Genomic DNA, 56,107 nt, shown 5'->3' on the forward strand with positions numbered 1-56,107 from the left:
TCCATTTCGATTCAGTTTGAAGGTTTTCTTTGTGGATGAAACTTATCCATTTCTTTCTTCTCTTCTTCTCGACTGGCAGTTGATAATAACTCAAATGAGGTGTTCTCTTTGTCGTGGAGACACAGTAAGGCACACAGCAATTCACTTTAGGCATGGTTAAAACCGGTTAGACAGAGCAATGCAGTGTTTAACAAAGGCGAAAGTAAACAATACGGCGGAGCTGACCCCGAGCATCGCCCATAATGCATTGCGGTAAACAAGCGATGACCTAGTTATGGGTTAAGGTTATTGTGATCAATTGTTGGTGATCCCATCATAACCCATTCCTTCATCTATGTATCATACATCGAAGCTTTGAACAAAATATGCCTTACCTTTTCTTTCCTTTGCAGCCGTACGCGAGACAGCTGAGGTCGGTTCGGGTCCATTACAATGGAATAACTATACAAAAACAAAACGGATCGGTCGAATTTAAAATATAGATACTAGCTATAGCAAAATATCTTCAATTTCATGTTACAATTTATGATTTATGCCCTGGGATGTCGTAGGGTTGTTTTTGGAATATCACTTGCCTAGAAAATGCTGACTTGCTACTTGGAGCAGAGGATTCTGGGAAGGGTGAGCCGGCCCCTTTAATATTACATTAGTATGTCAAGCCGAACCCAAAAGGAAATGCACAACTAGCCTAGCTTATCTTAGATGTAAAAGTGGACAATTTTGCTAACCTAAAAAAAAAAAAACCTTGGTTAAAACAATTTAATGAACATTTCTTATCTTTGCAGGTCAGGAAGTATTTACGTACTAAAAACTTGGCAGCTTTCCAGTTTTTCCATAATTACAAGATCCTGATCTTGTAATTATGCGATCAGTATTCATACTAATATTAATGAAGCAGCAATAATAGTTCCCAGTGTCTCAGACCAGGAAGGAAATAAAAGCAGATTAAATGTGATAGTACCAGTCACTGTTCACTATCTGATCCTGCAGCCTAGATTAGTGATGACTGATAACTAAGTTACCTTAATCAGACACTTACAAGAAAAGATATCATAATTATGAGAAAAGATCATGTAATTACGAGTAAAGATCTCATAATTACAAGATTTTGATCTTATCTTAAACACGATCCTGAGCTCGTAATTATGAGGTCGTTTCTTGTAATTATGAAATAGCATATCATAATTAAAAGATAACATGAAAGCAATGTGTTTTCATATCATGTGAAAAGTTGCAGTGGAACGAGTATATAAGAAGAAGAAGCCTTTATTTGTCACATGTACACCCAAGTACAGTGAAATTCCTCCTCTGCATTAAACACATACCCAGAGCAGTGGGCAGCTATGCTACAGCGCCCGGGGAGCAGTTGGGGGTCAGGTGCCTTGCTCAAGGGCACTTCAGCCATGATACAGAGGGAAGGAAAGTGCTGTTCGTTCACTCAACTCATCTCACGTTTTTCCTGCCAGTCCCAGAAATCGAACTGGCGACCCTTTGGGCCCAAGGCTGCTTCTCTAACCTTCATGCTCCCATGATATAAAGTAACTCAGTGACACTGGGAATGGAAACGAACAAACATACAAGGCTGTGTAGGAACCTAATAGTCTGCAGGTAAAACTGTTCTTTAGTCTGCTCATCTACAGTATGACTGGATCCTCCTACAGCATTTCCCAGATGGCACTCTGGAGAACAGTTTGTTTCCTGCTTGACTGATGTCTGAGGTCAACTTCTTGGAGATGTCCTGTATGGTTGGGAGTTTGTTAGCTGTGATGAGATGCTCTCCTCACCTCTCTCTGGACTGGACAGTCTTTAGGTTGTGGGCAGAGGAATCACCAGATCATCCAGTGATGCAACTAGTCAGGGGTAGGTTTCCCGAAAGCCCCTTAAAGTGCATATTCTGGACCAATTTCGGGTTTTTTTATATGAAAGTATGTCCCTTTACACACTCATCCAGAAGGGTAATTTTGCACAAGGCCATCTGCCTCATCTCATCTCATTATCTCTAGCCGCTTTATCCTTCTACAGGGTCGCAGGCAAGCTGGAGCCCATCCCAGCTGACTACGGGCGAAAGGCGGGGCACACCCCGGACAAGTCGCCAGCTCATCACAGGGCTGACACATAGACACAGACAACCATTCACACTCACATTCACACCTACGGTCAATTTAGAGTCACCAGTTAACCTAACCTGCATGTCTTTGGACTGTGGGGGAAACCGGAGCACCCGGAGGAAACCCATGCGGACACGGGGAGAACATGCAAACTCCACACAGAAAGGCCCTTGCCGGCCCCGGGGCTCGAACCCAGGACCTTCTTGCTGTGAGGCGACAGCGCTAACCACTACACCACCGTGCCGCCCGGGCCATCTGCCTACAGCAGAAAAAAATAAAATAACAAAACGCGTCTGGAAAAATCCCAAGGGAGTCTGGAGCCAGATTTGTGACGTTATCTGCAGAAGCGCGAGTAGGCTGCATGAGCTTTGCATGGTTTCAGTGCACAGCCTGTGTAGACCAAGCGCTCCCATTTCTCTCTCATTGTCCGGTCTTTTGGGAAACGATGAGTACTAATCCCATCAAGATTAGTGTTGCTACACCCTCCTATGATACATCTGTTAACCATTTTAATAATTATGCAATAACGTTGAAGAAATTTGCAGAAAACCACCAGGTCGTTTTCTCATAAACAAACCAGCGCTGACATAGGATTCAGAAGGAGGCGTCCTGCAGATGACGTCACAAAAATCAATGTTTGCCTTGAAATCCAAATGCCAAGTTTTTTCAGAGGCGGACCAATTCGCCTCAAATGGCTTGATTTCAACTGAATTTTTCTGGTATTGCGCAAGGTAAAAAAAATTGCAGAGAATGCAGAATGTTACAGATATTTGACCAAAGTGTAATATCAAATAGGAGAATTACATTGATCTTGCTCCTGAATTTACCCGTGATATGCACTTTAAGGCCAAGAGAGTCTTAAATTACCTCTTAAGATCCATCGTCAAGCTAAGGTGGTTTTCCCAAACATCGTAGGCCAAGTCGTCCTTTAGTTTGCTCGGAATTTACGATGGAGCCAGACCACTCTTTCAAAACAAAGACACGCTCGCCACAGAATGCACATGCGCCTCCGAGGGACTCTCACAGTCAACGGAGGAAACTGATGTTGAATCTGCTGCCGGTGTTCAATTTTTTTTTTTTGTACATTGCAAGTACATTGAGTTAATTATTAAATAAATATACGCAAAACATGAATATATTTCAATATGTTATAGAGTTACGTATGGATATTGTAATGTCACATCGATATCACTACATTTGAAATCAAATTTAACTCCATTAGGCAAGTGATTATCTAATTTAGTGTCATAAATGAGACACATATCTGCACCTTTAACATTGTGTGTGTGTGTGTGTGTGAGAGAGAGAGGTTTTGATCTGTGTGTAGTGTGTACCTAAGGAGGGTGACTTGACCTCCTTTTATATGTATCCTAGCAGGTTACCTGGCATTGCTTGGGTTTTGCAAAATTCTGGGTTGCCCCCAGACTTCCATGTCAAATTTGGTGAAGATCGGTCGAGAAATGGTGATGTTAACCCAAGACAAACAAAAATCCAAACATCCACCAGCCAGGGGCCCACCGGGGACCCCCTGGGGCCCAAATATGGGATTTCTGAGTTCTGCCAAATTGTGGCTATCTTCTGTACTGATGTGCCAAGTTTAGTGAAGAGTTTGTGTTGATAAATGAAGCGTGAAAGGCATTGAGGGAGGGGGTGGGTGGATGTTGTGCCCTCTCAGGGACCTTCCTGGGGCCCGTACATGAATTTTGTTTATAACTGCAAAATTCCGGGTCATCCACAGACCTACTTACGAAATTTGGTGAAAATCCGTAGAGAAATGGCGACGTTAGCTCAAGACAAATCAACAACAAAACTTTGCAGCTTTTATATATATATATATATATATATATATATATATATATTATCTCATCTCATTATCTCTAGCTGCTTTATCCTGTTCTACAGGGTCGCAGGCAAGCTGGAGCCTATCCCAGCTGACTACGGGCGAAAGGCAGGGTACACCCTGGACAAGTCGCCAGGTCATCACAGGGCCGACACATAGACACAGACAGCCATTCACACTCACATTCACACCTACGGTCAATTTAGAGTCACCAGTTAACCTAACCTGCATGTCTTTGGACTGTGGGGGAAACCGGAGCACCCGGAGGAAACCCACGCGAACACGGGGAGAACAGGCAAACTCCGCACAGAAAGGCCCTCGCTGGCCACGGGGCTCGAACCCGGACCTTCTTGCTGTGAGGCGACAACGCTAACCACTACACCACCGTGCCGCCCCATATATATATATATATATATATATATATATATATATATATATATATACACACACACACTAGTGCATCTCAAAAAATTTGAATACCATGAAAAAGTTCCTTTTTTCATAATTTAATTCAAAAAGGTAAACTTTCATATAGTCTATATTCATTACATGTAAAGTGAAATATTTAAAGCCTTTTTTGTTTTAATTTTGATGATTATGGCTTATAGCTCATGAAAATCAGAAATCCAGTATCTCAAATTATTAGAATATTCCCTAAGATCAATCAAAAAAAGGATTTACAATACAGAAATGTCCAACTTCTGAAAAGTATATTCATTTATACACTCAATACTTGGTTGGGGCTCCTTTACCATGAATTACTGTATCAATGCCGTGTGGCATGGAGCTGATCAGTCTGTGGCACTGCTGAGGTGTTATTGAAGCCCAGGTTGCTTTGATAGTGGCCTTCAGCGTATCTGTATTTTTGGGTCGGGTGTTTCTCATCTTCCTCTTGACAATACCCCATAGAGTCTCTATGGGGTTCAGGTCAGGCAAGTTGGCTGGCCAATCAAACACAGTAATATCATGGTCAGCAAACCATTTGGTAGTAGTTTTGGCACTGTGCGTAGGTGCTAAGTCCTGCTGGAAAAGGAAATCAGCATCTCGAAAAAGCTCGTCAGCAGATGGAAGCATGAAGTGCTCTAAAATCTCCTGGTAGATGGCTGAGTTGACTTTGGACTTGATAAAATACAGTGGACCAACACCAGCAGATGACATGGCACCCCAAATCATCACAGACTGTGGAAACTTCACACTGGGCTTCAAACACCTTGGATTTTGTGCCTCTCCACTCTTCCTCCAGACTCTAGAACCGTGATTTCCAAATTAAATGCAAAATGTACTTTCATCTGAAAAGAGGACTTTGGACCACTGAGCAATAGTCCATTTCTTTCTCTCCTTAGCCCAGATAAGACACTTCTGACATTGTCTCTGGCTCAGGAGTAGCTTGATATTAGGAATGCGAAAATTGTATCCCCTTTCTTGAAGATGTCTGTTCGTGATGGGTCTTGATACACTGACACCAGCCTCAGTCCACTCCTTGTGAAGCTCTCCCAAGTTCTTGAATCAACTTTTCTTGACAATCCTCTCAAGACTGTGGCCATCCCTGTTGCTTGCGCACCTTTTCCAGCCACCCTTTTCAGCAATGACCTTTTGTGGCTTACCCTCCTTGTGGAGGGCATCAGTGATCATCTTCTGGACAACAGTCAAGTCAGCAGTCTTCCCCATGATTGTGGTTGTATGTACTGAACTAGACCGAGAGATACACTGTGTTCATACTGTTTTACTCAAACTCGAAATGAAATATTCTAATATTTTGAGATGGTTTTTTTTTAATGGTTTTGTACTATATGCCATACTGATTAAAATGAAAATAGAAAAATGCTTGAAACATTTATGTGTAATGAGTCTATAATATATACCATTTTCACTTTCTTAAATAACTGATGGAAAATATTGAACTTTTTCACAATATTCTAATTTTTTGAGATACACTAGTGTGTGTGTGTGTGTGTGTGTGTGTGTGTGTGTGTGTGTGTGTGTGTAAATATATAGATAGATAGATAGATAGATAGATAGATAGATAGATAGATAGATAGATAGATAGATAGATAGATAGATAGATAGATAGATAGATAGATAGATAGATAGATGTATAAAAAATTCATCTTCCTTAGGTACACACTACACACAGATCAAAACCTCTCTCTCTCTCTCTGCACTTATAAGGGAGAACATTACCCACTTGGCATTGTGGATAAGAGTTGTAATAATCCTGACTGCATGATCGGGGGGTAACAGTGAGATGAGCGGGCACGGGGAACACATTTGCCTAATTATTTAGCTTATTATTTGCTCATTCTTTCGTGTGAACATTTGATCATTTAACTAAAAACTCACTTGGAAGAAAAAAATGTGCCAAAAATGTAAAATAGTTTTATTAAATAATTACTACATTATATATGTAATGTTTCCAGATTATACTATATATTATCTTATTTTAAACACATTATATTTCATTAGATTTTGGTTAAAAATGAATGCCAAGTGACCTTAATGACTGGATTTAACAACTCCTAATGTCTTCAGCAACGACAGTACGATTGCCTTTAGCAACTACTAATGCGTATATTGAGGACACACATCGCAAAGACGCTCTTTGTCCTGTTGCTCTTTAGACTCCTTCTTACGAGTGAGTTCAGGAAAACCACGTACAGAGACAACGTCCGTTGCTTAAGAGAGTCTCGCAAGTTTCTCTTTAGCTCTAAAGGGCAATATTATCAGGAAACCTACCCCAGTTTTGTTGACGTCATCAATGTGCAAGACCAGTGGTGTATGAGTGATGAAAGGATTGACTGTGTAAAAGCTTGTATTTGAGACACATTTCAAGCTTTATCACATTCAAAATTTTCCAGTCAACAGTTACAGAAATCCTCCTCCTTTCCAGGAGAAGGGGGAATTCGGAAATGTCTGTTTGGCTACAGTGGTGCTTGAAAGTTTGTGAACCCTTTAGAATTTTCTATATTTCTGCATAAATATGACCAAAAACATCATCAGATTTTCACACAAGTCCTAAAAGTAGAAAAAAAGAACACAGTTAAACAAATGAGACAAAAATATTATACTTGCTCATTTATTTATTGAGGAAAATGATCCAATATTACATATCTGTGAGTGGCAAAAGTATGTGAACCTCTAGGATTAGCAGTTAATTTGAAGGTGAAAAATCGAGTCAGGTATTTTCAATCAATGGGATGACAATCAGGTGTGAGTGGGCACCCTGTTTTATTTAAAGAACAGGGATCTATCAAAGTCTGATCTTCACAGCACATGTTTGTGGAAGTGTATCATGGCACAAACAAAGGAGATTTCTGAGGACCGCAGAAAAAGCGTTGTTGATGTTCATCGGGCTGGAAAAGGTTAGGAAACCATCTCTAAAGAGTTTGGACTCTACCAATCCACAGTCAGACAGATTGTGTACAAATGTAGGAAAGTCAAGACCATTGTTATCCTCCGCAGGAGTGGTCGACCAACAAAGATCACTCCAAGAGCAAGGCATGTAATAGTTGGTGAGGTCACAAAGGACCCCAGGGTAACTTCTAAGCAACTGAAGGCCTCTCTCACATTGGCTAATGTTAATGTTCATGAGTCCACCATCAGGAGAACACTGAACAACAATGGTGTGCCTAGCAGGGTTGCAAGAAGAAAGCCACTGCTCTCCAAAAAGAACATTGCTGCTCGTCTGCAGTTTGCTAAAGATCACATAGACAAGCCAGAAGGCTATTGGAAAAATGTTTTGTGAACTGATGAGACCAAAATAGAACTTTTTGGTTTAAATGAGAAGCGTTATGTTTGGAGAAAGGAAAACACTGCATTCCAGCATAAGAACCTTATCCCATCTGTGAAACATGGTGGTGGTAGTATCATGGTTTGGGCCTGTTTTGCTGCATCTGGGCCAGGATGACTTGCCATCATTGATGGAACAATTAATTCTGAATTACACCAGTGAATTCTAAAGGAAAATGTCAGGACATCTGTCCATGAACTGAATCTCAAGAGAAGGTGGGTCACGCAGCAAGACAACGACCCTAAGCACACAAGTCGTTCTACCAAAGAATGGTTAAAGAAGAATAAAGTTGTTTTGGAATGGCCAAGTCAAAGTCCTGACCTTAATCCAATCGATCACAAAGTTCACAAACTTTCAAGCACCACTGTAGTTCTAAAACAGCCCTCACCGGTGAGGATGCTGCAGGATTTGAGGTAGGGGATTGATATGAATCTTGTTCGATTGACTCTGTGATCATTTGGGAAGATTCTTCAATAATTTCGCGTTTTTTTCCGTGCTCTGTAAGTGTAGCATTTCAAGCTACCGCTTGAGTACCATCTTTGATTTTGTTGTGGCCCACATTTTGTGTTGGAGCCCAGTCTGGATCTGTAAAATTGTAGCGATCAGCTGGTTTCCCTAATGGAAAGAAAAAGCAAAATAAAAGCAAAAATTATATACAGCTCTTTTTAAAATGAAACAATCGTAGAAGCCTTTGATTGTCAGATCACACACTCCATGATCACGGCTTTGTTACATTTGACAGCAACAAGTTTCTGCGCGACCAGGCTATTAAACGATCCAATATTTCTTATACAGTATATCACAATCTTTCATTAATAACTAGTTCGTAGCACTTAACATTGATAAAGTGTTCACTGCAGACTCGTGTGGTTTTTGCTTTCTAATTGCTCAGATCAGCCCGGTTTATGTTGGACAGCCAGTGACGTCTACACTCCGTAGACAACTCTTGTTTTTTTTCTCCTTGATTATTTATAATTGCTGGAATTTGAAAGAACTTATAGTCCTCTTGTCTCAAATAGAGTTGTGCCCGCATCCAATCACAGCACAAAGAGTCGGCATAGCGAAGAAACTAAAGGATTTCATGAGCGTAACAACCTCTCGAGCATATCTTCTATAGTAAATGTGCGCCACGTGAGTTTGTGTATATCCTCCAACATGGCCCACTTCCTGTTCAAAGCCTCAGGCATAATTAGCTGTGACGTCACGTGCAAACGAAGAATAGATTATGGATGTGTGGATGTTGCTTGCTTTCTTTCTCTCTCTCTCTCTCACACACACACACACACACACAAATGATAACTGATTAAAACAGGTTGACTAACTGACAATAGAAGAGTTGGAGATTTAAAGAATAAAAAATGATTAGCGTGTACTGATATAAGAAAATAATTAACAGCAGAGTAAATTGATGTGCTTCGATACTGATAGTTACTGTTACCTCCTTAAAGTCAATTTATTTGATTATAAATCATGCTTTTTAACCATTTTTAGTTACATTTCACATTGTGCAATATCTGTGAGACAATTAGTTCCTGCTATCGCTTACATTATAACAGCAATATACAGTTCTTCCTTCATCAGCGTCTCTTTTTTCTCTCTCTTGCAGTTAATAAGACAAAAACACAGCTTGCCATGTGACCAAGAAACTACAAAGTGCAAAGTCTTCCTTCCTAAAGATGATCCAATGGCGGAAAACCCAAAGTTACAACTTTACCTCTGACTGTTACAAAGCACTGATATATGAGACTACTTCTATAAATGTTAAATAAACATAATCTTGGAGTAAACTTCACCATGTCAATGACAATACATTTTTCTTTGTTAATTAACAACACTTTTTAAACTCCGTTTATTATTAACATTAGATTATGAAGAGTTATGAAGAGTGAATGACCTGTTAGAACAAATATGATAATATATTAAAATAAGAGCATGAATATACATGTGTGATTTGAATTATAGCCAGCACTGATGTTATTCATAATGAATTAATCAACATTGTTGGTTCAAGAATTTGTCAACACTGCAGTATCATTAGCAATAACATAAATTTTATATAACTGCTAATTAGGGTTGCAGTCAAGACCACCTAGACCAAGTCATGACCAAGACCAAAGTGTATTGAGACCAAGACTTTGAGGGGTTGAGATTAAGTCAAAACCAAGCCCAACGCAGAATGAGACCGAGTCAAGACCACGACCAGACCAGTGTGTGTGAAGGGGGGTGGGGAGGGTGACAGCCGTTAACAGGAAGAAAATTTAAAATTAGCAATGAGTCATGTTTTGGTCGCATCTGAAGCATGAAGTTTTACATCCAATCACGGTAACGATGTTAACAAATAAATTAAATAATACACAGGCAATTTAGTGAAATCCATACAGTTGTAGTCTTGACCGGTCTTGAAATAAAACCCAGAGATGTTGTTGTTGTACAGTGTCTTGCAAAAGTATTCATCCTCCTTGGTGTTTGTCCTGTTTTGTTGTCTCTGCAGGGACAGGCAAGCTGGTCAGGACTGAAGGAAAGATGGATATCACTAAATACAGGGCAATTCTGGAGGAAAACCTGTTTGAGTCAGCCAGAGGTTTGAGACTGGGACGAAGGTTCACGTTCCAGCAGGACAATGACCCTAAACATACTGCTAAAGCTACACTGGAGTGGTTTAAAGGGAAACATTTAAATGTCTTGGAATGACCTAATCAGAGCCCAGACCTCAATCCAATTGAGAATCTGTGGCATAACTTGAAGATTGCTGTACAGCAATGCAACCTATCTAAGTTGAAGGAGTTGGAGCAGTTTTGCCTTGAGGAATGGGCAAAAATCCCAGTGGCTAGATGTGCTAAGCTAATAGAGACATACCCCAAGAGACTTGCAGCTGTAATTGCAGCAAAAGGTATCTCTACAAAGTATTGACTTTGGGGGGGTGAATACCTATGCACACTCTAGATTTCTGGGTTTTTTTTCATCTTAATTATTTTTGTGTCACAATAAAACAACACTGTGCACCTTTAAAGTGGTAGGCATGTTGTGTAAATCAAATGGTGCTAACCCTCCAAAAATCCATTTTAATTCCAGTTTGTAATGCAACAAAACAGGACAAACACCAAGGGGGATGAATACTTTTGCAAGACACTGTAAGACGGGGTAAAAATGTGGTCAAATCAAGTCAAGTCAACTTTATTGTCAAATATGCTATACATGCTCGACATACAGCACAGATGAAATTTCAGTCCTCTCTGACCCATGGTGCAAAAAGGCAATGCAATAAATAAAAATAGAATAACTGAAATAAAAAATATAAACACTTTAGATAAGAAATAGACATAGACTAAACATTCACAGATATATATATATATATATATATATATATATGGGGTGGCACGGTGGTGTAGTGGTTAGCGCTGTCGCCTCACAGCAAGAAGGTCCTGGGTTCGAGCCCCGGGGCCGGCGAGGGCCTTTCTGTGCGGAGTTTGCATGTTCTCCCCGTGTCCGCGTGGGTTTCCTCCGGGTGCTCCGGTTTCCCCCACAGTCCAAAGACATGCAGGTTAGGTTAACTGGTGACTCTAAATTGACCGTAGGTGTGAATGTGAGTGTGAATGGTTGTCTGTGTCTATGTGTCAGCCCTGTGATGACCTGGCGACTTGTCCAGGGTGTACCCCGCCTTTCGCCCGTAGTCAGCTGGGATAGGCTCCAGCTTGCCTGCGACCCTGTAGAAGGATAAAGCGGCTAGAGATAATGAGATGAGATGAGATATATATATATATATATATATACACACACAAGACCTTCAAAAAGTGCTCTTGAGACCGGTCCCAAGTACTACAACACGACAGGTGTCTAGGAAAAATATACTCATTGGCTACTCATCAATCACATAGGGTAGTGCTCTACAAAAAGAAAAAAAAAGCTGAATGATAGACTCTTAAGGGCGGCACGGTGGTGTAGTGGTTAGCGCTGTCGCCTCACAGCAAGAAGGTCCTGGGTTCGAGCCCCGGGGCTGGCGAGGGCCTTTCTGCATGTTCTCCCCGTGTCCGCGTGGGTTTCCTCCGGGTGCTCCGGTTTCCCCCACAGTCCAAAGACATGCAGGTTAGGTTAACTGGTGACTCTAAATTGACCGTAGGTGTGAATGTGAGTGTGAATGGTTGTCTGTGTCTATGTGTCAGCCCTGTGATGACCTGGCGACTTGTCCAGGGTGTACCCCGCCTTTCGCCCGTAGTCAGCTGGGATAGGCTCCAGCTTGCCTGCGACCCTGTAGAACAGGATAAAGCGGCTAGAGATAATGAGATGAGATGAGATGAGATATCAGGCCATTCTGTGGCTGGGAAGTTATTTAATTTGGGGGATTCCTGAGCAAATAATGTGCACGAAATTGCTCCCTTTGTGCAGTCAAGCAGACAGAGGAAGTCCATGTGCGCATGCGCAGGTTTACCTTCTTCTTTTCCTTCTTCTTTTGGGTTTTACGGCAGCTGGCATCCACAGTGTTGCATTACTGCCATCTACAGGTTTACCTTGACCGTGCACTAAGTTACATCACTCTGTCGCTAAACGAACAGCTGATCACACCTAGGTGCTCGCTGACCGCCAATATTTATTAGTTTGGTCCTGCGCTTCCTTTCCTTCGCAACATAACGTCTTTTCTTCTTGCTTTCTGTTACCATAGTCGCTCTTTCACATTTCTTGTTCTCTCCTGTTTCAAATTTGTCTCCCACAATGCCTTGCACGAATGAGGAAAGCCCACCACGTGATGCATGACGTAGTATCTTGAATTGGGTCATGGTGACACAGGAAGAAATAGCGGAGAATTTAGGGCCTTGTGGCCCTAAATTCATTAATTGTTCTATTTAAAAAAAATGAATAAAATTGGAATTCTGCGATTCTAATTCAGTAGCTTTCGGTCCATTAAACAAAAATAACTGTTTGTCAGGGAAAATTCTTTTCATGACCTAAACTTTAAAAATCTGAAAGGCAGTCTAGCTTTAAGCAGAAAGCTAATGCTCCTAAAAGTTGGCTGGTTTTTTTAACCTTTATACATGTATACATGTACAGTTACACTTCCAGCCTGTCCCATAAAATTTGATTCTTATTCGATATGATATATAGTCATGCATGACAGTATACTTAACATTATTCATCTTTATTTATTACAGAGTCCCTTTATGTCTTTGTGGCTGTAAATCCTTCTGATGCGGTGTTCATATAAAAACGATGACAGTGGCAGTTTCCTCATTATCCAAGTTTCTCCAGGAGGTACTGCTCCAGGTAAGAACTGCATCCAGGTACACATGCAAATATTTTAAACCGATTGCTATAAACCAGGATAATTCAAATGTATTGAATTCAATACAATGAATACAATGCATTGTATACTTTAATGTGTTTAATGTGATATTAGAATAAATGAGCAATGATGCATTTTGTTTCTTTTCTACTGTGATTTAATTAATCGAGCGAGTGAAAGGAATCTAGGTGAGATTTGGTCTGTACAGGATGTGCATTTTGGAGTGTTATGTTAATTAAAAGCTGCTATTTTAATTCCCTGTGTATCGACGCAGAAAAGAATAGATTCCTAAAATTACTACATCGATACTGCTATCGTTGTTTGCTAATGACGTCAATACTGTTATCAAAATGAGAGCTGCTTTATCATCTGCACCGGATATTCAGTCAAACAGTGTTATCAAAATGACTTCTCTGTTCAGTTCAGTTTACTCCTCTCTATGTTAGAACAGTTTCAGTCATGCAAAGGCAGATTTAAAGAGCTCTTTGTTCTGTGTCTCAAATACCGTAGACTGAGTCAACATCAGGCAAAAAACAACTCAGTGGAAAGGGTGATAAATGACGACAGGCTGTCTCTGCGGTTTATCCCAACAGGCTGTGTTCAGGTTTCAACCTTGAAAATATTTCATCATCCAAATACAATCAGGGTTGTGGAGGATCAAAATGTGTCCCCTTACCCCCCAAGATTAAGGTGTCTAATGGCAGTGAGATCAATGGCTTGTGAATAGGAGCAATACAAAATGGATTTGTACGTTTTGCTTCTCCATCGAGAAAAACACGAGGTGAAAATGTGAATTTAATCTAAACATTAAAGGAACCTTAAATTTAGTAGTAAATTTAAGTACCATTTCTGAACTTTTTAAAATTCATGAAATATACTAGCGCGGCAGTGACAGTTATCGACAACTTAACGATCTTTAGACCATTGCAAAAGTAGAAAAGACTTTCAATACGTAAATTGTGCATGAATAATTACTCAAACTTCCACTGGAAAAAAAAACCCCGAGTTGATTCCTGATAACTTAGCGTATCAGATCGCGTGACACCGTTCCACAATTATCGACATCCAGATCTCATCTCATCTCATTATCTCTAGCTGCTTACTACGGGCGAAAGGCGGGGTACACCCTGGACAAGTCACCAGGTCATCACAGGGCTGACACATAGACACAGACAACCATTCACACTCACATTCACACCTACGGTCAATTTAGAGTCACCAGTTAACCTAACCTGCATGTCTTTGGACTGTGGGGGAAACCGGAGCACCCGGAGGAAACCCACGCGGACAACATGCAAACTCCGCACAGAAAGGCCTTTGCCGGCCACGGGGCTTGAACCCGGACCTTCTTGCTGTGAGGCGACAGCGCTAACCACTACACCACCGTGCTGCCCTGACATCCAGATGACTATTTAAAAAATAAAAATCAGTATGTGGTATTAAGTTAACAAAACAGTTCATCTCATCTCATCTCATTATCTCTAGCCGCTTTATGCTGTTTTACAGGGTCGCAGGCAAGCTGGAGCCTATCCCAGCTGACTACGGGCGAAAGGCGGGGTACACCCTGGACAAGTTGCCAGGTCATCACAGGGCTGACACATAGACACAGACAACCATTCACACTCACATTCGCACCTACGGTCAATTTAGAGTCACCAGTTAACCTAACCTGCATGTCTTTGGACTGTGGGGGAAACCGGAGCACCCGGAGGAAACCCATGCGGACACGGGGAGAACATGCAAACTCCGCACAGAAAGGCCCTCGCCAGCCACGGGGCTCGAACCCGGACCTTCTTGCTGTGAGGCGACAGCGCTAACCACTACACCACCGTGCCACCCTGACATCCAGATGACTATTTAAAAAATAAAAATAAAAATTGGTATGTGGTATTAAGTTAACAAAACAGTTTTTATTTAAAATTTGTTTTGCATAGACTTATATTTAGTACAAAATATCTTTTATATAAATATATCGATGTCGGTGCTTACGTAAATGAGGAAATAGTTCTAATGTTTGTAAACAAATGAACTGATAATGTTGAACCTGCATCAGAAAATCGTTTTGTTACACTTTCGACTTACTTGTAGATCGCATTTTGTTAATTATTCGTTGTTGTTTGTATTAATTTCTAGTTTTGTCATTTACCAATAAATGTCAACAGGCAATTGAGATTGTCACTGTATGAAAATCCATGTCAAAGGTCGCATGTTATTCCTCGAACCAAAATATAAAATGTCTACTGCTATTGTAATATGTGGTAGATATTTACAACAAACTGCAAAAAAAAAAATTCTGAATGGAATAGAAAAATCTGAATATTTCAAGCATGTAATGTTTTATATGCTAGGAATTTAATTCTGGTCTAATTCTATTTATTGCAATCGGATTCCAAATACTCTATAAACATTCTATTCTGTTATGAATCAGAAAAAAATTATTATAAATCACAGCACTTTTATTTTTTAAAGTACTTCATCTAATTCAACAATGTTACACAAAGATCGATCCATAACAGTTATAAATGTCCCTTAATTCCACAGGATGTCGATAATGGTGGACACCGGTGAAAGTGATCACTGTTATCGACACCTCACATGATCTCAAACGCACGTTTAGATACAAAATGGTGACTGATAAATGAAAGACTAAGAAACAAAATAGGTTTCGACAAGGAGATCATGAAATATCAGTGAATTTGAGAAGGAAAAACATGTCCATGATCTTTCCACCACCATGCTTACCTGCGATGATAACATCCAGGTTTTCCTCAAATTGCTGAACGTGGTAAAAAAATGTCATCTCAGGTAACGAGCTGTAGGGGCGGCACGGTGGTGTAGTGGTTAGCGCTGTCGCCTCACAGCAAGAAGGTCCTGGGTTCGAGCCCCGGGGCCGGCGAGGGCCTTTCTGTGTGGAGTTTGCATGTTCTCCCCGTGTCCGCGTGGGTTTCCTCCGGGTGCTCCGGTTTCCCCCACAGTCCAAAGACATGCAGGTTAGGTTAACTGGTGACTCTAAATTGACCGTAGGTGTGAATGTGAGTGTGAATGGTTGTCTGTGTCTATGTGTCAGCCCTGTGATGACCTGGCGACTTGTCCAGGGTGTACCCTGCCTTTCGCCCATAGTCAGCTGGGATAGGCTCCAGCTTGCCTGCGACCCTGTAGAAGGATAAAGCGGCTAGAGATAATGAGATGAGAATGAGATGAGGTAACGAGCTGTGTCATCAAACGACAAGGTCAAAGAGTGAGGCGGGTCTTCCGGTTGATTAATTAACCGATAATAACTGTTATAACTGAAACTCACTTTTGTAAAATTGTTTTTTATTAGTAAATCTGAAAAGGTGTCAATAATTATGGACTGTCGATAATTGTAGCCGGTGCGCTAGTAAATTTAAGACCCTTTATAGGTATTCTTAAAAGTAGTAATGACTTTAAATACATTTAAATGTTACGTTTAGTCACTTTAAATGACATCTTAAACGTTCTTTTTAACCCTTTGATGCAAAACATGGGTCAAAAGTGACCCGGCTGAGTTTTTATCTTCTATATCTTTGCAATAAATTAATTCCATCATTCAGTATTCAAGGTATTCCTCAATTAACTTGTTTTTGATCGTCATACATCCTTATTTTATTTTTTCCTTTCTTACTTTTTGAATAAAAATCCTTTTTGTATCACTACCCTTCTAATGCACAACATGGGTCAAAAACTACCTGCATTCATTTTCCAGGTTATTTCATGTATGGCTGAGTGTTTCTATGATATACTTTTGAAATCAATTCATTTTGTCATTTACTTTTCCAAATATGCAGTAAATATCTTGTTTTTGTTTAGCACAAATCATCATTTTTATTTTTCCTTTCTTAAGTTATGAACAAGCACAGCTTTTGTAATTCTACATCAAGTTTACACACATGGGTCAGAAACGACCCGCATGCATTTACTCCAGCGTTTGGTGGGAACTGTGAATTGTGCTTGTGTCAGACATTTCACAGCTCAGCACAGCGCCCTTTGCCCATCTCATACATGCAAGTAATGTTTTTCAATTGTTCTAACATTACCTTAGAAAAAAATTGATTATGTTTAGGTTACCTTGAGAGTGAGTAGATTACTCGTCAGAAAGTTACAAGTAATTACTATTAGCTACCGAGCTGTTGACATATTCTACTTTAGTTAGCTAATTTTATTGTAGTTGGCTTAGCTAACTACATAGTTAATAAATAAATAACTGGCCCCATTCACTGCTAAAGTAATTACTTGAAACAGATTATTATTATTATTATTATTATTATTATTATTATTATTATTATTATAGTATTAAGACATTTAATTTTAAGTCACACTTGGATGACCCATGTGTAGTAATATAAAAAGTATTTTTGTTCATAAAGTAGGAAAGAAAAAATTCAATTAATGATTTGTGGTAATTAAAAACAAGATATTTAAAGAATACTTGGAATATTCAATCATAAAATAAATTGATTTCAAAAGATAGAGCAAAGAAAAACTCAGTCAGCATGAAATAACCTGGAAAATGAATGCGGGTCATTTTTGACCCATGTTGTGCGTTAGAAGGGGTGTGCATATGTTTCGCATCAAAGGGTTAACAGCATTTCATTATCTTTAAGAATTCATGGAAAGTTATACTATGAGAATTCTTAAAGTTATCAGTACAGTCCTGTGCTTATAACATGTAAAGAAATGCTGTAGAGCAAAAATGGCTTAAATGAAATGTTTCAACATTAAAAAAAATACTATAAACAGTAAGCAGTAACCTAAAATAAATGAAACAAAGCCACTGTTTGGTGTGAGACGACCCTTTGCTTAAAAAAAATAGTAGTCTCAGGCACAATGAGTGCAGTTTTATAAGGAAATGAGCTGTAGGTTTTACTGAGCATCTTGCAGAACCAGCCACAGTTCTTCTGGACACTTTGACTGTCACACTTGCTTCTTGATTCTGCACCAAAACCCAGCAGCCTTCATTATGTTTTCTTTTTTAATCTGAAAAGTGGTCTCTTATGTAATATGCTGCTCAGATACAAACTTTTTTTTCTGTAACGTTTAATTTTGTGCTGGAAAAAATACGAACGTTTGGAACGCTGAAATGTTTTTGTACTGACTCGATAATGTAGAAGTCATAAAATAGAAATTTATAACAAAGTTTGTATGGAAAAAAATAGGGTGCTGTAGACTTTTGCACAGTCCTGTATATACATTGAAATTTAGCATTTCGTAAACTTTTAGGATACTTTCAGAATATCTTAAAGCTGTTAATTCATCTCGTGAAAATGATTCTGTTTGAGCAGCACAAGAATAATCACTTCTTTGTTCAAGTCAAAAGTATCAGGATACTTGCAGGTTGACTTTAGCATTAATCATTAATGCATCGTCTGCTCTCTGTAGTAATAATGAGAATGATGACTAATGCTACACTGACCATACGATCGATGTATGTCAGATGACGATGTTTCACTGCTTCTTTTGTAGTCAACAGGACAACACAAACATCAAGCAGTTGTCCAGCAACACTGGCTGTGTCCTGGTTAGAAAATTAGCTTAAATCATGTTTTCAAGGAATTTGCCATAATAATAGCTTAGCTAACCATCCATCCATCCATCCATCCATCTTCTACCGCTTATCCGGATCTGGGTCATGGGGGTAGCAGCCTAAGCAGAGCAGCCCAGACTTCCCTCTCCCCGGCCACCTCCACCAGCTCTTCTGGGGGAATACCGAGGCATTCCCAGGCCAGCTGAGAGATGTAATCTCTCCAGCATGTCCTGGGTCTGTCCCGGGGTCTCCTCCCGGTGGGGCATGCCCAGAAAACCTCCAGGGGGCATCCTAACAAGGTGCCCGAACCACCTCAAATGACTCCATTTAATGTAGAGGAGCAGCGATTCTACCCCGAGTCTCTCCCGAATGACCAAGCTTCTCATGCTGTCTCTAAGGGAAAACCCAGCCACCCTGCGGAGAAAACTCATTTCTACGCTTGTATTCCACGATCTCATTCTTTCGGTCACTACCCACAGCTCGTGACCATAGGTGAGAGTGGGAACATACAACCCCGATTCCAAAAAAGTTGGGACAAAGTACAAATTGTAAATAAAAATGAAATGCAATGATGTGGAAGTTTCAAAATTCCATATTTTATTCAGAATAGAACACAGATGACATATCAAATGCTTAAACTGAGAAAATGTATCATTTAAAGAGAAAAATTAGGTGATTTTAAATTTCATGATAACAACACATCTCAAAAAAGTTGGGACAAGGCCATGTTTACCACTGTGAGACATCCCCTTTTCTCTTTACAACAGTCTGTAAACGTCTGGGGACTGAGGAGACAAGTTGCTCAAGTTTAGGGATAGGAATGTTAACCCATTCTTGTCTAATGTAGGATTCTAGTTGCTCAACTGTCTTAGGTCTTTTTTGTCATAGCTTCCATTTTATGATGCGCCAAATGTTTTCTATGGGTGAAAGATCTGGACTGCAGGCTGGCCAGTTCAGTACCCGGACCCTTCTTCTACGCAGTCATGATGCTGTAATTGATGCAGTATGTGGTTTGGCTTTGTCATGTTGGAAAATGCAAGGTCTTCCCTGAAAGAGACGTCGTCTGGATGGGAGCATACGTTGCTCTAGAACCTGGATACACCTTTCAGCATTGATGGTGTCTTTCCAGATGTGTAAGCTGCCCATGCCACACGCACTAATGCAACCCCATACCATCAGAGATGCAGGCTTCTGAACTGAGCGCTGACAACAATTTGGGTCGTCCTTCTCCTCTTTAGTCCGAATGACACGGCGTCCCTGATTTCCATAAAGAACTTCAAATTTTGATTCGTCTGACCACAGAACAGTTTTCCACTTTGCCACAGTCCATTTTAAATGAGCCTTGGCCCAGAGAAGATATCTGCGCTTCTGGATCATGTTTAGATAAGGCTTCTTCTTTGAACTATAGAGTTTTAGCTGGCAACGGCGGATGGCGCGGTGAATTGTGTTCACAGATAATGTTCTCTGGAAATATTCCTGAGCCCATTTTGTGATTTCCAATACAGAAGCATGCCTGTATGTGATGCAGTGCCGTCTAAGGGCCCGAAGATCACGGGCACCCAGTATGGTTTTCCGGCCTTGACCCTTACGCGCAGAGATTCTTCTAGATTCTCTGAATCTTTTGATGATATTATGCACTGTAGATGATGATATGTTCAAACTCTTTGCAATTTTACACTGTCGAACTCCTTTCTGATATTGCTCCACTATTTGTCGGCGCAGAATTAGGGGGATTGGTGATCCTCTTCCCATCTTTACTTCTGAGAGCCGCTGCTACTCCAAGATGCTCTTTTTATACCCAGTCATGTTAATGACCTATTGCCAATTGACCTAATGAGTTGCAATTTGGTCCTCCAGCTGTTCCTTTTTTGTACCTTTAACTTTTCCAGCCTCTTATTGCCCCTGTCCCAACTTTTTTGAGATGTGTTACTGTCATGAAATTTCAAATGAGCCAATATTTGGCATGAAATTTCAAAATGTCTCACTTTCGACATTTGATATGTTGTCTATGTTCTATTGTGAATACAATATCAGTTTTTGAGATTTGTAAATTATCGCATTCCGTTTTTATTTACAATTTGTACTTTGTCCCAACTTTTTTGGAATCGGGGTTGTAGATGGACCAGTAAATTGAGAGCTTTGCCTTTTGGCTCAGCTCTCTCTTTACCACAACAGACCAGTTTAGCGTCCACATCACTGCTGACGCTGCCCCTGTCTGTTCAACTCCCACTCCCCCTCACCCTCACTCGTGAACAAAACCCCAAGATACTTAAACTCCTCCACTTTAGGTAGCAACTCCCCAGCTGACAAAAGCTTAGCTAACCAACACATAAAAAAATAATGTATGAACAGAATGGATAAATAATAATACATTTTATTTATATTGCCGTTTACATCCAAAGATCTCAAAGGGCTACAGGTTAAAAAGAGAAATTAGAGTCTAAAAAGAGAAACTACTAAAAAGAGAAGCTACTAAAAAGTGGGACTAAAAGTTTTATTAAAAAGAAATGTCTTTAAATGTCTTTTAAAACAGTCAGTGGACTGTGGTGCCCTCAGGGTGTCAGGGAGGGCATTCCACAGCCTAGGTGCAGCAGTGCAGAAGGCCCTGTCTCCCATTGTCCTCAGCCTGGTTCTAGGGATCTGGAGAGAGTTTGAGTGAGTGGAGCGGAGGGAGCGTGGTGCGCTATGTGGGAGAAGAAGTTCTTTGAGGTGGGGGGGGCATGTCCATGGATACATTGGTGTGTGAGGAGGGAAACTTTGTATTGGATGCGGGCAGAGACAGGAAGCCAATGGAGTGAATGGAGGATAGGGGTGATGTGCTCGTATTTGCGCACTCTCATCAGGATCCTAGCTGCAGAGTTTTGGATGTATTGCAGCCTCTGCAGGCTCTTGCTAGGGATCCCAATGAGAAGTGCATTGCAGTAGTCCAGTCTGGAAGAGATAAAGGCATGGACTAGCTTTTCGGCATCTGAGAAGGAGAGAATGGGGCGGAGTTTGGAGATATTTCTGAGGTGGTAGAAGGAGGTCTTACAGAGGTGGTTTATGTGGGATTCAAAGGTAAGTTGGGGGTCCATTTTCACACCAAGATTGGTGACTACAGATGAAAGGGGAATGTTGGAGCCAGAGAAGTCAATGCTGAGTATAGGTGATGATTGAATCTGGTGAGGAGTGCCAACCAGGATGGCTTCAGTTTTGGCGCTATTGAGTTGGAGGAAATTTTGCCCCATCCATGCCTTAATCTCCTCCAGACAGATGGTGAGTTGGGATGGGGCTAGTTGTGATGAGGAGGGTGGAGTTGCATGTTTGACATTGACATAGAGCTGTATGTCATCAGCGTAGCAGTGGAATGAAAAACCATGATGACTGATGACCTGACCAAGGGGAATGAGGTAAAGGATGAAGAGAATAGGGCCCAGGACTGACCCTTGGGGAACACCACAGGTGACTGTGTGAGGGTTTGAGGTGGAGTGGCCCATGGAGATGTACTCTGTCCGGTTAGTGAGGTATGACTGAAACCAACTGAGCACAGTGCCAGAGATTCCGATGGTAATCCTCCTATAAGAAGATATGAAGAGAATTAGAGATTCTGGAATGGTTCCAAATGTTCCCCTTGCTTGAAAATACCCTCATGACTCATTTTGTTATGAATTAATGAATTAATTAATTTAATTCCACAGCTAATGTATGATAGCTTTAGCAGGTCTAATGCACACTGGAAAAACTATAATGTTGAATAAACGCTGGCACCACTAATATCACTCCAGGAGAACTCACACTGTTGGTGTCTATTTAGTGCTGAGGATTTTGCTGTATGTACTTTATTTATGGTAACTGACCAAATGCCACTATCCTGACTGAGATTGTGAAAGATAACGGGTGGAAGGTTTATTACTGAAAGAAAACACCTGATGGCCAAAGGGCACCAGGTTTCCTCTCACATCCCACCTTGACAAGAAGTCTTTAATAACTATTCAATCCCTCGTCTCTCAGTGACCCATCTGTGGCTCATGATTTTTCCTTTATATATAGTTGTTTGACAGAGATTTTTATCCAAAGTGCCTTTGAAGTGATGCAGAATGCAAGCATATAGCTGTACAACTGGAAACAAGGGATGGAGGAAGAACAGAAAGCGCCACTAGACGAGATGGTTAGGAAAAGTGCTCGTATACAGGAGTGTTACAAATGTGCATCATGAAGCATACTAAATAGTTTGTGACTGTATTTTGCAATTTAGCAAAACAAACAAACAAACAAACAAACATCCATCCATTACCGCTTATCCTGTGCAGGGTCGCAGGCAAGCTGGAGCCTATCCCAGCTGACTATGGGCGAGAGGTGGGGTACTCCCTGGACAAGTCGCCAGATCATCACAGGGCTGACATATAGAAACACACAACCATTCACACTCACATCTATGATCAATTTAGAGCCACCAATGAGCCTAACCTGCATGTCTTTGGACTGTGGGGGGAAACCGGAGCACCCGGAGGAAACCCACACGGACACGGGGAGAACATGCAAACTCCACACAGAAAGGACCCCATCGGTCGCTGGGCTCAAACCCAGAACCTTCTTGCTGTGAGGCGACAGCAAGACCACTACACCACTGTGCCACCCCAAATGATGATTATTATTATTATTATTGTCAGCACGGTGGTGTAGTGGTTAGCACTGTCACCTCACAGCAAGAAGGTTCTGGGTTCGAGCCAAGTGGCCGACAGGGGCCTTTAATCAGCTGGGATAGGCTCCTGCGACCCTGCACAGGATAAGCAGTTAGGGATAATGGATTAATTATTATTTGTATTACTATTATTATCTAGCTCAAAGTATTTTAACCTTTTTGTTACTTCTGAATAGTCTATTAATATGACTTTTGAACTGATAACACTGTTTTCCCCATGCTTCTTCTTCTTCTTCTTCTTCTTCTTCTCCTCATCATCATCAACATCTTAACATGCACTATTTGACTATTTGATAATGATACTCCAAATGTCTTTTTTTCATATTTTTGTCTTTTTTTGTCATATAATACAAACTTTCATACTCACCTGTAAATAATGTAAAAGAGCGCAGTGCTTATAATAGGCTTTTGGCTATAGTTGGCTTTTCTAAATCTCACCATCACCTTAATGCCTACAGAAAGCCTGGATTACTGATATGTATAACTGTGTTAAAAATACCATGAACGCATAAACTGTAGGACAGAGGTGGACAAAGTGCCCAACTTCATTATTTAAGTCAAAGTACAGATCCCACTGGTCAAATGTTACTCCGATACAAGTGAAAGTTGTACAGTCAATTTTTTACTTAAGTTAAAGTACTGAAGTACTTGCTTTTAAAAATACGTAAGTATTAAAAGTACATTTTCTGTCAACACGTTGTATTATTGCCACAACGCTGACAAAACCTAATGCCGTTACCAAAGACAGAAATGTGAATTCACAAAATGAACACATGCTGTGCCATCATGGTGGTTTAACATTAAGTTAGCTAGTCAGTGAAACTCCACCTGACATGCTAGCAAACTCTTTTCAAACTCGAAATCATATTGGGTAGCTAACGCTACTAGAAAAGAAAGATTTCTACATTCTGTTTATTTGGCAAGATTATGCTAAAAAGATATTTCTGAAAGGACTTCAGATAAATTAACATTATTCATGTTAATGTAACTCTGTTTTTACATGCTAACTAACAGTGTCCAAGTTAACTAGCTACGCGTTAACGTGAGCCGTGGACAAGGCTATGACAACTTGGCGGGCAAATCTGTAGAAAGTCATTTGACTAACCAGACTGCATAGCTATTGCAATGTTATTGCGAGCTCTAAAAGCACAGGCAACTTCGTTGCAAGCTTTCTCTTGGAATAAAACATTTATACAGTGGTGCTTGAAAGTTTGTGAACCCTTTAGAATGTTCTATATTTCTGCATAAATATGACCTAAAACATCATCAGATTTTCCACACAAGTCCTAAAAGTAGATAAAGAGAACACAGTTAAACAAATGAGACAAAAATATTATACTTGGTCATTTATTTACTGAGGAAAATGATCCAGTATTACATATCTGTGAGTGGCAAAAGTATGTGAACCTCTAGGATTAGCAGTTAATTTGAAGGTGAAATTAGAGTCAGGTGTTTTCAATCAATGGGATGACAATCAGGTGTGAGTGGGCACCCTGTTTTATTTAAAGAACAGGGATCTATCAAAGTCTGATTTTCACAACACGTGTTTGTGGAAGTGTATCATGGCACGAACAAAGGAGATTTCTGAGGACCTCAGAAAAAGCATTGTTGATGCTCATCAGGCTGTAAAAGGTTACAGAACCATCTCTAAAGAGTTTGGACTCCACCAATCCACAGTCAGACAGATTGTGTATAAATGGAGGAAATTCAAGACCATTGTTACCCTCCCCAGGAGTGGTTGATCAACAAAGAACACTTCAAGAACAAGGCGTGTAATAGTCGGCGAGGTCACAAAGGACCCCAGAGTAACTTCTAAGCAACTGAAGGCCTCTCTCACATTGGCTAATGTTAAATGTTCATGAGTCCACCATCAAGAGAACAATGAACAACAATGGTGTGCACGGCAGGGTTGCAAGGAGAAAGCCACTGCTCTCCAAAAAGAACATTGCTGCTCATCTGCAGTTTGCTAAAGATCACATGGACAAGCCAGAAGGCTATTGGAAAAATGTTTTGTGGATGGATGAGACCAAAATAGAACTTTTTGGTTTAAATGAGAAGCGTTATGTTTGGAGAAAGGAAAACACTGCATTCCAGCATAAGAACCATATCCCATCTGTGAAACATGGTGGTGGTAGTATCATGGTTTGGGCCTGTTTTGCTGCATCTGGGCCAGGACGGCTTGCCATCACTGATGTAACAATGAATTCTGAATTATACCAGCAAATTCTAAATGAAAATGTCAGGACATCTGTCCATGAACTGAATCTCAAGAGAAGGTGGGTCATGCAGCAAGACAACGACCCTAAGCACACAAGTCATTCTACCAAAAAATGGTTAAAGAAGAACCATTATGAAAGTTAATGTTTTGGAATGGCCAAGTCAAAGTCCTGACCTTAATCCAATCGAAATGTTGTGGAAGGACCTGAAGCGAGCAGTTCATGTGAGGAAACCCACCAACATCCCAGAGTTGAAGCTGTTCTGTATGGAGGAACGGGCTAAAATTCCTCCAAGCCGGTGTGCAGGACTGATCGACAGTTACCAGAAACGTTTAGTTGCAGTCATTACTGCACAAGGGGGTCACACCAGATACTGAAAGCAAAGGTTCACATACTTTTGCCACTCACAGATATGTAACATTGGATCATTTTCCTCAATAAATACATTTGTTTATCTGGGTTCTCTTTATCTACTTTTAGGACTTGTGTGGAAATCTGATGTTGTTTTAGGTCATATTTATGCAGAAATATAGAAAATTCTAAAGGGTTCACAAACTTTCAAGCACCACTGTATACCTCAATATGCTTCCGCAGGTTGGATGGTGAGTTTTTGTAGGACGTGATTTGGTTTGTTTGTGGCAAAGGAAACATTTAAAATGAAACAAATCTTTCATCCTTTCAGAAAACTGAAACATGGGTTTATGGGCCATGGGAGTGTGTGCATTCCCCAGAAGAACCACCTCTTTCCTTTCTGCCATCAACTAATTGTGTTCAAATAATGCTGTTGAGAAATCACTGAACTTGATTTTATACAGTTTATGGATGTCATGTGACCCTAGTGATTACTCATTGGCTGTCTTCAGTGTCACCTGCAAAAAAACTAATCACGTTTTAGAAAAGAAAAGAAAAAAAATCCACTTTTAAAGCTGCTTCATAGTAATGAGGAACTTGATAGAAATGTAGTGGAGTGAAAAGTACGATATTTGCCTTTCAAATGTTGTGACGTTAAAGTCATAAGTTTCCAAAAAAAATAATATTCAAGTAAAGCACAGATACTCAAAAAGTGTACTTAAGGACAGTACTCAAGTAAATGTACTTCGTTACTGTCCACTAGGGTGCATCAGTTGCCCCCTAAAAATGAAAAGTTCCTCCGATCATGATGCATTTTTGTTTTTATGTTCCTTTTGGTAAGAAAACACACTGGGTGAAATATTTTGACAAAATTCAAAAGTTTAATGGTGGCACCAGGAGCTCAAAGTTATGGAAAAAGCTGCTATTTTATGACTTTTATGACAAAATTTCGATCACTTTTCATGAAACATTATGGCACCTTATAGAGTATACCAAATATCTTAGATACACATTTTTAGTACATATTCTAAATATATCATCAAGCACAGTTTGAGTTTTAGCTGTTCATTGAATCATTGTTCAACTACTTTTAAACAATACAAATGTATTATGAATCACATTAATGCTTCTCAATCCCTTGCAAAGGTTCTTAACATGATCTCTGGGTCACAAGAAATCAATAAATGGAGTCCAACATTGTGATTCAAACCTTACGCAAAAACATAAAATAAGCGTTTTTTGGCAAAAAATGAACCTCATGGTGCCACCATTAGACTTTTGAATATGGTCAAAAAATTTTACAGGATGTCTTTATTGGTGAAAAGGAACACCCAAACAAAAATGCATCAGATTTTATGAAAGTGAGGGCAACTGATGCACCCTACTGTCCACCTCTGCTGTAGGATGTTCATGCCTTGCCTGACGCCTCAAATGTACAGTTAGTCACGTGAACAAGGTTTACTTATTTATAAGTCATCCCTTCGCGGTGGCCCATTTTATCCCCTGCTGTGTGACAGTCATTGTCCATTTTTATTATTCATAATCCTAAATTGCACTAATGCACTTCAGCACGCTAAAGCTGCTTGAACTGCATGAACTGAGCATGTGTATGCATGGCTTATCTTTAGAGGCAGGTATGATGAGTAACAAAGAGGAGTCAGAGCTTCAGGAGAGCCAGATCGCCACGGTGCAGCATGCAGGGACGCACATCACACTGGGGACGCGCTCGGCCAGCATCGCCCTGTCCTCCACCGGCTCATGGCGAGACTCGGCGCGCAGCTGGGGCTGGCTGCTGTCTGGCGCTGTTCTCGTCAACGTGCTTGTGCTCGGATGTGCGCTCACGGGCGCCAGCGTTTTTAACGCACAGCACGTAACCAGCGTGCACCTGCAGAGCTACCTCGTGGTGCTGATCGTCCCCACGACCGCCTGGATGATCTTCTACAAGGCATACACGTGCCGCGGGGACGAGGCTGTGCTCTACAAGGATGTACATGCCGGGCCTGTGTGGCTCAGAGGTAGGGTGTGGGGGGAATTTTTTCGAAAATTTTCTATATTTCTGCATAAATATGACCTAAAACATCATCAGATTTTCACACAAGTCCTAAAAGTAGATAAAGAGAACACAGTTAAACAAATGAGACAAAAATATTATACTTGGTCATTTATTTATTTATTTTCGTTGTCTTGCTGCATGACCCACCTTCTCTTGAGATTCAGTTCATGGACAGATGTCCTGACATTTTCCTTTAGAATTCACTGGTGTAATTCAGAATTCATTGTTCCATCAATGACGGCAAGCCATCCTGGCCCAGATGCAGCAATACAGGCCAAAACCATGATACTACCACCACCATGTTTCACAGATGGGATATGGTTCTTATGCCGGAATGCAGTGTTTTCCTTTCTCCAAACATAATGCTTCTCATTTAAACCAAAAAGTTCTATTTTGGTCTCATCCATCCACAAAACATTTTTCCAATAGCCTCCTGGCTTATCCACATGATCTTTAGCAAACTGCAGACGAGCAGCAATGTTCTTTTTGGAGAGCAGTGGCTTTCTCCTTGCAACCCTGCCATAGACACCATTGTTGTTCAGTGTTCTCCTGATGGTGGACTCATGAATATTAACATTAGCTAATGTGAGAGAGGCCTTCAGTTGCTTAGAAAGTTACCCTGGGGTCCTTTGTAACCTCACCAACTATTACATGCCTTGCTCTTGGAGTGATCTTTGTTGGTCGACCACTCCTGCGGAGGGTAACAATGGTCTTGAATTTCCTCCATTTGTACACAATCTGTCTGACTGTGGATTGGTGGAGTCCAAACTCTTTAGAGATGGTTTTGTAACCTTTTCCACCCTGATGAGCATCAACAACGCTTTTTCTGAGGTCCTCAGTAATCTCCTTTGTTCGTGCCATGATACACTTCCACAAACATGTGTTGTGAAGATCAGACTTTGCTAGATCCCTGTTCTTTAAATAAAACAGGGTGCCCACTCACACCTGATTGTCATCCCATTGATTGAAAACACCTGACTCTAATTTCACCTTCAAATTAACTCCTAGAGGTTCACATACTTTTGCCACTCACAGATAATATTGGATCATTTTCCTCAATAAATAAATGACCAAGTATAATATTTTTGTCTCATTTGTTGAACTGGGTTCTCTTTATCTACTTTTAGGACTTGTGTGAAAATCTGATGATGTTTTCGGTCATATTTATGCAGAAATATAGAAAATTCTAAAGGGTTCACAAACTTTCAAGCACCACTGTACACAAAACTGGGCAAGTTATTTATGTAGTTGGCAGTGTTGTAGTCGAGTCACTAAACCTTGAATCCGAGTCTATTCTCGAGTCCCAAGTGTTCAAGTCCAAGTCGTTAAAGAAAATTTCAAGTCGAGTCCAAGACTCCAACTGCACCATTTGACGGTGGCTGTTTCCGTGCCATTAACATTAATTTGTTCCTGAACATGATGTATGAACAGGTGAATGTGTATTCTCTTTATCAGGGAGTGCGAAGTATTCTGTTAGAGATGGTTGGGAGACGGATGTAAGCACAGAAGGTGTGTTTATTAATAGAAGTGAAGACAGGTAAACGATTCAGAATGGCAGGCAAAATCGTAAAACAGTGAAATAGGCAGTAGGTCGAGCAAGGCACAAATGGGCTATCGTAGACTTGGCAGAATCAAAGACAAGAAACAGGAAATCAAGGCTCAGGAAACCAACCAAGGAAATAAGGTTCGGTAATGTGTCAGCAATGCAACTCAATACTTCGCAAAGTAAGTGTGTTTTTTCACAGTTTTTATATCGGCACACTGATTACACCTTAATCCTGTGCAGGGACAAGTCGTTTACGGCGTATGTGCAAGAGTCCACTTGGCGCATGTGCTGTCCAGAGCACGCCCGAGAGTGTATCTGATGCACTCGCCAAGGTGCGTAGGTATAGCACTCTTGCATGAAATTAGTACAAACATTAATGTAGATATAAATATCTTATGCCAAATTATTATGGCATGTTACAAAAAAAAGAAAAAATCGACGTCTTCGTCTCCAATTTACGAGTCCGAATGCAGTTAATGCACGAGTCTGAGTCCAAGTCCGAGTCATCAGTGCTCAAGTTCAAATCAAGTCATGAGTCCTTAAAATTAAGGCACGAGTCAGACTCGAGTCCAAGTCCTACTACAATCCTGGTAGTTGGTGAGAAAAATTACAAGAACAGTGCCTGCATATCTAGCAGTGAACTGTACAAACCGTCAAGTCGAAGGTTGTGGACAGACATTTCACCTGTGTGTACCGTATTGATAGTGTGTGATAATTTTTACACGTGTGCACAGTGCCGTTTACGTGGACCCCCGACCGCATTTTATGATTGCTTGCAAGGGAAAGAAAAAACGAACAGAAAATGTGTCTCATCGTTTTGTCTGTTTTTGTTGAAAATCTGGCATTGATATCTGGGATGAACACTGTGACTATGTCAGATTTTTGATGGAAATGTCCCAGACTAGATAAAAGCCAAAGTCTAGACATGTTTGATATTGAATGTGAGAGCTCAAGCTCAACGGCTCAAATTCAAAAAGGAAAATGAACTGAGTAAATTAGCATCAGTAGCCTAAATGAAAGAATGACCATCGCCTCAGGCAGAAATGGCAGTGAGGGATACAAATAAAAAGAGAGACGTTATTGTTCTAGTTTGGTCAGTAGTTATTTTCATTTACCCGAGACGAAGCACAACTGACAATGTAGATCATCTACACGTCACACCCTCTTGCACAAATTGACAAAATGGGCATGGTTGTTTTAAAGGCCTAGAGAAATGCGTTTTTTTTTTTTTGCGCTAAAACAATAGCAGTTAAATTCGACGAGGTTCATTGAGTCCCTGGACAGAGGCAACTATTCTCAAAACCACACAGTAGCGGATATATTCTCAGACAAAAGCCAGTAAATTTAGCCCTTTTAGAGCTGCCCGTCAAGCAACCGGAAGCAGCAGACAGGAGCTGCGTGACGTCATGGGTGTTTGTCAGCTACAAACAATAACATGAGCGACCAAAGCGAGCAGGAATTTAGTGAGAGAGAAAATTCATGTTTTAGTAGTTTTTCATCAGTTCAAGTTGATGATAACGTACTGACAGAAGAAGAAGAAGTGGCCAGTGATAGGGAAGAAGTGAGAGGTATCAAACCGTACCGATTCAAGCCAGAATTGTCCGATGAGAGCAGGGATGGTGACGACGATGAACCCAAGGACGATCATGAAGATCGATTTGCAAATATGGAATGATAAGCTTTTCAAAACATTCTTAGAATTAGAGTCGACTTTTACAACCCCGATTCCAAAAAAGTTGAGACAAAGTACGAATTGTAAATAAAAACAGAATGCAATGATGTGGAAGTTTCAAAATTCCATATTTTATTCAGAATAGAACAAAGATGACATATCAAATGTTTAAACTGAGAAAATGTATCATTTAAAGAGAAAAATTAGGTGATTTTAAATTTCATGACAACAACACATCTCAAAAAAGTTGGGACAAGGCCGTGTTTACCACTGTGAGACATCCCCTTTTCTCTTTACAACAGTCTGTAAACGTCTGGGGACTGAGGAGACAAGTTGCTCAAGTTTAAGGATAGGAATGTTAACCCATTCTTGTCTAATGTAGGATTCTAGTTGCTCAACTGTCTTAGGTCTTTTTTGTTGTATCTTCCGTTTTATGATGTGCCAAATGTTTTCTATGGGTGAAAGATCTGGACTGCAGGCTGGCCAGTTCAGTACCCGGACCCTTCTTCTATGCAGCCATGATGCTGTAATTGATGCAGTATGTGGTTTGGCATTGTCATGTTGGAAAATGCAAGGTCTTCCCTGAAAGAGACGTCGTCTGGATGGGAGCATATGTTGCTCTAGAACCTGGATATGCCTTTCAGCATTGATGGTGTCTTTCCAGATGTGTAAGCTGCCCATTAGGGTGCATCAGTTGCCCTCACTTTCATAAAATCTGATGCATTTTTGTTTGGGTGTTCCTTTTCACCAATAAAGACATCCTGTAAAATTTTTTGACCATATTCAAAAGTCGAATGGTGGCACCATGAGGTTCATTTTTTGCCAAAAAACGCTTATTTTATGTTTTTGCGTAAGGTTTGAATCACAATGTTGGACTTCATTTATTGATTTCTTGTGACCCAGAGATCATGTTAAGAACCTTTGCAAGGGATTGAGAAGCATTAATGTGATTCATAATACATTTGTATTGTTTAAAAGTAGTTGAACAATGATTCAATGAACAGTTAGACATTGAGGATTTGCTTCTTAACATTTCACTTGTATCTTCAGTTGTCTTGAAAACAGGTAATCCAGCATCATTATAACTTTAATAGGGGCTAGCGCATAGGCGGCAAGCTTAAAACCAGCGTTATAAAATTGATAGATAATGCTAGTGACACCCTAAAATAAACCTCCAAATATTTTTAGACATTCTAGACATAGTGTCTACAGTATCTAATATATTTGCTATACTCTATAAGGTGCCATAATGTTTCATGAAAAGTGATCGAAATTTTGTCATAAAAGTCATAAAATAGCAGCTTTTTCCATAACTTTGAGCTCCTGGTGCCACCATTAAACTTTTGAATTTTGTCAAAATATTTCACCCAGTATGTTTTCTTACCAAAAGGAAAATAAAAACAAAAATGCATCATGATCGGAGAAACTTTTCATTTTTAGGGGGCAACTGATGCACCCTACTGCCCATGCCACACGCACTAATGCAACCCCATACCATCAGAGATGCAGGCTTCTGAACTGAGCGCTGATAACAACTTGGGTCGTCCTTCTCCTCTTTAGTCTGAATGACACGGTGTCCCTAATTTCCATAAAGAACTTCAAATTTTGATTCGTCTGACCACAGTCCATTTTAAATGAGCCTTGGCCCAGAGAAGACGTCTGCGCTTCTGGATCATGTTTAGATACGGCTTCTTCTTTGAACTATAGAGTTTTAGCTGGCAATGGCGGATGGCGCGGTGAATTGTGTTCACAGATAATGTTCTCTGGAAAGATTCCTGAGCCCATTTTGTGATTTCCAATACAGAAGCATGCCTGTATGTGATGCAGTGCCGTCTAAGGGCCCGAAGATCATGGGCCCCCAGTATGGTTTTCCAGCCTTGACCCTTACGCACAGAGATTCTTCCAGATTCTCTGAATCTTTTGATGATATTACGCACTGTAGATGATATGTTCAAACTCTTTGCAATTTTACACTGTCGAACTCCTTTCTGATATTGCTCCACTATTTGTCGGTGCAAAATTAGGGGGATTGGTGATCCTCTTCCCATCTTTACTTCTGAGAGCCGCTGCCACTCCAAGATGCTCTTTTTATACCCAGTCATGTTAATGACCTATTGCCAATTGACCTAATGAGTTGCAATTTGGTCCTCCAGCTGTTCCTTTTTTGTACCTTTAACTTTTCCAGCCTCTTATTGCCCCTGTCCCAACTTTTTTGAGATGTGTTGCTGTCATGAAATTTCAAATGAGCCAATATTTGGCACGAAATTTCAAAATGTCTCACTTTCGACATTTGATATGTTGTCTGTGTTCTACTGTGAATACAATATCAGCTTTTGAGATTTGTAAATTATTGCATTCTGTTTTTATTTACAATTTGTACTTTGTCCCAACTTTTTTGGAATCGGGGTTGTAATAAAAAGACTAAGATGATATGCTAGGCTAGTACAGCTACAGCTGACAATTTTCAGTTCAACTTTTCCATGGTCGTGCATAGTCTATCGCTGGTAGTAGACTGCCCAGTAAATGCGTGATGGGGGGGTTGGATGACTGGAAGTTGGAGATGCATTCCTCAAGTTAGTAATATTACAGTATGTTGGAAACAAAATGCTTTGCAGTTCATTGTAGCAAAGTCTTGACTAATTAGTGATTACCTTTATCTTTCAGGAAAAGGAACAGGGCCACTCCCTCCACAGCATTTGTGTTGCTGCACCTGGCAGTGATACATCGCTTTCCGGGCGCTTTCCCTTTTTTCCTCTCCCCCTTCTTCTCCATAACAGTCGTAGATTGTAGTTTAACGATTTGTGTCTCTTTCTACGTCGTGTTCTGTCACAAGTTTCCGTCAAAATGAATGTAATCTAACAGAGAGTCTCACAGAAGCTACACTGTGTGGATGTAAGTGGAAAAACTGCTGGTAAAACCACCCACACTGCTGATGTCATGCGAAAGCCAGCTAATAATGGCGACGTTGGTACCGGAATTCCCTTGGCGGGAAATTTAAACTCGACAAATTCTGAATGTTCCCGTCATTTACGACGTGGGTTTCAATGATAAGTTTTCATTGTCAGGACTTGTACTATTCTCATCCAAGGGAGAAAAGGAGTACATTTCTCTCGGTCTTGAACTGCATCATTTTAGTTTGAATTGAGTGCAAGGATATTGATAAGTACTCTTAAATCAGGATTGGTCATATTTCCTGGTCAACGGCTTATTTCCTAGATGGCGTCTGATATACGATTTCCTGTACAAAGAAAAACTGAAACAATCTCAGTAAAAATAATGACAGAAGTGAAAGAGCCATTCAAAAAAATGATCAGAGACTGAATTGTAAAAAGGAAAAAAACTAACAATGAATGGGAGCGCTATAAAGATATGTAAGGAATGTGGGTAAAATTGAGAAAATAAGAGGAGGTAATGAAAGGGGGGAAAAAGTCAGGAGATACTTTTCTTGGGGCAGATTTGATCAGGGCGGCACAGTGGTGTAGTGGTTAGCGCTGTCGCCTCACAGCAAGAAGGTTCTGGGTTTGAGCCCCGTGGCCGGCGAGGGCCTTTCTGTGTGGAGTTTGCATGTTCTCCCTGTGTCCGCGTGGGTTTCCTCCGGGTGCTCCAGTTTCCCCCACAGTCCAAAGACATGCAGGTTAGGTTAACTGGTGACTCTAAATTGACCGTAGGTGTGAATGTGAGTGTGAATGGTTGTCTGTGTCTATGTGTCAGCCCTGGGATGACCTGGCGACTTGTCCAGGGTGTACCCCGCCTTTCGCCTGTAGTCAGCTGGGATAGGCTCCAGCTTGCCTGCGACCCTGTAGAACAGGATAAAGCGGCTAGAGATGATGAGATGACATTTGATCAGATACCACAGTTTAACACATAAGTCAAATACATGCGATGTGAGTGGTCAGATGGTGGCCAGATGGCTTCATTCATCTCTACACCAGGGAATAGGCTATGAGCTCTCCAGATGTTTACATAGAGCTCAGTAGGTTTCTCTACCCAAATGTAATCAACATCCCTACTGATGAAAGAATTTGTAGGGACATCTGTACAACAGCTAGGGCGGCACAGTGGTGTAGTAGTTAGGAGGTTAGGAGAAAAGGTTCCAGGTTCGAACCTCATGGCCGACGGGGCCCTTTCTGTGTGGAGTTAATATGTTCTCCCCGTGTCTGTGTGGGTTTCCTCCAGGTGCTATGGTTTACCCCACTGTCCAAAGACATGTGGTTAGGCTAACTGGCTACTCTAAATTGCCCATGTGAACGGTTGGGTGGGAATTGCTCTACATCTTTGACGTCCAGCCTGGGTAGCTGTCCTGAGCTAGCTATAACAAATCTGCAGTAAACAGTGAACTACGGCTGACATAGAAGAAGAAGAAAAAAAGAAAAGTTCATTAAAATTCATTCATTAAAATTGCTGTAGAACCAAGTCCAGGGATGTGGAGCTGACTAGATCTAGCACCTATAAGTCGAAACCCAAGCAAATGCAAAACTAATCACTCATCCAGCCTAAAACACTCTGCGAGTTGCCACTTCTCTCTGGACTTGGCTGGATTCCACACAGGTCTGACTCCACCCCATGAACTTTTTCTTCTGCAGTAAGAGGTTCTTGAATCCAGTCAGTTCTACAGTCAGCCAGTCATGCTCGTGGCATGGTTGTTGGTTTGAGCATTTCAGAAACTCCTGGGATTTTCATACACAACAGTCTCTAAAGTAGCTCAGAGCACTTAGTATGTCAAAACTTGAGGCACTCTTGTCAGCCAAGAACAGGATTCTAAGAACACAGTTGATGGGTTCACAGAAACCTAACAGCTGAAGACTGGAGAAAGATCAGGTAATGTTATTCCAACCTTGAGCTGTCCAGTTTCGGTGAGTCTGTACCTCCTCTAGAATCAGATTCTTGTTTTTTGCTCATAGGAGTGGAACCTGATAAAGATCTTTCAGGAAAGTCTTCATGACTGAGGGCTTTGTGGTTTGCTTCACTGATGTTCCCCAACATTAAAGGTAGACTGCCTTTCAGATTTTTCAAGTTTAGGTCATAAAAAGAATTTTCCCAGACACCCAGTTATTTTTGTTTAGTGGACTGAAAGCTACTGAATTCGAATCACAGACTTCCAAGTTTATTCGTTTTTTTAAATAGAACAATTAATGAATTTAGAGCCACGTGGCCCAAAATTCTCTGCTATTTCTTCCTGCGTCACCATGACCCAATTCAAGATACTACGTCAGGCATCACGTGGTGGGCTTTCCCCGTTCACGCAAGGCATTGTGGGATACAAATTTGAAACAGGAGAGAAAAATGGAGGGCGCAAATGAAACGTGAAAGACTGACTACAGTAACGGAAAGTGAGAAGAAAAGACGTTATGTTGTGAAGGAAAGGAAACGCAGGACCAAACTAATAAATATCGGTGGTCAGCGAGCACCTCGGTGTGATCAGCTGTTCGTTTAGTGACAGAATGATGGAACTGTCAGTGTATAGTCAAGGTAAACCTGCGCATGCGCATATGGACATCCTCTGTCTGCTTGACTGTGCAAAGCGAGTGATTTCATGCATATTATTTGCTAGGGAATCCCCTCAAATTAAATAACTTCCCAGCCACAGAATGGCCTGTTTTTTTTTTTGAGATATTGCAGAAATAAACATATATCACAATGACCAAATTTCAGAGGGAACTAAATTTCACCGATTTTATGAAATCAAAAGGCCGTCTATCTTTAAATTTAACTACAGTATAAACTGGCAGTAAAAGTACAGTATGATGCAGCTTTACCGCTGGTTGGATCAAAGAGTTGACACTGGAGACTTCTTCCAAAAATGCTAAATAAACATCTCACAGAAAATTTCACCGTATATATATGTTATTTACCAGCTGGGAGGTCCGTATCGTGAAATACCGTGACCGAGGTCTTGAAAGTACTGACTGAGGCCCTCTGGGCCGAGGTCAGTATTCAAGGCTGAGGTCACGGTATTTCACCATACGGACCGACCTTAAGCTGGTAAATAATATATTTCTTTTTTTCTTTACCAAATTCTAACAGAAAACGAGAGCGCCCGAAAGGGAAAACCGAGCCGAGCCGCCATTTTGAATCCTTATTCAAGGCTGTAATGCAGATGGCTTCCTCCTCGGTATACAAGTGCACTTCCGTGGCAGGAAAAAAAACTATATTTTGCCGCCTATGTAGTCCGCTATTTATACAAGTAGAGTCATTCAGGATTCAGCCATGTTTTTGCTTGGTGTTAGCAAGTTAGGGGTTTTTAGCTTTCTCCTGAAATGTTTTCTTTTATTTTGTCTTCCTCAGGCTAGTAAAATTCGCTTTCTCTGTGAACACTGTTGTTACCGCTATCCATGCTGTAAAATTAATGCTATTTTGAATCCTCATTCATGGCTGTAATGCAGATGGCTTCCTCCTCAGTATACAAGTGCACTTCCATGGCAGGAAAAAAACTACATTTTGCCGCCTATGTAGTCCCCTATTTATACAAAATTGAGTCATTCAGGATTCAGCCATGTCTTTGCTTGGTGTTAGCAAGTTACAGGTTTTTAGCTTTCTCCTGAAATGTTTTCTTTTATTTTGTCTTCCTCAGGGTAGTAAAACTCGCTTTCGCTGTGAACACTGTCGTTATCGCCATCCATGCTGTAAAATTAATGCTATTTTCCTGAGAAATGCTGGCAAAAATTTATACGATTTTTGATAATCTTATAGGTGGCACGGTGGTGTAGTTGTTAGTGCTGTTGCCTCACAGCAAGAAGGTCCGGGTTCGAGCCCCGTGGCCGGCGAGGGCCTTTCTGTGCGGAGTTTGCATGTTCTCCCCGTGTCCACGTGGGTTTCCTCCGGGTGCTCCGGTTTCCCCCACAGTCCAAAGACATGCAGGTTAGGTTAACTGGTGACTCTAAATTGACCGTAGGTGTGAATGTGAGTGTGAATGGTTGTCTGTGTCTATGTGTCAGCCCTGTGATGACCTGGCGACTTGTCCAGGGTGTACCCCGCCTTTCGCCCGTAGTCAGCTGGGATAGGCTCCAGGTTGCCTGCGACCCTGTAGAACAGGATAAAGCGGCTAGAGATAATGAGATGAGATGATAATCTTATAAATAAATCTTATAAAAAAGATAAATGTTGCTAAAAAATGCTACATTTGTTGTTGTTGTGAACGAGCGAGTCGCCAGAGGTCCGTAACTGGGGTCCGTATCGTAGGATACGGACCCGCTCGCCAGCCAATCAGAGCGCAGGATTTGGACCGCGAAAAAAATAACAATGATTATATCTTTTTCTTTGTTAAATAACAGCACATTTTTAACTCCTATTTTATTAGTGTGAGTTTATCTGGAATATTCAACATATAAGTCTCTTAAACAGTGAAGTATTAAATTGAGCACTCCCGAATCCACTGGAGAAGTAAATCAGCTGTATTTGCATTTTCTCTCTGATTAATAGTCTGCTCATGTCTCTTGACTCTTCAGGTGGCCTGGTGCTGTTTGGAATCTGCAGCTTAATCATGGATGTTTTTAAGATCGCTTTCTATGTGGGTCGCGTACACTGTGACTCACCTGTGAAAATCTTCTTCCCTGTTGTGCAAGCCACGTTTATTCTGGTGCAGGTGAGGTGACCACAGACAAGCAGAGGGAAAAAAAATACCACCGCTCCATTGCTGTCACTTTATTATCTCCAAGCATTTTTGTGCATCTGATTTCCTTCACATTTCAGACTTACTTTCTCTGGCTCCATGCCAAGGATTGTGCACAAGTGCAGAGAAACTTAACTCGGTAAGTGTAGTGGGAGTGTTTTAAATATCATGTCTTGCAAAAGTATTCATTCCCCTTGGTGTTTGTACAGTTTTATTGCATTACAAGCTGGAATTAAAATGGATTTTGGAAGGTTAGCACCATTTGATTTGCACAACATGCCTACCATTTTAAAGGCGAAAATTGTTATTTTATTGTGACACAAACAATTACAGTTGCAAGTCTCTTGGGTTATGCCTCTATTAGCTTAGCACATCTCACCACTGGGATTTTTGCCCGTTCCTCAAGGCAAAACTGCTCCAACTTCTTCAAGTTAGATGGGTTGTGTTGATGTACAACAATCTTCAAGTTATGCCACAGATTCTCAATTGGATTGAGGTCTGGGCTTTGATTAGGCCATTCCAAGACATTTAAATGTTTCCCTTTAAACCACTCCAGTGTAGCTTCAGCAGTATGTTTAGGGTCATTGTCCTGCTGGAATGTGAACCTTCATCCCAGTCTCAAACCTCTGGCTGACTCAAACAGGTTTTCCTCCAGAATTGCCCTGTATTTAGTGAGATCCATCTTTCTTTCAGTCCTGACCAGCTTTCCTGTCCCTGCAAATGAAAAACATTCCCACAGCATGATGCTGCCACCACCATGCTTCACTGTAGGAATGGTGTTCTCAGGGTGTTGGGTTTGCACCATGCATGGTGTTTCCCGTGATGGCCAAAAAGATAAATCTTAGGCTCATCTGACCAGAGAATCTTCTTTCATGTTTTTGGGGAGTCTGCCACATGCTGTTGGGCAAACTCCAAACGTGTTTTTTTTTTCTTTAAGCAATGGCTTTTTTTCTAGCCACTCTTCCATAAAGCCCCGCTCTGTGGAGTGTATGGCTTAAAATGGTCCTATGAACAGATACTCCCATCTCTGCTGTGGATCTTTGCAGCTCCTTCAGTGTTATCTTTGGTGTCTTTGTTGCATCTCTTATTAATGCCCTCCTTGCCCGGTCTGTGAGTTTTGGTGGGTGGCCTTCTCTTGTCAGGTTTGTAGTGGTGCCATATTCTTTCCATTTTGCTATAATGGATTTAATGGTGCTCCCTGGGACATTCAAAGTTTGGGATATTTTTTATAACCCAACCCTGATCCATACTTCTCCACAACTTTGTCTCTGACCTGTTTGGAGGCTTCTTCATTTTCACATTGCTTGCTTAGTAGTGTTGCAGAGTCAGGGTCCTTCCAGAACAGGTTGATTTATACAGACATCATGTGACAGATCATGTGACACTTTGATTACACACAGGTGGATCTTAATCAACTAATTATGTGACCTATGATGTGAATTGGTTGGACCAGCTCTTATTTACAGTAGGTCTTTCATATGAAAGGGTGTGAAGACCAGTGGCGGCTGGTAGTCTTTCAAACAGGGGAGGCTGGTCGGTTACGATATTTCCAGATTTTAAAAGAAAAAAGAAAAAACACATCAATTTTGCCCATACTCTTGCCTCTGATCTGGCTGATTGTTGGCAGGGTCACAAACTGTGAAATAACAGGTTCTTTTGGCCCATTAGCCTACTGTCCAATATACATGATGGTGGTGTTGGGGGGTGGGTGGGTATATTTTAACATTTTATATTTTAAAATTGTGGCATGTTGTTTAAAAATTGATCATTATTGAAAGCAGCTCTTTGTCAGGAACCTCAGCAGTAACAGCAGAGTGTTCTGGAATAGGCACAAGCACTGACCTTGGGGAGCCAAACATAGAGCTGGGTGCCACACATTTCATTCAATGACACTTTCCCTATATTTTACTTATTTTGACTGAGAAATGTTTTATTGACAATTTTGATAACCCTTCACTTTTAATCCAGGTCTGTAGTGTGAAATGTTCTCGGCTGTGTTTTTGTTTAAAAATGTTTTCCAAATTGTAGCTGTGTTTAATTCATATATATTCCAATATAATATACTCAGCATAAACATTTTAAATAGATTCTATATTTTTGGTCCATCCATGACATATTACTAAAGTAGCCTATTTACTGTTGTTGATGTGGGTCACTTGCTGTTAGCCAATTCACTTTCTCGTACCAGGAGAGCTGAAAGGAACGAGTATTATTGCCTACCTTTTTCACCAAGTCAATTTGAGGTGTTGGTCTAACCTGCTGTTTAATTTAAATTTTTTCCTCGAAAGGAAGACTGGCAAATGGCTTCGCCAAAATTAAATCAGCAATGCTTGGCATCCGTGTGCAGCTTTCTTGCTAGCTGACTAGCCCCCTCAAGTTCAAGTTCAGTCACTCAAATAAACTAAATTTCTGGAACTAAGATAGCAAACTTGACACCACTATATTTACACTTTATTTACAATGAAAATATATACAAACTAAAAAAGCTGGTAGAAACCGTATGTAATGAATGAAATCGAAATGTAAGCTGATCTCTTACAATACACCACAGCACTTGCGAATCCGCATGGGACTGAACTGAAATTCACCGCTGCCTGTCTATATTTGAAACGAGCTGTCAATCAAAGAAAATATCGGCCACTTTCACCAATCACCAGTCTCCTCGTGGAAAGCTTTGCCATGTCCCTCCCACTGTGAGGCTGGGAGGCCGTGGGAGTCTGTGGGCAGGCGTTTTCACAGTATTTGTCCAATAACCATCTTGCATTTTGATATTGAAAAGCGCAGAGCTCCCAAATGCCATTGAAGTCCACTGAGGCTGGGCTGCATCGCGCTGTCACGAGGGGGAAAAACTCACTCACACATTAGGCGAACTGGGGAAAGTTATAACAGAATGATTTCGCACTGTAGTTGGGTTGAGCACATATATTTCTATGATTCTGGATCTGAAATAGCAATGTTATAAGGTCGGCTATAACATAAGCCTAGCGCAATTCATCCTACACGATGTTCGTCATTTTTAGAGGAGGCTGAGCCTCCCTCGTTGTCTTAGAGCAATTGGCCGTGGTGAATACGTATGCACACTCCAGATTTCTGTTTTTTTCATCTTAATTATTGTTTGTGTCACAATTAAAAAAAAAAACAAGAATCAAGAAAACAATTTACACTTTTCATGTTGTAGGGATGTTGTGTAAATCAAATGGTGCTAACCCTCCAAAAATCCATTTTAATTCCAGCTTGTAATGCGACAAAACAGGACAAACACCAAGGGGGATGAATACTTTTGCAAGACCCTGTACATGGATGTGCAATGCTAATGGGTAGAGTTGAGTTATTTATGTGATATCCATAGTGTCAGTCGTTTGTGACAATGTAGAACTCATTAAGATCACTGCTCTTATTATGAACAATATTATGAGATTCTGAAATGATGATGTGGTTCAAAAGAAAGAGTTCATATTTGTGTCTGTCTAGCTCTGGGTTAATGCTCACCTTGGCCACAAACTTGATGATATGGATGACTGCAGTGACAGAAGAGTCTATCCATCAAACAGTGTATCCCAATGATACCCAGAGCCTCGGCTCCCGGAGTCTCTTCATTCGAGGTACATTTTCTCATTACTGATTAGCAATACACTGTCAGAAATAGGGGTACAGTAAGAGTCCATTTCTGTCCTCCAAGGTACAGTCTACACTAATGCACCACTTCTGACTCATTACTGGACCTCAAGGTAACTATGTGTACCTTTTTAGGTCCAAAAAGGTACATATATGTTCCCAAGTAGTAAATAAAAAGGCACAAATAAGTACAGCGCCCTCCACAATTATTGGCGCTCCTGGTTAAGATGTGTTAAAAGCCTTAAAATAAATTCAATTTTTACTGCAGAAGCATAATCTCACACTGAAAATTGTAGAAAAATGTAACCCTTAACTCAATGAATTAAAAAAAAAATCCCTGACTAAGAAATAATTATTTTTCATAAAATCACCTGTTCCACAATTATTGGCACCCATAACAATTCCTAGAAAATAAATGTAATTGAAGCATTTCTGTCATTTCTACTGTAGTTTATAAAGTTGATCAGAGTATCTAGGAACCTTTAATTAGTAATTCATCACATCCTGTTTCCCTGGGGTATAAATATGATGTGACACAGAGGCCTATTTCTCTTATCCACTCTTCAGCATGGGAAAGACAAGAGAACACACCATTCAAGTAAGGCAGATGTGTGTCAACCTTCGTAAGTCAGGCAATGGCTACAAGAAAACAGCCACTTGCCTACACCGGCCCATATCTACAGTCAGAGGAATCATAAAGAAGTTTAAAACAACTGGAACAGTGGCAAACAAGCCTGGACGAGGATACAAGTTTATCTTGCCACCATGCACAGTGAGGAGGATGGTAAGAGAAGTAAAAAGTTCTCCAAAGCTCACTGTTAGAGAATTGCATCAAAGAGTAGCATCTTGGGGTCACAAAGTCTCCATAACAACCATCAGGCGCTATCTACATGCCAACAAGCTGTTTGGGAGGCATGCACAGAAAAAGCCTTTTCTCACTTACAAGCGTAAACGTAAACGTCTGGAGTTCGCTAAGCGGTACTGGGACTTCAACTGGGACCGTGTGCTTTGGTCAGATGAGACCAAGATAGAGCTTTTTGGCAACAAACACTCTAATACATCACAAAAGATGAGTATGCGGAAAAGCACCTCATGCCCACTGTGAAGTATGGGGGAGGATCGGTGATGCTGTGGGCCTGTTTCTCTTCCAAAGGCCCCGGGATCCTTGTTAGGGTGCATGGTATCATGAACTTTTTGAAATACCAGAACATTTTAAATCAAAATCTGGTGGCCTCTGCCCGAAAGCTGAAGATGGGTCTTCACTGGGTCTTTCAGCAAGATAATGACCCTAAACATGTGGCCAAATCTACACAAAAATGGTTCACCAGAAACAGAATCAAGCTCCTCCCATGGCCATCTTAGTCCTCATTGAAATAGAAAACCTGTGGGGTGAGCTGAAGAGGAGAGTGCATAGGAGAGGACCCAGGACTCTGGATGATTTAGAGAGATTGTGCAAAGAGGAATGGTCGAATATCCCTCTCTCTGTATTCTCCCATCTTGTGAAATGTTATTGGAGAATATTAAGTGCTGTCTTGTTGGCAAAAGGGAGTTGTACAAAGTATTAACATCAGGGGTGCCAATAATTGTGGCACACATGATTTCATATAAAATAATTATTTCTTAATGTGGGATTTTTTTCCCCACTGAATAAATGTACTTGAATTAAAGGTTGGATTTTTCTCTTTTTTTGCATTGTTGTCCTATATTATTTTTAAAAAATGAATTTATTAGAAGCCTAAGAACATATCTTAACGAGGGGTGCCAATAATTGTGGAGGGCGCTGTACCTTAGAGGGTACTGCCCCAGTGACAAGCCAGTGTACCCCTAAAGGTACAATAATATACTTTATTTTCCGAGAGTGTCGCATATTTGAACAACATTCTTAGGGGCTCATTTCACCGAGTACGATCTGGAAAAATCGCACGCGACCACACGCGACTATGATCGCAGCTATGTTTTCCCGTAGTCGCGGGCAAAATCTGTGCGACCTAAACCCATTATTTTCTGTGTATGCTCTATGTTCGATGTTATCTCGTTCGACCTTCGATGTGTACGCTCTACCTGCGTCCTATACGCTCTGTAAACGCTTTACATACGCTCTACTTGCGTCTATCCACTCGATCTGATGCGATCTTAACACGACCAAGGCTCGTTCTGTTCGACCAATCTGCGACATAGCGTCGATCTCTCGGCAATCTATCCTCGCAAGTGCGCGACTTCGGCCGAACAAGGCTCAATCTTGGCCGATCTAGCTACGTACGAGTTGCAATGTACCCTCGATCAATACGATTTAGCCTGCGATATAAACGTTCTAGCCTCGCTCTGTACGCTCAATTCTTGATCTTTTCTAGACAGATTCTCACCTGAGCTACGCGCAAATTTGTCACGGTCGCCTGGATTTGCGTGCGACCCACTGCGACCGTATAAAAAGGCCCGGTGATCGGTGGCCGACCATCAGTTTTTGACCAGCCTCCGAAAGGACAACATGGACCCAATCGCTCTGCATCATGCTATGTTATTACAGCACCGTACCGTGCCCTGCAACTGCAGCAAGACTCTCTGGTTATGCTTAATGTACCCTATTTATGCGCCCTATTTATATGACATTCAGTACGCGTAGCTTTAATAGGATTAGGCGAAGGTAGGTCGCAACTTAAGCGATGGTCGATCTTTATTGGTTGAAGAAGGTCGCACCTTAATCCTCTTTAGAATCCAATCGTGCCCATGGGAAGAATAGGGAGCGTACGGGTCTAGGGAAGGTCTGGGACAGGTTGCGCGGAGCGAGGCTTGATCGCAAAAGAGTGAAGCTAGATCGCACGGATCGAGTGAGTGTCGAGGACGGGCCGAGCAGCACAACCATGCGCGCAATCAGTTCTCGCTCGAGAAGACTGAGCATCGCTCATCCCCGTTCTAGCCTCGATTGTCTGTCGACCAATGCGTCCTTTCCTCGACCTTGTTCGCTCTTTCGACGCTCTCTGTGCGACTTTTAGGTCGAGGCTCAGTTTTTTGACATGTCAAAAAAAAAAGCTACGATCTCTTTGTCGGGGAGACCATTCCTCAACCACGTACAACCACGGAAGACCAAGGCGTGACCAACCCTCGGTCAACCGTCGACTGCGTATGACCTGCGGCGACCAAGCCACGCTCTGAGATCGCAGCTCGGTCTTCCGGGAAGATTTCTCGGTGAAATGACCCCCTAAGCATGGCTTTATTTCAATTCTATAGGCCTACAGCTTCACAAGCTGTTTTACTTTCACCTTAAAACTCATCTCATCATCTCTAGCCGCTTTATCCTTCTACAAGGTCGCAGGCAAGCTGGAGCCTATCCCAGCTGACTACGGGCGAAAGGCGAGGTACACCCTGGACAAGTCACCAGGTCATCACAGGGCTGACACATAGACACAGACAACCATTCACACTCACATTCACACCTACGGTCAATTTAGAGTCACCAGTTAACCTAACCTGCATGTCTTTGGACTGTGGGGGAAACCGGAGCACCCGGAGGAAACCCACGCGGACACGGGGAGAACATGCAAACTCCGCACAGAAAGGCCCTTGCCGGCCACGGGGCTCGAACCCGGACCTTCTTGCTGTGAGGCGGCAGTGCTAACCACTACACCACCGTGCCGCCCACACCTTAAAACTCATTAAAGACATTTTTAATTATCATAATTTAAGTGATTTAATTTAGTTGAAGTAGCCAGAATGGTTAAAGTGCTTAGTTCGTGCAGTCGGAAGAGCTGGAAAATATCACTAGAAAATCTGGAACACGTGACAGTCAAAGTGTTATTGTGTCAAAAGATGGACGAGCCAATCATGTGACATTATGCACATACAGGCCACGCAGTACAGAGTTACCAGGGTTGGAGGTGTGTAAGTTCATGGCTATTTCTAAGTTACATATTGATTGAAACTGGATTTCTTAATGAGGATTAAAAACAAGACAAAACACAGGCATGCTTCTGTGCCATTTTTAATTCATAGATGATTTTTTTTTTATTTCCATGTCAAGCAATTTTATGATTTACTAATGAAAACATTTAATGCTACTTAAAGGGCTGATGACACGAACATGACTCTATGCAATTTCTTAAATAAACTATACAACATGGCAAACATGTTAGATTTCTGTTATAATTACGTGAAAAGAAGCTGTTGTTACGCGAATATCCAACTTTTAATTGCACAGCGCAAGAAAACTGGGTCCGTGGCTCGCGGCCATGCTGTGACGTCAGCGGAAGAACACGCTGCGGTTCACTGGCTGTTCTACTCAATGGAAATGGCGCATGAAAACGCCGGTGAACTCTCTAGTGCTAGCTCTTCAACAACCAAATACTGGTACTTTAAGCAGTGATCATGATGGCATGATTTTATCTGATTTTAAATAAATGAGATTGATAATAATGTGAATGTTCACAACTAGTACATACAAACTCTGCAGCTTCTGATTCAGCAGCTGCGTCATACTCCGCAAAAACATCAGCAAGAACCTACAATATAAATGGAAATGCAATACACTAAGCTCAAATGACTTTTGGAAAGTATCATTTCTAAATTTTTTCTACATATTCTTGAAGTCGGTCATCGGGGTACTTGCTACCGTTCCCTAACAACGCATGGCAAAGGGTAAAGTGTAGTGTTGCTACGAGTACTTGCTAAAGCCTCCGGTGGAAGATCCTCGATGTGCTGATAAGACATACAGTTCTATATAACACACAAGTGTCACGATAATCACAAAACAGATGCAAATTGTTAAAATGCCTAATTTTTAAGCAATCATGTATTGATCTCTTCCGAATAGAATCTATGATAGCCTACCCTCTTTACCCTTTGCCTCTCGTTGCTAGGCGGCAGTTACATGAAAGCCGCAAGCTTTCACAAGCAAGTACATGACTGATATCACGCCGACTTTATGATTACATTTATGATTATCATGAATGTGTACTCTATGATGTGTACTCTATGAGCGCTCTGGAGCGAGTCACTTCCAAGATGGCTGCGCAGACCGCATGGTTACTATTTTTAGCATCATGTCGGAGCACTCTATAGCTCTACGTACCTTTATCTTATGTCGTTTCTCAACACATGTTCTGACAGTTGGACTGTCTTTGGAGGAGTCACCTTGTCCCAGGCGACTGCTGGATCCGGCATAGCTACTAGTAGACCCCCTCCGGAATACTGTAGGCACTGCTGATGGTAGCAACCCACGTTTGTGCTGAACTGAACACCCAAGAGATTCTTTTAAGCTGGGAAGGGTGTCAAAACAATCCAAATCGAAGTGTTCAGAGCACAGGATGGATGTTGGTGAGGGCTCCCACTTGTCACGAGTGCGCCTGACTTGCCTCACCCACTTCGCATGCAGCTCGGGATCTCTGGGAAACTTGAATAAACTTACCCCATCCTTGTGGGTTTTGGAGCAAAAGCCGGCAACACAACGTGAAGGCATAATAACTATATATATATATATATATATATATATATATTAGGGGTGGCACGGTTCACAAAAGTCGCGGTTCGGTACGTATTGCGGTTTGAGGTCTGCGGTTCGGTACGTATTGCGTTTTTTTTTTTTTTTTAAATCTTAAGTACTCTGTATTTGGGCATATAGCCTACTATTTACCTTAAGTAAACATAGTTTAGGATACAGCATTTAAGAGAGGTTAAAATTATAGTTACAATGAAATAATCATGCACAAACTGAGTTTGAGTTGACATAAGCACATTTTATGAACAATCTCTGATGAAAAGCCAGGTAGTATTTTGAAACAGCAAGAGGGAAGACATGGATGATTTCAACAGCTTTTTTATTTACTACAGTATTTATACAAAGTGTCAGGAGTGTTTGCTGCCATGTTGTGGCATCTAGAGGAACCAGGTGTCTGTCGTCACATACAGAGTTTTCATAATTGGAAGAAATAAAAATGAGTTCTTAAAGCTTACTTTTGAACAGATGTGTGTGTTAAAACTTAAACTTTTATGTGGCGACCAACCAACCACCTATATACAAAAACCGAATCAAAAACTCTTCTAATCCCTGAGAGTGAGGATGTATTTTTTCACTTGAAATTAAAGTGCAGTGTTTTGAAACATATGGCTGGATTTCTTATCTAATCTTAAAGTGCCACTGTATTCTTAGAACGATTTATAACAAAATACACACACAGCCAATATAAAATATTGCAATAAAACCAATCACTGCACTGTTTAAAACAAACCTCCCCTCCCCTCGCCGGAAAAAAAAAAAAAATCTAGTTCGCCCATTATCCTGTGTCATTCTGAGATGCGCAGATAGACAGTAAAGGGAATTCCAAATTCCCTTTACTGTCTATCTGCGCATCTCAGAATGACACAGGATAATGGGCGAACTAGATTTTTTTTTTCCGGCGCCGCGGTACGCCGGAAATCCGGCACGGCGCCGGAATGCTATCACCCCTGTTCGCGCGAAAGAGAACCACGTGGTTTCATACGGGCATTCGGGTTTTTTTTTTTGGCGAACGTCTTAAATAGGGGTACCGCGGTTTATACGCGTATTGCACCGCAACAGGCGTATCGTACGGTTCGGTTTTTTTCCCATAACCGTGCCAAGCCTAATATATATATATATATATATATATATATATATATATATAAAATAATGTATAATAAAAATACTAATAATGATAAACTGAACACCTGCCGCATCAACAACAAACTGGTAAGTGAGGAGGAAGGTTCTTTCGCTGATGTCATATAGCTCCTCCTCCACTTTCGTCTCCTGGGTGCTGCAGCCCCGTCAAATTTGCCCAAATAGCCGTGTTTTTTATCATAACTTGTAAAATAGGCGCCTTCGTGAATTAATATATGGATCATCGGGAATTACTTTTTATGTTATAAAACATCGCCAAAGATGTCAAAAACGTGTCATCAGCACTTTAAAGCAAGTTAAGGGTGACATTAATATATACCTGTCACCTCTGGCATTTTCATTAGGGATATAAACGTACATCTAGATTTCTGTGGCGCTCCAGTGTCTCGCAGAAGTATTCATCCCCCTTGGTGTTTGTCCTGTTTTGTTGCATTACAACCTGGAATTAAAATTGATTTTTGGGGGGTTAGCACCATTTGATTTACACCATTTGATTTACACAACATGCCTACCACTTTAAAGGTGCACATTATTGTTTTTTTATTGTGACACAAACAATAATTAAGATGAAAAAAAAACAAACAACCACCCAGAAATCTAGAGTGTGCATAAGTATTCACTCCCTTTTGTATGAAACCCCTAAATAAGAGCTGGTCCAACCAATTCACTTCATAAGTCACATAATTAGTTGGTTAAGATCCACCTGTGTGCAATCAAAGTGCCACATGATCTGTCACATGATGTCTGGATAAATCAACCTGTTCTGGAAGGACCCTGACTCTGCAACACTACTAAGCAAGCAACATGAAAACCAAGCAGCCTCCAAACAGGGCAGAGACAAAGTTGTGTAGAAGTATAGATCAGGGGTGGGTTATTAAAAATATCCCAAACTTTGAATATCCCAGGGAGCACCATTAAATCCATAGCAAAATGGAAAGAATATGGCACCACTACAAACCTGACGAGAAGGCCGCCCACCAAATCTCACAGACCAGGCAAGGAGGGCATTAATCAGAGATGCAACAAAGACACCAAAGATAACACTGAAGGAGCTGCAAAGATCCACAGCAGAGATGGGAGTATCTGTCCATACGACCATTTTAAGCCGTACACTCCACAGAGCGGGGCTTGATGGAAGAGCGGCCAGAAAAAAGCCATTGCTTAAGAAACCACATTTGGAATTTGCCCAACAGCATGTGGCAGACTCCCCAAACACATGGAAGAAGATTCTCTGGTCAAATGAGACTAAAATTGGTCTTTTTGGCCATCATGGGAAACACCATGCGTGGTGCAAACCCAACACCCTGAGAACACCATTCCTACAGTGAAGCATGGTGGTGGCAGCATCATGCTGTGGGAATGTTTTTTCATCTGCAGGGAAAGGAAAGCTGGTCAGGACTGAAAGAAAGATGGATGTCACTAAATACAGGGCAATTCTGGAGGAAAACCTGTTTGAGTCAGCCAGAGGTTTGAGACTGGGACGAAGGTTCACGTTCCAGCAGGACAATGATCCTAAACATACTGCTGAAGCTACACTGGAGTGGTTTAAAGGGAAACATTTAAATGTCTTGGAATGGCCTCATCAAAGCCCAGACCTCAATCCAATTGAGAATCTGTGGCATAACTTGAAGATTGCTGTACACCAACACAACCCATCTAACTTGAAGGAGTTGGATCAGTTTTGCCTTGAGGAACGGGCAAAAATCCCAGTGGCTAGATGTGCTCAGCTAATAGAGACATACCCCAAGAGACTTGCAGCTGTAATTGTTTGTGTCACAATAAAATAATAATTTTCCCCTTTAAGTGTAAATCAAATGATGATTTTTTCCCAAAAAAAATCCATTTTAATTCCAGTTTGTAATGCAAGAAAACAGGACAAACACCAAGGGGATGAATATTTTTGCAAGACACTGTACATTGTGACAATTCAAGTGTAAATCTCCTGTTAAAAGCACTAGACAAATAAAATGGAAATTAAGCAACGATTAAACAGCATGTCAATCTTAAAATCTTTCCCCTCTCGATTTTAGCTAGCTCTTCTGACGGCTGCGTGTGCAGCATCACGGCATGCAGCATCTTCGAAAAAGCCTTCTATTACCTCTATCCATTCAACATTGAGTACAGCCTGTTCGCCTCAGCCATGGCATATGTGATGTGGAAAAACGTGGGCCGGCTGGTGGATGACCACGGGCATCACGAGCACCGCTTCCACATACGTGATGTTGCGATGGGCCCAGCCATTGGCCTCTTGGTGTTGGTGGCTGGCCTGGCCATATTTGTGGTATACGAGGTGGACGTGTCATCTAACGAGCGAGCAAAAAAGGACACAGCCCTCATCCTGTACTACGTGGCCAACACAACCACAGTGGTCCTGATGATTGTGGCAGCAGCAGCCGGCTGCGCTGTGTTCCAGCTGGAGCAGCGTGAGCATGCAGTGGGCAAGAACCCAACACGCAGCCTGGATGTGGGGCTGTTAATGGGCGCCAGTGTAGGTCAACTCACTATCTCTTACTTCACCATTGTGGCTGTGTTGGGGATCGGTGTGGGCGGCCTAGTCAATGCCCTCAACCTGACCTGGAGTGTGCTCATTATAGTCGAGCTTTGTGTACAGAATGTGTTCATCATTGAAGGCTTACGGCGGGAGCCACACCAGGACATACGCCGTGCCAGCATCTTCTCCAATCTGCTCATCTTGCAAGCAGAGAACGAGCGCAGGAGGTCCAGCAACGTTCTCACACCTCGTGGCTCCATTGCCATCTCAGTCCGCAAGCCCCTGCCCTGGAAGAGGAAGCTTCTCAAGGAGATCTCTTCATTCCTGTTGCTTTCCAACATCATTGTGAGTTCCTTTCTTCTAATTATATTATGTAGAAGAATGCCTGAAGTAAAGACCATCATTTAATTTTCACATCAAACATCAGAATTGGGAAAAAATTAAGTGTTTACATTGATTGAGTGGTGCATAAAACAAAAAATATCCAGTGGGCAGTAGTTCTGCAGACAGAAATACCTTGTTGATGAGAGAGGTCAGAGGAGAATAGCCAGACTGGTATTTGGCCAGAAAGGAAACTGAGGCTATAGTGTTTATTTGAGCTACTGTAGCCTTCCTGGCAGCTCAAACCAGTCTGGATATTTCCTCTGAACCTCCATCGAGGTATTTCTGCCTGCTGACCTGCCAATCACTGGATTTTTACCTTGCCTGGGACGGAGTCCACCAGAAGGCGAGTGGGGTTTCTTTGTTAACAATATTACGGGAAAACGGCTGGATCAATCTTCATGAAACTTTGAGGATAGATGGGTATTGGTTTCAATAGAACCTCCAACATTTTGAAGGTCATCCAGTCAAGGTCACCAAAAAGGACAAAATCGGTTTTGTTGTGTCTACTGCCTCATATGGAGGTGCTAGCCACTACTTCATCGTGCTGTAAGAATGTAAGAGTGTAACGATCGCGCACTGCACATGCACATACACGTGTTCCGATTAAAATGGCCGGTGAGTGTATACAATTCGGTTCACCATTCAAAAAAATGGATTAGACTAAAGAAATCGCTTTCAGACATGTTTATGCTTATTACAGAGGGAAAGCGCGTTCCACTGAGCTCTAGCGCTGGGCCATTTCTGGGAAATAAGTTTCGATCATGCCGACAGCGTGTGTACGTCAGCCTTGGTTTGGAGGTTTCAGTTTTGAAAACTGTAAGAGTAGAATAATATAAACTACAGACACTTGGTATATTTTATTTCTGTGATTTTTAAATTGTTTATTTTTGGATTACACTTCATTTTTGTGGCTACTGCCTCATAGAGTAAATATATATATGCTATATTTACTGTATGAACATGGTATCAGAAAACAATTTTATTTATAAGCAGTAGCCACGTGTACCCATAGGGTACCTATTTTTTTCGCAATATCTTCCTTCATATTCATCATAAGTGCTACCGGGCGAGGTTTGTTCTGCCTGGCAACACTTGTTTTTGTTTGCTTTTCACACCAGGGTGGTGTAGTGGTTAGCACTGTCACCTCACAGCAAGAAGGTTTTGGGTTCAAGCCCACTGGCTGATGGGGGCCTTTCTGTGTGGAGTTTGCATGTTCTCCCCGTGTCCGCGTGGGTTTCCTCCGGGTGCTCCAGTTTCCCCCACAGTCCAAAGACATGCAGGTTAGGTTAACTGGTGACTCTAAATTGACTGTAGGTGTGAATGTGAGTGTGAATGGTTGTCTGTGTCTATGTGTCAGTCCTGTGATGACCTGGTGACTTGTCCAGGGTGTACCCCACCTTTCGCCCATAGTCAGCTGGGATAGGCTCCAGCTTGCCTGTAACCCTGTAGAACAGGATATGCGGTTACGGATAATGGATAGAGGGATATTAGTCTTTTGCACCTTCAATGTAAACACTGTGTGAAAGATCATCAGTTTATCCATCCATCCATTATCTGTAGCCGCTTATCCTGTTCTACAGGGTTGCAGGGCTGACACAATCAGTGCGTTTACATGCACATAGAAAAAATCGAATTTCTGCCGTAGCTCGACTGAAATCGAAGTTCTAAATGCCATGGAAACACCTTAGCTTGGCTGAAATCGAACCGAACTGGATTTCTCATAATCAAGCTACGCGACCTAGATTATGCGATTGTAGCCGAGCTACTTAGTGCATGTAAACCCTATCGAGCTACGTAGTCGAGCTACTTACTTCAGCACTGCCCCTTCCGGAAGTGACGAGTGACGAGACCACAAGCGGGAAACACAACAGCCTCGGTCGGCATGACAACAGTAGTAGTAGCGAGCAGCAGAAGAGGTCAGGAGGAACAACATCTCTTGATGTTGCTGTCCTCGTCGTCGTTCTTCTTGTGAACACGGAACTGATAACTTTGTTTATACTCTTGAATAGCTCTTCTTCATGATGACAGCCGGAAGTGTACCAACACGATGGGGCGTGTAGCGCCACCTGTGGCTCGGGTGCACAATGTACCTCACACAATAGCTCGATTTCCTTGTGTGCATGTAGGATTGGATTTCTCTGGCACCCCTGCTGGGACCCTTAGCTCGATTACCGACAGTAGCTTGATTTGGATGTGCATGTAAACGCACTTATAGAGATAAACAACCATTCACACTCACATTCACACCTACGGTCAATTTAGAGTCACCAGTTAACCTAACCTGCATGTCTTTGGACTGTGGGGGAAACCGGAGCACCCGGAGGAAACCCACGCAGACACAGGAAGAACATGCAAACTCCACACACAGAAAGGCCCTCGCCGGCCACAGGGCTCAAACCCAGACCTTCTTGCTGTGAGGTGACAGTGCTAACCACTACACCACCCTGGTGCAAAAAGCACGAACAACCATGCCACGGTCAAAGACATGGATATCACGTTTTTTTCCCCCATTCTGAAATTTGATGTGAAGATTAACTGTATCTGCATGATTTTAGGCATTACGCTGATGATTGTGGAATTAATTTTATGAATAAACAGGTGAACATGTGCTTGTATTAAAAGTGGCTGAAGAGTATGTACCTGGCAGTTAGCAAGATGTGTCCCATTCAGTGGGACTAAACTAAGCAGCGTTTATTCCATGTGTTTCGAACCCTCGTGTACTTGCCTCCACAGTGAGACATATGAGCGCACAACTAAAATATTAAAATTTTAAACCCAGTGCCGCTTGACTTAATGTGCACACTGGCTGCAATTTCATCCAGTATTTTGCATCCATTCATTTTCATGGGGGGGGGGGGGGGGGGGGGGGGGGGGGGGTCAATAGGGAATGTGTTTATATTGTGGTATTAATATTATCTTGGGTATTTTGAATGAGCTACACCAAAACTTTGTCCATTTTACTCACAGCTTTGGATCATACCTGCCTTCGGAGCACGGCCCCAGTTTGACAACCCGCTTGGAGCTGATTTCTACGATTTTAGCATGTGGGTGGCTGTGGTTAACATTGGACTGCCATTTGGGATCTTTTACCGAATGCACTCCGTAGCCAGCCTTTTTGAGGTGTACCTTACCTCTTGAATGCTTAGATAAGCCTGTGACAATACACACTCATTTTTTTTTACTTTTTTTTTGCGCAAATGATACTTTTTTTTAAAAATATTTTGTTGCCTTTTAATATTTCCTTGGAAACTGAGTGAAGAGCTTGTGTAAAGATTCGTGTAATAAGGTCTTGATCACCACAAGCCACCAGAACAGCTTCAGTGCACCTCGACCCAAATTCTACAAGTCTCTGGAATTGTACTGGACGGATGAACACCATTCTTTCAAAAGTTAGTCCCTCAGTTGGTGTTTGATGATGGTGGAGAAGAATGCTCTCCAACACGCTGGTCCAAAAGCTCTTCTTTTCGCGTGTATGAATATGATTTCCATATGTTTCACACTCATCAAATCACTAAATGAGACCATGTGTCCTGTGGAAGTCTTTCTAGAAGAGACCACTCCCATCAGGACACAATTAGCAGTGACTTTTCTCTCGAAGGAGCCAAGTGGACACAAACCACATCAGCAAAATGCTTCACGTGCATAACACGGCAACTTTTTTTTCTTTTTTCACTATAATGCGTCACTTGTCCATCTATGCAACTTGATATAAAAACTTTATGCGTTATAAACTTTGGGAAGTACAACCCCAATTCCAAAAAAAGTTAGGACTCTGTGTAAACTGTAAATAAAAACAGAATGCGATAATTTGCAAATTTTGGAAACCCTATATTTCATTGAAAATAGTACAAAGGCAGCATATTAAATGTTGAAACTGAGAAATTTTATTGGATTTTGAAAAATATATGCCCATTTTTTTTTTTAAAGATTTTTTTTTGAGCTTTTTTTCACCTTTATTGGATAGGACAGTGTAGAGACAGGACAGGAAATGAGCGGGAGAGAGAGACGGGGAGGGATAGGGAAATGACCTCGGGTCGGAATCGAACCCGGGTCCCCGGATTTATGGTATGGCGCCTTAGCCACCTGAGCCACAACACCCCCGAAAAATATATGCCCATTTTGAATTTGATGTCAGCAACAGATTTCAAAAAAAGTTGGGACAGGGGCATGATTACCACGGTGTTGCATCACCTCTACTTTTAACAACACTGTAAACGTCTGGGAACTGAGGAGACCAGTTGCTGCAGTTTTGAAAGAAAAAATGTTGTCCCATTCTTGCCCGATATAGAATTTCAGTTGCTCAACAGTT

At 41.4% G+C, this 56,107-nt stretch overlaps 1 protein-coding gene across 1 annotated transcript; it reads left to right on the forward strand.

Moving 5' to 3' along the window:
- Positions 1–27,358: 27,358 nt before the first annotated feature.
- On the forward strand, positions 27,359–55,089 carry otop2 (otopetrin 2). The gene is made up of 6 exons (XM_060902535.1): positions 27,359–27,815; positions 38,517–38,653; positions 38,761–38,819; positions 42,152–42,282; positions 50,954–51,759; positions 54,766–55,089. The coding sequence occupies exons 1-6, from the start codon at positions 27,359–27,361 to the stop codon at positions 54,934–54,936; spliced, it is 1,761 nt and encodes a 586-aa protein (XP_060758518.1). The 3' UTR covers positions 54,937–55,089.
- The last annotated feature ends 1,018 nt before the right edge of the window (positions 55,090–56,107 follow it).

Source organism: Neoarius graeffei, chromosome 20 (genome assembly GCF_027579695.1).
Source record: "Neoarius graeffei isolate fNeoGra1 chromosome 20, fNeoGra1.pri, whole genome shotgun sequence".
In the NCBI taxonomy this organism is placed as follows: domain Eukaryota; kingdom Metazoa; phylum Chordata; class Actinopteri; order Siluriformes; family Ariidae; genus Neoarius; species Neoarius graeffei.

Bases quoted from the DNA above. Each gene is read 5' to 3' on its own strand.
- otop2 (XM_060902535.1), top strand. From the start codon at position 27,359: ATGCACTTCAGCACGCTAAAGCTGCTTGAACTGCATGAACTGAGCATG. The intron at 27,816-38,516 runs GTAGGGTGTGGG...TTGACTCTTCAG, and splicing joins CGGGCCTGTGTGGCTCAGAG to GTGGCCTGGTGCTGTTTGGA. The intron at 42,283-50,953 runs GTACATTTTCTC...TCTCGATTTTAG, and splicing joins CCGGAGTCTCTTCATTCGAG to CTAGCTCTTCTGACGGCTGC.